Below are 72,089 nucleotides of genomic sequence, written 5' to 3'. Positions count from 1 at the left end.
TATCTACTTGATGAAACATAAGTCTGAAATAATTGAAAGGTTCAAAGAATTTCAGAGTGAAGTGGAAAAATCATCGTAACCAGAAAATAAAGTTTCTACGATCTGATCGCGGAGACGAATATTTGAGTTACGAGTTTGGTCTTCAATTAAAACAATGTGGAATAGTTTCACAGCTAACGCCACCTGGAACACCACAATGTTATGGTGTGTCCGAACATCGTAACCGCACTTTACTGGATATGGTGCGATCTATGATGTCTCTTACTGATTTACCATTATTTTTTTGGGGTTATGCATTAGAGACAGCTGCATTCACGTTTAAATGGGGCACCATCTAAATCCGTTGAGATGACACCGTATGAACTATGGTTTAGCAGTAAACCTAAGCTGTCGTTTCTTAAAGCTTGGAGTTGCGATGCTTATATGAAAAAGGTTTTCAACCTGATAAGCTCGAACCCAAATCGGAGAAGTATGTCTTCATAGAATACCCAAAGGTAACTATTGGGTACACCTTCTATCACAGATCCGAAGGCAAGTTATTCGTTGCTAAGATGGATCCTTTCTAGAGAAGAAGTTTCTCTCAAAAGAAGTGAGTGGGAGGAAAGTAGAACTTGATGAGGTAATTGTACCTTCTCCCTTATTGGAAAGTAGTTCATGGCAGAAATCAGTTCCAGTGATTACTACACCAATTAGTGAGGAAGTTAATGATGATGATCATGAAACTTCAGATCAAGTTGCTGCCAAACCTTGTAGGTCTTCCAGAGTAAGATCCGCACCAGAGTGGTACGGTAATCCTGTTCTGGAAGTCATGTTACTAGACCATGATGAACCTACGAACTATGAGGAAGCGATGATGAGCCCAGATTCCACAAAATGGCTTGAGGCCATAAAATCTGAGATATGATCCATGTATGAGAACAAAGTATGGACTTTGATTGACTTGCTCGATGATCAGCAAGCCATGTTAAAGAAATGGATCTTCAAGAGGAAGACGGATATTGATAGTAGTGTTACTGTCTACTAAGCTCGACTTGTTGCGAAATGTTTTCAACAAGTTCAAGGTGTTGAATACGATGAGATTTTCTCACTCGTATCGAAGCTTAAGTCTGTCTGAATCATGTTAGCAATTGCCACATTTTATGAAATCTGGCAAATGGATGTCAAAACTGCATTCCTTAATGGATTTATTAAAGAAGAGTTGTATATGATGCAACCAGAAAGTTTTTGTCAATCCTAAAGATGCTAACAAAGTGTGCAAGCTCCAGCAATCCATCAATGGACTGGTGCAAGCATCTCGGAGTTGGAATATACGCTTTGATGAGTTGATCAAAGCATATGGTTTTATACAGACTTTTGAACAAGCCTGTATTTACAAGAAAGTGAGTGGGAGCTCTGTAGCATTTCTAATATTATATGTGGATGACATATTGTTAATTGGAAATGATATGCAAATTCTGGATAGCATGAAAGGATACTTGAATAAGAGTTTTTCAAAGCAAGACCTCGGTGAAGCTGCTTACACATTGAGCATCAAGATCTATATAGATAGATCAAGACGCTTGATAAGATTTTTCAATGAGTACATACCTTGATAAATTTTTGAAATAGTTCAAAATGGAACAGTCAAAGAAGGAGTTCTTGCCTGTGTTACAAGGTGTGAAGTTGAGTAAGACTCAAGACCCGACCATTGCAGAAAATAGAAAGAGAATGAAAAGTCATTCCCTATGCTTCAGTCATAGGTTCTATAAAGTATGCTATGCTATGAACCAGACCTATTGTATACCTTGCTATGTGTTTGGCAAATGAATACAATTTTGATCTAATAAGTAGATAACTAGACATGGGTCAAGAATATCCTTAGTGAGGACTAAGGAGACGTTTCTCAATTATGGAGGTGATAAAAGAGCCCGTCGTAAAAGTTACAATGATGCAAGCTTTTACACCAATCCAGATGACTCTAAGTCTCAATCTGGATACATATTGAAAGTGGGAGAAATTAGCTAGAGTAGCTCCGTGCAGAGCATTGTGGACATAGAATATTTGCGAAATACATACGGCTCTGAATATGACAGACCCGTTGACTAAGATTCTCTCACGAGCAAAACATGATCATACTCTAGTAAACCCTTTGGGTGTTAATCACATAGCGATGTGAACTAGATTATTGACTCTAGTAAACCCTTTGGGTGTTGATCACATGATGATGTGAACTATGGGTATTAATCACATGCAGATGTGAATATTGTGTTAAATCACATAGCGATGTGAACTAGATTATTGACTCTAGTGCAAGTGGGAGACTGAAGGAAATATGCCCTAGAGGCAATAATAAAGTTATTATTTATTTCCTTATTTCATGATAAATGTTTATTATTCATGCTAGAATTGTATTAACCGGAAACATAATACATGTGTGAATACATAGACAAACATAGTGTCACTAGTATGCCTCTACTTGACTAGCTCGTTTAGCAAAGATGGTTATGTTTCCTAGCCATGGACAAAAGAGTTGTCATTTGATTAATGGGATCACATCATTAGGAGAATGATGTGATTGACATGACCCATTCCGTTAGCCTAGCACTTGATCGTTTAGTATGTTGCTATTGCTTTCTTCATGACTTATACATGTTCCTGTAACTATCAGAATTATGCAACTCCCGTTTACCGGAGGAACACTTTGGGTACTACCAAACGTCACAATGTAACTGGGTGATTATAAAGGAGTACTACAAGTGTCTCCGAAGGTACATGTTGAGTTGGCGTATTTCGAGATTAGGTTTTGTCACTCCGATTGTCAGAGAGGTATCTCTGGGCCCTCTCGGTAATGCACATCTTTATAAGCCTTGCAAGCAATGTGACCAAATGAGTTGGTTACAGAGTGATGCATTACGGAACGAGTAAAGAGACTTTCTGGTAACGAGATTGAACTAGGTATTGGATACCGACAATCAAATCTCGGGCAAGTAACATACCGATGACAAAGGGAACAACGTATGTTGTTATGCGGTTTGACCAATAAAGATCTTCGTAGAATATGTAGGAACCAATATGGGCATCCAGGTTCCACTATTGGTTATTGACCGAGAATAGTTCTAGGTCATGTCTACATAGTTCTCGAACCCGTAGGGTCCGCACGCTTAACGTTACGATGACAGTTATATTATGAGTTTATGAGTTTTGATGTACCGAAGGAGTTCGGAGTCCCGGATGAGATCGGGGACATGACGAGGAGTCTCGAAATGGTCGAGACGTAAAGATCGATATATTGGACGACTATATTCGGAGTTCGGAATGGTTCCTTTTGATTCGGGTATTTTTCGGAGTACCGGAGAGTTACGGGAATTCGCCGGGAGAAGTATTGGGCCTTATTGGGCCATACGGGAAAGAGAGAGGGGCTGCCTAGGGCAGGCCGCGCGCCCCCCCCCCCCCAAGGCCTAGTCCGAATTGGACTTGGGGGAGGGGCCGCACCCCCTCCTTCCTTCCCTTCTCTCTTCCCTTTCCTTCTCTCCTACTCCTACTACATGGAAGGTCTCCTAGTTCGACTAGGAAAGGAGGGAGTCCTACTCCCGGTGGGAGTAGGACTCCTCCCTGACGCGCCTCCCTTGGCCGGTCGCCCCCTCCCCCTTGCTCCTTTATATACAGGGGCAGGGGGCACCCCATAACACACAAGTTGATCTACGGATCGTTCCTTAGCCGTGTGCGGTGCCCCTTCCACCATATTCCACCTCGGTCATATTGTCGCGGAGTTTAGGCGAAGCCCTGCGCCGGTAGAGCATCATCATCGTCACCATGCCATCGTGCTGACGGAACTCATCCCCGAAGCTTTGCTGGATCGGAGCCCGGGGATCGTCATCGAGCTGAACGTGTGCTGAACTTGGAGGTGCCGTACGTTCGGTACTTGGATCAGTCGGATCGTGAAGACGTACGACTACATCAACTGCGTTGTCATAACGCTTCCGCTTACGGTCTACGAGGGTACGTGGACAACACTCTCCCCTCTCGTTGCTATGCCATCACCATGATCTTGCGTGTACGTAGGAAATTTTTTGAAATTACTACGTTCCCCTTCAGTGGTATCAGAGCCTAGGTTTTATGCGTTGATGTTAATGCACGAGTAGAACACAAGTGAGTTGTGGGCGATACAAGTCATACTGCTTACCAGCATGTCATACTTTGGTTCGGCGGTATTGTGAGATGAAGCGGCCCGGACCGACATTACGCGTACGCTTACGCGAGACTGGTTTCACCGTTACGAGCACTCATGCTTAAAGGTGGCTGGCGGGTGTCTGTCTCTCTCACTTTAGCTGAATCGAGTGTGGCTACGCTCGGTCCTTGCGAAGGTTAAAACAGCACTAACTTGACGAACTATCATTGTGGTTTTGATGCGTAGGTAAGAACGGTTCTTGCTAAGCCCGTAGCAGCCACGTAAAATTTGCAACAACAAAGTAGAGGACGTCTAACTTGTTTTTGCAGGGCATGTTGTGATGTGATATGGTCAAGACGTGATGCTATATTTTATTGTGTGATTTGATCATGTTTTGTAACCGAAGTTATCGGCAACTGGCAGGAGCCATATGGTTGTTGCTTTATTGTATGAATGCAAACGCCCTATAATTGCTTTACTTTATCACTAAGCGGTAGCGATAGTCGTAGAAGCAATAGATGGCGTAACGACAACGATGCTATGATGGAGATCAAGGTGTCGCGCCGGTGACAATGGTGATCACGATGGTGCTTCGAAGATGGAGATCACAAGCACAAGATGATGATGGCCATATCATATCACTTATATTGATTGCATGTGATGTTTATCCTTTATGCATCTTATCTTGCTTTGATTGACGGTAGCATTTTAAGATGATCTCTCACTAATTATCAAGAAGTGTTCTCCCTGAGTATGCACCGTTGCGAAAGTTCTTCGTGCTGAGACACCACGTGATGATCGGGTGTGATAGGCTCTATGTTCAAATACAACGGGTGCAAAATAGTTGCACACACGGAATACTCGGGTTAAACTTGACGAGCCTAGCATATACAGATATGGCCTCGGAACACGGAGACCGAAAGGTCGAGCATGAATCATATAGTAGATATGATCAACATAATGATGTTCACCATTGAAACTACTCCATCTCACGTGATGATTGGACATGGTTTAGTTGATTTGGATCACGTGATCACTTAGATGACTAGAGAGATGTCTATCTAAGTGGGAGTTCTTAAGTAATATGATTAATTGAACTTAAATTTATCATGAACTTAGTCCTGGTAGTATTTTGCAAATTATGTTGTAGATCAATTGCTTGCGTTGTTGCTTTCATATGTTTATTTTGATATGTTCCTAGAGAAAATTGTGTTGAAAGATGTTAGTAGCAATGATGCGGATTGCATCCGTGATCTGAGGTTTATCCTCATTGCTGCACAGAAGAATTATGTCCTTAATGCACCGCTAGGTGACAGACCTATTGCAGGAGCAGATGCAGACGTTATGAACGTTTGGCTAGCTCAATATGATGACTACTTGATAGTTTAGTGCACCATGCTTAAAGGCTTAGAATCGGAACTTCAAAGACGTTTTGAATGTCATGGACCATATGAGATGTTCCAAGAGTTGAAATTAATATTTCCAGCAAATACCCGATTTGAGAGATATGAAGTCTCCAACAAGTTCTATAGCTAAAAGATGGAGGAGAATCGCTCAACTAGTGAGCATGTGCTTAGATTGTCTGGGTACTTCAATCGCTTGAATCAAGTGGGAGTTAATCTTCCAGATAAGATAGTGATTGACAGAATTCTCTAGTCACCATCACCAAGTTAGTAGAACTTTGTGATGAACTATAGTATGCAAGGGATGAGAAAAAGATTCCCGAGCGCTTCGTGATGTTGAAATCAACGAAGTTAGAAATCAAGAAAGAGCATCAAGTGTTGATGGTTGACAAGATCACTAGTTTCAAGAAAAAGGGCAAAGGGAAAGAAAGGGGAACTTCAAGTAGAATGACAAGCAAGTTGTCACTCCCATGAAGAAGCCCAAAGCTGAACCAAAGCCTGAAACTGAGTGCTTACACTGCAAAGGAAATGGTCACTAGAAGCGGAAATGCCTTGAATATTTGGTGGATAAGAAGGATGGCAAAGTGAACAAGGGTATATTTGATATACATGTTATTGATGTGTACCTTACTAGTGTTTATAGTAACCCCTGAGTATTTGATACTTGTTCGGTTGCTAAGATTAGTAACTCGAAACAGCAGTTACAGAATAAACAGAAACTAGTTGATGGTGAAGTGACGATGTATGTTGGAAGTGGTTCCAAGATTGATATGATCATCATCGCACACTCCCTATACTTTCGAGATTAGTGTTGAACCTAAATAAATGTTATTTGGTGTTTGTGTTGAGCATGAATATGATTTGATCATGTTTATTGCAATACAGTTATTCATTTAAAATTAGAGAATAATTGTTGTTCTGTTTAAATGAATAAAACCTTTGATGGTCATACACCCAATGAAAATAGTTTGTTGGATCTCGGTCGTAGTGATACACATATTCATAATATTGATGCCAAAAGATGCAAAGTTAATAATGATAGTGCAACTTATTTGTGGCACTGCCGTTTGGGTCATATCGGTGTAAAGCGCATGAAGAAACTCCATAAAGATGGATTTTCGGAATCACTTGGTTATGAATCATTTGATGCTTGCGAACCGTGCCTTTTGGGCAAGATGACTAAAAACTCCGTTCTCCGGAACAATGGAACAAGCTACTGACTTATTGGAAATAATACATACCGATGTATGCGATCCAATGAGTGTTGATGCTCGTGGCAAGTATCGTTATTTTCTGACCTTCACAAAATGATTTGAGCAGATATGGGTATATCTACTTGATGAAACATAAGGCTGAAATAATTGAAAGGTTCAAAGAATTTCAGAGTGAAGTGGAAAAATCATCGTAACCAGAAAATAAAGTTTCTACGATCTGATCGCGGAGACGAATATTTGAGTTACGAGTTTGGTCTTCAATTAAAACAATGTGGAATAGTTTCACAGCTAACGCCACCTGGAACACCACAACGTTATGGTGTGTCCGAACGTCGTAACCGCACTTTATTGGATATGGTGCGATCTATGATGTCTCTTACTGATTTACCATTATCGTTTTGGGGTTATGCATTAGAGACAGCTGCATTCACGTTTAAATGGGGCACCATCTAAATCCGTTGAGATGACACCGTATGAACTATGGTTTAGCAGTAAACCTAAGCTGTCGTTTCTTAAAGCTTGGAGTTGCGATGCTTATATGAAAAAGGTTTTCAACCTGATAAGCTCGAACCCAAATCGGAGAAGTATGTCTTCATAGAATACCCAAAGGTAACTATTGGGTACACCTTCTATCACAGATCCGAAGGCAAGTTATTCGTTGCTAAGATGGATCCTTTCTAGAGAAGAAGTTTCTCTCAAAAGAAGTGAGTGGGAGGAAAGTAGAACTTGATGAGGTAATTGTACCTTCTCCCTTATTGGAAAGTAGTTCATGGCAGAAATCAGTTCCAGTGATTACTACACCAATTAGTGAGGAAGTTAATGATGATGATCATGAAACTTCAGATCAAGTTGCTGCCAAACCTTGTAGGTCTTCCAGAGTAAGATCCGCACCAGAGTGGTATGGTAATCCTGTTCTGGAAGTCATGTTACTAGACCATGATGAACCTACGAACTATGAGGAAGCGATGATGAGCCCAGATTCCACGAAATGGCTTGAGGCCATAAAATCTGAGATATGATCCATGTATGAGAACAAAGTATGGACTTTGATTGACTTGCTCGATGATCAGCAAGCCATGTTAAAGAAATGGATCTTCAAGAGGAAGACGAATATTGATAGTAGTGTTACTGTCTACTAAGCTCGACTTGTTGCGAAATGTTTTCAACAAGTTCAAGGTGTTGAATACGATGAGATTTTCTCACTCGTATCGAAGCTTAAGTCTGTCTGAATCATGTTAGCAATTGCCACATTTTATGAAATCTGGCAAATGGATGTCAAAACTGCATTCCTTAATGGATTTATTAAAGAAGAGTTGTATATGATGCAACCAGAAAGTTTTTGTCAATCCTAAAGATGCTAACAAAGTGTGCAAGCTCCAGCAATCCATCAATGGACTGGTGCAAGCATCTCGGAGTTGGAATATACGCTTTGATGAGTTGATCAAAGCATATGGTTTTATACAGACTTTTGAAGAAGCCTGTATTTACAAGAAAGTGAGTGGGAGCTCTGTAGCATTTCTAATATTATATGTGGATGACATATTGTTAATTGGAAATGATATGGAAATTCTGGATAGCATGAAAGGATACTTGAATAAGAGTTTTTCAAAGCAAGACCTCGGTGAAGCTGCTTACACATTGAGCATCAAGATCTATATAGATAGATCAAGACGCTTGATAAGATTTTTCAATGAGTACATACCTTGATAAATTTTTGAAATAGTTCAAAATGGAACAGTCAAAGAAGGAGTTCTTGCCTGTGTTACAAGGTGTGAAGTTGAGTAAGACTCAAGACCCGACCATTGCAGAAAATAGAAAGAGAATGAAAAGTCATTCCCTATGCTTCAGTCATAGGTTCTATAAAGTATGCTATGCTGTGAACCAGACCTATTGTATACCTTGCTATGTGTTTGGCAAAGGAATACAATTTTGATCTAATAAGTAGATAACTAGACATGGGTCAAGAATATCCTTAGTGAGGACTAAGGAGACGTTTCTCAATTATGGAGGTGATAAAAGAGCCCGTCGTAAAAGTTACAATGATGCAAGCTTTTACACCAATCCAGATGACTCTAAGTCTTAATCTGGATACATATTGAAAGTGGGAGAAATTAGCTAGAGTAGCACCGTGCAGAGCATTGTGGGCATAGAATATTTGCGAAATACATACGGCTCTGAATATGACAGACCCGTTGACTAAGATTCTCTCACGAGCAAAACATGATCATACTCTAGTAAACCCTTTGGGTGTTAATCACATAGCGATGTGAACTAGATTATTGACTCTAGTAAACCCTTTGGGTGTTGATCACATGATGATGTGAACTATGGGTATTAATCACATGCAGATGTGAATATTGTGTTAAATCACATAGCGATGTGAACTAGATTATTGACTCTAGTGCAAGTGGGAGACTGAAGGAAATATGCCCTAGAGGCAATAATAAAGTTATTATTTATTTCCTTATTTCATGATAAATGTTTATTATTCATGCTAGAATTGTATTAACCGGAAACATAATACATGTGTGAATACATAGACAAACATAGTGTCACTAGTATGCCTCTACTTGACTGGCTCGTTTAGCAAAGATGGTTATGTTTCCTAGCCATGGACAAAAGAGTTGTCATTTGATTAATGGGATCACATCATTAGGAGAATGATGTGATTGACATGACCCATTCCGTTAGCCTAGCACTTGATCGTTTAGTATGTTGCTATTGCTTTCTTCATGACTTATACATGTTCCTGTAACTATGAGAATTATGCAACTCCCGTTTACCGGAGGACCACTTTGGGTACTACCAAACGTCACAATGTAACTGGGTGATTATAAAGGAGTACTACAGGTGTCTCCGAAGGTACATGTTGAGTTGGCGTATTTCGAGATTAGGTTTTGTCACTCCGATTGTCAGAGAGGTATCTCTGGGCCCTCTCGGTAATGCACATCTTTATAAGCCTTGCAAGCAATGTGACCAAATGAGTTGGTTACAGAGTGATGCATTACGGAATGAGTAAAGAGACTTTCCGGTAACGAGATTGAACTAGGTATTGGATACCGACGATCAAATCTCGGGCAAGTAACATACCGATGACAAAGGGAACAACGTATGTTGTTATGCGGTTTGACCAATAAAGATCTTCGTAGAATATGTAGGAACCAATATGGGCATCCAGGTTCCACTATTGGTTATTGACCGAGAATAGTTCTAGGTCATGTCTACATAGTTCTCGAAACCGTAGGGTCCGCACGCTTAACGTTACGATGACAGTTATATTATGAGTTTATGAGTTTTGATGTACCGAAGGAGTTCGGAGTCCCGGATGAGATCGGGGACATGACGAGGAGTCTCGAAATGGTCGAGACGTAAAGATCGATATATTGGACGACTATATTCGGAGTTCGGAAAGGTTCCGAGTGATTCGGGTATTTTTCGGAGTACCGGAGAGTTACGGGAATTCGCCGGGAGAAGTATTGGGCCTTATTGGGCCATACGGGAAAGAGAGAGGGGCTGCCTAGGGCAGGCCGCGCGCCCCCCCAAGGCCTAGTCCGAATTGGACTAGCGGGAGGGGCCGCACCCCCTCCTTCCTTCCCTTCTCTCTTCCCTTTCCTTCTCTCCTACTCCTACTACATGGAAGGTCTCCTAGTTGGACTAGGAAAGGAGGGAGTCCTACTCCCGGTGGGAGTAGGACTCCTCCCTGGCGCGCCCTCCCTTGGCCGGTCGCCCCCGCCCCCTTGCTCCTTTATATACGGGGGCAGGGGGCACCCCATAACACACAAGTTGATCTACGGATCGTTCCTTAGCCGTGTGCGGTGCCCCCTTCCACCATATTTCACCTCGGTCATATCGTCGCGGAGTTTAGGCGAAGCCCTGCGCCGGTAGAGCATCATCATCGTCACCACACTGTCGTGCTGACGGAACTCATCCCCGGAGCTTTGCTGGATCGGAGCCCGACGATCGTCATCGAGCTGAACGTGTGCTAAACTCGGAGGTGCCGTATGTTTAGTACTTGGATCGGTCGGATCGTGAAGACGTACGACTACATCAACCGCGTTGTCATAACGCTTCCATTTACGGTCTACGAGGGTACGTGGACAACACTCTCCCCTCTCGTTGCTAAGCCATCACCATGATCTTGCGTGTACGTAGGAAATTTTTTGAAATTACTACGTTCCCCATCAGCTTATGTGTGATAGAGTGTATCATATCACGGGGTTTGGATGCACCGGCGAAGTTTGCACCAACTCTCGAGGTGAGAAAGGGAAATGCACGGTACCGAAGATGCTAGCAATGATGGAAAGGTAAAAGTGTGTATAATCCATGGACTCAACATTAGTCATAAAGAACTCATATACTTATTGCAAAAGTTTATTATCCCTCAAAACAAAGTACTACTATGCATGCCCCTAGGGGGCTAGATTGGTAGGAAAAGACCATCGCTCGTCCCCGACCGCCACTGATAAGGAAGACAATCAAAGAAACACCCCATGCTTCAAATTTGTCACACAACGGTTATCATACGTGCATGCTACAGGACTTGCAAACCTCAACACAAGTGTCTCTACAATCCACAACCATCCACTAGCATGAATCCAATATCACCATCTTGATATCGCAAAACTATTGCAAGAAATCAAACATATCATATTCAGCGATCTAAAAGTTTATGTAGGATTTTATGACTAACCAGGTGAATGACCAATTCCTCTCATCTCTCTAAATAGATATAAGTGAAGCAAGAGAGTTTAATTCTTTCCATAAAAGATATGCCCACGCTCTAACAAATATAAGTGAAGCAAAAGAATATTCTACAAATGGCGGTTTTCTATGTGAAGAGAAAGAGGCCATCCAAACTTCAAATGATATAAGTGAAGCACATGAAGCATTCTATAAAGCCATACTCAAAAGATTTAAGTGAAGTGGAAAGAGCATTATATAAATCAACCAATGAGTATCTTATACCAGCATGGTGCATAAAATAAAAGTGAAAACTAAATGTAAAAGATGCTTCAAGATTTGCACATATCGCATGAACGAAACGAATACGAAAACATACCGATACTTGTTGAAGAAAGAGGGGATGCCTTCCGGGGCATCCCCAAGCTTAGACACTTGAGTCTCCTTGAATATCTACTTGGAGTGCGTTGGGCATCCCCAAGCTTGAGCTCTTGCCTCTCTTCCTTTTCCTCATACCGAGACATCCTCGATTAGACACTTCATCCACACAAACTTCAACAGAAAACTCGGTAAGATCCGCTAGTATAATAAAGCAAATCACTACTCTAAGTACTGTAGAAAACCAATTCATATTTTGTTTTTGCATTGTGTCTACTGTAATATAGCTTTTTCATGGCTTAAACCACTAATATAAATTGATAGTTTCATTAAAACAAGCAAACTATGCATCAAAAACAGAATATGTTAAAAACAGAACAGTCTGTAGCAATCTGAACATTCACCATACTTCTGGTACCCCAAATATTCTACGAAAATCAAGAAAAATAAATAATTTTTACAGAAAGACATTTCAAAAGGAATCAGAACCATTTGACGTTCCAGTTAAAAATTTAAAATCGCGCACTACAGCCAAAGTTTCTGTCCTGCACCGTACAAACCAACAAGCATTGTAAACATCCTAAAGGCAAACCTTGGCACATTATTTTTATAATACAATTGAATTGTACAAGGGGATAATTATTTTTGATGAAAAGTTTCTGTAATTAAGATTCACAAAGTTTCGTGAGCATGAACAAAGTTCAAGGAGCTCTCCCACTTCCACAATGCTTGTGTCTCTCACTTTCACTTTCCTTTTTGAAAAGTTTTTAGTTCCCCTCTTTATTTTTTTTGTTTTTAAACTTTATAAAAGCACTCAACAGAAATAAATGACTCCCTAAAACTTCCGGGTTGTCTCCCTGGCAGTGCTTTCTTTAAAGCCGTTAAGCTAGGCATATAGTGGTCAAGTAATGAATCCATCCGGATCCCAAGGTATATCAAAGACAATTTTAATTAACAATGATTTGTGATTTAGTAGTGAGCACAAAATAACATATATCATGCAACAACAAAGTCTAACTCTCTTCCTATGCATCGACATGTCATAAAAGAACAATTCATGCACACATAGTAAAGGCCAATGCATAGTATAAGCAATTTCTTGGAATTTTATTATATTGGAAACATAGAGAGGTGGAGATATAGTTCCTCTCTCATAATAATTGCAAGTAGGAGCAGCAAGCACATGCATATTATATCTATCAAAATCACAATGTGTAGTAGTAAAATGCAACCCATCAATATAATCCTTAATAAGCACAAAATTCTCCGATATAGTGTAGTAGGGAGAATTCAAAAACATAATAGGACTATCATGCCTGGGTGCAATAGCAACAATTTCATGTTTAACATAAGTAACTATAGCAAGTTCATCTCCATAAGCATAATTCATATTGGCATCTCGGCCACAAGCATAGCAAGCATCATCAAAAGGGATATTTCAAGATAATCAACGGGATCATAGCAATCATCATAGCAATCATCCTTCGGTAAGCACGAAGGGGAATTAAACAATGTATGAGTTGAAGAGTTAATCTCACTAGAAGGTGGGCACGGCTGATCAATCCGCTCTTCCTTCTTTTGTTCTTCACTCTCCTCATCATCTTTTTCATCCAATGAGCTCATAGTTTCATCAATTTCTTCTTCCATAGCTTCCTGCAAAATATTAGTCTCTTCTTGGATAGCGGAGAATTTCTCAATATATAGTTTAACATATGCATTAGAAGCATAATTATCATAACAATATTCAAGTATGGAAAAAATTTCAGATTTCTAGAGAGTAGCATCATACTTTTCAATCAAATAAGCAATTTCGTAAGCACCCTTAAAAGCAACAAATTCTTCAATTTGTTGAACATCATAGTAATTATAAACACCCTTAGCATACGAAGATATGATTCCATTATCAATAAACTCACATTGGTAGGGAAGGTGTTTCTTAGGGTTTTTAGAACAACAAGTAGATCATAAATTTCACATAAATTCCAAGCATAGCATTGCAAACGATGGATTTGATCTAGTAAAAGTTTCCCTTTTTCAGATATACGGTGTCGCACATAACAAGCATGCTCATCTAAAGATTTGCCCTCAACTAAACTAGTTGGGGTTTCAGCACGAGCACAAAGGGATCGAAGATGATCCAAGTAAAAAGCTTCAGGAGTGTGATAGATTTTGAGTGGTTCTTCAACCATTGGTTCAATAGGTACAACTATTTTTTTGGTATTTTGCGTTTCCTACCCATAACTAAAGATAGAAAACAACTAAGAACAACAAATAAAAATTACATAGTGATAAAGCAAACAAGCACACAAAGAATATTGACCCCACGGTATGACTCCCCGGCAACGGCGCCAGAAAAAGGTCTTGATGACCTGCAAGTATACGGGATGGTTGTAGCCTCTTTCAACAAGTAAGAGTGTTGAACCCAACGAGGAGCTAAAGGTAGAACAAATGCTCTCTCAAGTCCTATCGGCCACTGATACGACTCTACGCACGCTTGACGTTCGCTTTACCTAGAACAAGTATGAAACTAGAAGTACTTTGTAGGTGTGATAGGATATGTTTGCAAGATAATAAAGAACACGTAAATAAAAACTAGGGGTTGTTTAGATAAAAAAGCAATAAATTAAATAAAGTGAGTCTGGAAAAGTGGTGGTAGGAGTTGTGAAATTGTCCCTAAGCAATTGACTACGTTACTAGACCGGTAATCTGTTGGGGAACGTTGCAGAAAATTAAAATTTCTCCTACGGTTTCACCAAGATCCATCTATGAGTTCATCTAAGCAACGAGTCAAGAGAGAGAGTTTTCATCTACATACCACTTGTAGATCACGAGTGGAAGCTAGCCAAGTGGATGGTGATGATGGAGTCGTACTCGAACGTGATTCGGATCACCGATTTCCAAGTGCTGAACGGACAGCACCTCCGCATTCAACACACGTAAGGGACGGGAGACGTCTCCTCCTTCTTGATCCAGCAAGGGGGAAGGAGAGGTTGAGGAAGATTGCTCCAACGGCAGCACGACGGCGTGGTGTAGTTGGTGCAGTAGTACTCCGACAGGGCTTCGCCAAGCATATACGGAGGAGGAGAGGTGTTGGGGAGGGGTGGGGCTGCGCCTTGGCTTGTATTAAGCTCCCATGCGCCTCCCCACTATATATAGGGGTGGAGGGGCTGGTTTCTTGCCCTCCAAGTCCATTGGGGCGTTGGCCAAGGTGGGAGGAAAGAAATCCCATCATTTCCTTCCCCACCGATTGTTATCCCCCCTTTTTAGGGATCTTGATCTTATCCCTTCGGGATATGATCTTATTCCTTCTAAGGGGGGATCTTGGTGCGCCTTGACCAGGGGTGTGGGGCCTTTCCCCCACTACTCACGTTCATGTGGGTCCCCCCATGCAGGTGGGCCCCACTCCGGAACCTTCTAGAACCTTCCCGGTACAATACCGAAAAATCCCGAACATTTTCCGGTGGCCAAAATAGGACTTCCCATATATAAATCTTTACCTCCGGACCATTCAAACTCCTCGTGACGTCCGGGATCTCATCCGGGACTCCGAACAACATTCGGTAACCACATAAAAACTTCCTTTATAACCCTAGCGTCATCGAACCTTAAGTGTGTAGACCCTACGGGTTCGGGAGACATGTAGACATGACCGAGACGTTCTCCGGTCAATAACCAACAGCGGGATCTGGATACCCATGTTGGCTCCCACATGCTTCTCGATGTTGTCATCGGATGAACCACGATGTCGAGGATTCGATCAAACCCTGTATACAATTCCCTTTGTCAATCGGTACGTTACTTGCCCGAGACTCGATCGTCGGTATCCCAATACCTTGTTCAGTCTCGTTACCGGCAAGTCACTTTACTCGTACCGTAATGCATGATCTCGTGGCCAACACTTTGGTCACCTTGAGCTCATTATGATGATGCATTACCGAGTGGGCCCAGAGATACCTCTCCGTCATACCGAGTGCCAAATCCCAGTCTCGATCCGTGTCAACCCAACAGCTACTTTCGGAGATACCTGTACTGCACCTTTATAGTCACCCAGTTACGTTGTGACGTTTGATACACCCAAGGCACTCCTACGGTATCCGGGAGTTACACGATCTCATGGTCTAAGGAAGAGATACTTGACATTGGCAAAGCTCTAGCAAACGAACTAAACGACCTTTGTGCTATGCTTAGGATTGGGTCTTGTCCATCACATCATTCTCCTAATGATGTGATCCCGTTATCAACGACATCCAATGTCCATAGCCAGGAAATCATGACTATCTGTTGATCACAATGAGCTAGTCAACTAGAGGCTCACTAGGGACATATTGAGGTCTATGTATTCACACGTGTATTACGATTTCCGGATAATACAGTTATAGCATGAATAAAAGACAATTATCATGAACAATGAAATATAATAATACTTTTATTATTGCCTCTAGGGCATATTTCCAACAGTCTCCCACTTGCACTAGAGTCACCAATCTAGTTACATTGTGATGAATCGAACACCCATAGAGTTCTGGTGTTGATCATGTTTAGCTCGCGAGAGAGGTTTAGTCAACGGATCTGCGACATTCAGATCCGTATGTACTTTGCAAATTTCTATGTCTCCATCTTGAACATTTTCACGGATGGAGTTGAAACGACGCTTGATGTGCCTGGTCTTCTTGTGAAACTTGGGCTCTTTGGCAAGGGCAATAGCTCCAGTGTTGTCACAGAAGAGTTTGATTGGCCCCGACGCATTGGGTATGACTCCTAGGTTGGTGATGAACTCCTTCACCCAAATCGCTTCATGCGCTGCCTCCGAGGCTGCCATGTACTCCGCTTCACACGTAGATCCCGCCACGACGCTCTGCTTGCAGCTGCACCAGCTTACTGCTCCACCATTCAACATATACACGTATCCGGTTTGTGACTTAGAGTCATCCGGATCTGAGTCGAAGCTAGCGTCGACGTAACCCTTTACGACAAGCTCTTCGTCTCCTCCATAAATGAGAAACATGTCCTTTGTCCTTTTTCAGGTACTTCAGGATATTCTTGACTGCTGTCCAGTGTTCCTTGCCGGGATTACTTTGGTATCTAGCTACCAAACTCACGGCAAAGTTTACATCAGGTTTGGTACACAGCATGGCATACATAATAGATCCTATGGCTGAAGCATAGGGGATGACACTCATCTCTTCTTTATCTTTTGCCGTGGTCGGTGACTGAGCCGAGCTCAATCTCACACCTTGTAACATAGGCAAAAACCCCTTCTTGGACTGATCCATTTTGAACCTCTTCAAAATCTTATCAAGGTATGTGCTTTGTGAAAGACCTATGAGGCGTCTCGATCTATCTCTATAGATCTTGATGCCTAATATGTAAGCAGCTTCTCCAAGGTCCTTCATTGAAAAACACTTATTCAAGTAGGCCTTAATGCTGTCCAGAAATTCTATATTATTTCCCATCAAGAGTATGTCATCTACATATAATATGAGAAATGCTACAGAGCTCCCACTCACTTTCTTGTAAACGCAGGATTCTCCATAAGTCTGCATAAACCCAAACACTTTGATCATCTCATCAAAGCAAATATTCCAACTCCGAGATGCTTGCACCAGCCCATAAATGGATCGCTGGAGCTTGCATACTTTGTTAGCGTTCCTAGGATCGACAAAACCTTCCGGCTGCATCATATACAGTTCTTCCTTAAGATGCCCGTTAAGGAATGCTGTTTTGACGTCCATCTGCCATATCTCATAATCATAGTATGCGGCAATTGCTAACATGATTCAGACGGACTTTAGCTTCGCTACGGGAGAGAATGTCTCGTCGTAGTCAATCCCTTGAACCTGTCGATAACCCTTAGCGACAAGTCGAGCTTTATAGATGGTGACATTACCATCCGCGTCTGTCTTCTTCTTAAAGATCCATTTGTTTTCTATCGCTCGCCGATCATCGGGCAAGTCTGTCAAAGTCCATACTTTGTTTTCATACATGGATTCTATCTCGGATTTCATGGCTTCAAGCCATTTGTTGGAATCTGGGCCCGCCATCGCTTCTTCATAGTTCGAAGGTTCACCGTTGTCTAACAGCATGATTTCCAGGACGGGGTTGCCGTACCACTCTGGTGCGGAACGTGTCCTTGTGGACCTACGAAGTTCAGTAGCAACTTGATCCGAAGTACCTTGATCATCATCATTGGTTTCCTCTTCAGTTGGTGTGGGCATCACAGGAACATTTTCCTGAGCTGCACCACTTTCCCGTTCGAGAGGTAGTACTTCATCGAGTTCTACTTTCCTCCCACTTACTTCTTTCGAGAGAAACTCTTTTTCCAGAAAGCATCCGTTCTTGGCAACAAAGATTTTGCCCTCGGATCTTAAGTAGAAGGTATACCCGACAGTTTCCTTAGGGTATCCTATGAAGACGCATTTTTCCGACTTGGGTTCGAGCTTTTCAGGTTGAAGTTTCTTGACATAAGCATCGCATCCCCAAACTTTTAGAAACGACAGCTTAGGTTTCTTCCCAAACCATAATTCATACGGTGTCGTCTCAACGGATTTAGACGGTGCCCTATTTAAAGTGAATGTAGCTGTCTCTAGAGCGTATCCCCAAAATGATAGCGGTAAATCAGTAAGAGACATCGTAGACCGCACCATATCCAATAGAGTGCGATTACGACGTTCGGACACACCGTTTCGCTGAGGTGTTCCAGGCGGCGTGAGTTGTGAAACGATTCCACATTTCCTTAAGTGTGTGCCAAATTCGTGACTTAAATATTCTCCTCCACGATCTGATCGTAGGCACTTTATCTTTCGGTCACGTTGATTCTCCACCTCATTCTGAAATTCCTTGAACTTTTCAAAGGTCTCAGACTTGTGTTTCATTAAGTAGAAATACCCATATCTACTTAAGTCATCAGTGAGAGTGAGAACATAACGATATCCTCCGCGAGCCTCAACGCTCATTGGACCGCACACATCGGTATGTATGATTTCCAATAAGTTGGTTGCTCGCTCCATTGTTCCGGAGAACGGAGTCTTGGTCATCTTGCCCATGAGGCATGGTTCGCACGTGTCAAACGATTCATAATCAAGAGACTCTAAAAGTCCATCGGCATGGAGCTTCTTCATGCGCTTGACACCAATGTGACCAAGGCGGCAGTGCCACAAGTATGTGGGACTATCGTTATCAACTTTACATCTTTTGGCATCTACACTATGAAGATGTGTAATATTACGCTCGAGATTCATTAAGAATAAACCATTGACCATCGGAGCATGACCATAAAACATATCTCTCATATAAATCGAACAACCATTATTCTCAGACTTAAATGAGTAGTCATCTCGTATTAAACGAGATCCAGATACAATGTTCATGCTCAAACTTGGCACTAAATAACAATTATTAAGGTTCAAAACTAATCCCGTAGGTACATGTAGAGGCAGCGTGCCGACGGCGATCACATCGACTCTGGAATCTTTCCCGACGCGCATCGTCACCTCGTCCTTCGCCAGTCTCCGTTTATTCCGCAGCTCCTGCTGTGAGTTACAAATATGAGCAACGGCACCGGTATCAAATACCCAGGAGTTACTACGAGTACTGGTAAGGTACACATCAATTACATGTATATCAAATATACCTTTGGTTTTGCCGGCCTTCTTATCTGCTAAGTATTTGGGGCAGTTCCGCTTCCAGTGACCCTTCCCCTTTCAATAAAAGCACTCAGTCTCAGGCTTAGGTCCATTCTTTGACTTCTTCCCGGTAACTGGCTTACCAGGCGCGGCAACCTCCTTGCCGTCCTTCTTGAAGTTCTTCTTACCCTTGCCCTTCTTGAACTTAGTGGTCTTATTGACCATCAACACTTGATGTTCTTTCTTGATTTCAGCCTCTGCTGACTTCAGCATCGAGAACACTTCAGGAATGGTCTTTTCCATCCCCTGCATGTTGTAGTTCATCACAAAGCTCTTGTAGCTTGGTGGGAGCGACTGGAGGATTCTGTCAATGACCGCCTCATCTGGGAGGTTAATGTTCAGCTGGGTCATACGGTTGTGCAACCCAGACATCTTCAGGATGTGCTCACTGACAGAATTGTTTTCCTCCATTTTACAACTGTAGAACTTGTCGGAGACATCATATCCCTCGACCCGGGCATGAGCTTGGAAAACTAGTTTCAGCTCTTCGAACATCTCATATGCTCCGTGATGCTCAAAACGCTTTTGGAGCCCCGGTTCTAAGCTGTAAAGCATGCCGCACTGAACGAGGGAGTAATCATCAGCGCGAGTTTGCCAAGCATTCATAATGTCTTGGTTCTCTGGGACGGGAGCATCACCTAGCGGTCCTTCTAGGACATATTGTTTCCTGGCAGCAATGAGGATGATCCTCAGGTTCCGGCCCAGTCCGTATAGTTGCTGCCATCATCTTTCAGCTTGGTTTTCTCTAGGAACGCGTTGAAGTTCATGTTGACATGAGCGTTGGCCATTTGATCTACAAGACATATTTGCAAAGGTTTTAGACTAAGTTCATGATAATTAAGTTCTAATCAAATTATGAACTCCCACTCAGATTAGACATCCCTTTAGTCATCTAAGTGTTACACGATCCGAGTCGACTAGGCCGTGTCCGATCATCACGTGAGACGGACTAGTCATCGTCGGTGAACATTCTCATGTTGATCGTATCTTCCATACGACTCGTGTTCGACCTTTCGGTCTCCGTGTTCCGAGGCCATGTCTGCACATGCTAGGCTCGTCAAGTTAACCCTAAGTGTTTTCGCTGTGTAAAACTGTCTTACACCCATTGTATGTGAACGTAAGAATCCATCACACCCGATCATCACGTGGTGCTTAGAAGCGACGAACTATAGCAACGGTGCACAGTTAGGGGAGAATACTTCAAGGGATCATCTTATTTACTACCATCGTCCTAAGTAAACAAGATGCATAAACATAATAAACATCACATGCAATTATATAGTTGTGACATGATATGGCCAATATCATATAGCTCCATTGATCTTCATCTTCGGGGCTCCATGATCATCTTGTCACCGGCTTGACACCATGATCTCCATCATCATGATCTCCATCATCGTGTCTTCATGAAGTTGTCACGCCAACGACTACTTCTACTTCTATGGCTAACGCGTTTAGCAATAAAGTAAAGTGAGTTACATGGCGTTCTTCAATGACACGCAGGTCATACAAAAAATAAAGACAACTCCTATGGATCCTGCCGGTTGTCATACTCATCGACATGCAAGTCGTGAATCCTATTACAAAGAACATGATCTCATACATCACAATTCATCATTCATCACAACTTCTGGCCATATCACATCACATGATCAATCGCTGCAAAAACAAGTTAGACGTCCTCTAATTGTTGTTGCATCTTTTACGTGGCTACAATTGGGTTCTAGCAAGAACGTTTTCTTACCTACGAATAACCACAACGTGACTTTGTCAACTTCTATTTACCCTTCATAAGGGCCCTTTTCATCGAATCCGCTCCAACTAAAGTGGGAGAGACAGACACCCGCCAGCCACCTTATGCAACTAGTACATGTCAGTCGGTGGAACCGGTCTCACGTAAGCGTACGTGTAAGGTTGGTCCGGGCCGCTTCATCCCACAATACCGCCGAAGCAAGAAAAGACTAGTAGAGGCAAGTAAGATGACAAAATCCACGCCCACAACAAAATTGTGTTCTACTCGTGCAAAAAGAGAACTACGCATAGACCTAGCTCATGATGCCACTGTTGGGGAACGTTGCAGAAAATTAAAATTTTTCCTACGGTTTCACCAAGATCCATCTATGAGTTCATCTAAGCAACGAGTCAAGGGAGAGAGTTTTCATCTACATACCACTTGTAGATCACGAGCGGAAGCTAGCCAAGGGGATGGTGATGATGGAGTCGTACTCGAACGTGATTCGGATCACCGATGTCCAAGTGCTGAACGGACAGCACCTCCGCGTTCAACACACGTACGGGACGGGAGACGTCTCCTCCTTCTTGATCCAGCAAGGGGGAAGGAGAGGTTGAGGAAGATTGCTCCAACGGCAGCACGACGGCGTGGTGTAGTTGGTGCAGCAGTACTCCGACAGGGCTTCGCCAAGCATATACGGAGGAGGAGAGGTGTTGGGGAGGGGAGGGGCTGCGCCTTGGCTTGTATTAAGCTCCCATGCGCCTCCCCACTATATATAGGGGTGGAGGGGCTGGTTTCTTGCCCTCCAAGTCCATTGGGGCGTTGGCCAAGGTGGGAGGAAAGAAATCCCATCATTTCCTTCCCCACCGATTGTTATCCCCCCTTTTTAGGGATCTTGATCTTATCCCTTCGGGATATGATCTTATTCCTTCTAAGGGGGGATCTTGGTGCACCTTGACCAGGGGTGTGGGTCCTTTCCCCCACTACTCACGTTCATGTGGGTCCCCCCATGCAGGTGGGCCCCACTCCGGAACCTTCTAGATCCTTGCCGGTACAATACCGAAAAATCCCGAACATTTTCCGGTGGCCAAAATAGGACTTCCCATATATAAATCTTTACCTCCGAACCATTCCGGAACTCCTCGTGACGTCCGGGATCTCATACGGGACTCCGAACAACATTCGGTAACCACATACAAACTTCCTTTATAACCCTAGCGTCATTGAACCTTAAGTGTGTAGACCCTACGGGTTCGGGAGACATGTAGACATGACCGAGACGTTCTCCGGTCAATAACCAACAGCGGGATCTGGATACCCATGTTGGCTCCCACATGCTTCTCGATGTTGTCATCGGATGAACCACAATGTCGAGGATTCGATCAAACCCTGTATACAATTCCCTTTGTCAATCGGTACGTTACTTGCCCGAGACTCGATCGTCGGTATCCCAATACCTTGTTCAGTCTCGTTACCAGCAAGTCACTTTACTCGTACCGTAATGCATGATCTCGTGGCCAACACTTTGGTCACCTTGAGCTCATTATGATGATGCATTACCGAGTGGGCCCAGAGATACCTCTCCGTCATACCGAGTGACAAATCCCAGTCTCGATCCGTGTCAACCCAACAGCTACTTTCGGAGATACCTGTAATGCACCTTTATAGTCACCCAGTTACGTTGTGACGTTTGATACACCCAAGGCACTCCTACGGTATCCGGGAGTTACACGATCTCATGGTCTAAGGAAGAGATACTTGACATTGGCAAAGCTCTAGCAAACGAACTAAACGACCTTTGTGCTATGCTTAGGATTGGGTCTTGTCCATCACATCATTCTCCTAATGATGTGATCCCGTTATCAACGACATCCAATGTCCATAGCCAGGAAATCATGACTATCTGTTGATCACAACGAGCTAGTCAACTAGAGGCTCACTAGGGACATATTGAGGTCTATGTATTCACACGTGTATTACGATTTCCGGATAATACAGTTATAGCATGAATAAAAGACAATTATCATGAACAATGAAATATAATAATACTTTTATTATTGCCTCTAGGGCATATTTCCAACATAATCACTATTGCAATTTTATTTGAGGGAGAGGCATAAGCTAACATGATTGGAACTCTAGCAAGCATCCGCAGCTACTAAAGATTCATTAAGGTAAAACCCAACCATAGCATTAAAGCATCAAGTCCCCTTTATCCCATACGCAACAATCCCCTTACTCGGGTTTATGCTTCTGTCACTCAAGAAACCCACCATAAAAGAATCATGAACGTATTGCAACACCCTACAGCGGGAATACCTCACACTTGCGTGACATGGAGGGCACAATAGCACAGCCCCAATAATAAAACATGCAACTCAAACCAATCATAGCAATTCATCAATCACCGATAGGACAACGAAAGTCTACTCAGACATCATAGGAGGGCAACACATCATTGGAAAATAATATGAAGCATAAAGCACCATGTTCAAGTAGAGGGTACAACGGGATGCGGGAGAGTGGACCGCTGGATATAGAAGGGGGAAGGTGATGGAGATGTTGGTGAAGATGGCGGAGGTGTTGGTGAAGATCGTGGTGATGATGATGGTCCCCGGCAGCGCTCCGGCGCCACCGGAAGCAAGGGGGAGAGAGGCCCCTTCTTCTTCTTCTTCCTTGACATCCTCCCTAGATGGGAGAAGGGTTTCCCCTCTGGTCCTTGGCCCCCATGGCTTGGGAGGGGCGACAGCCCCTCCGAGATTGGATCTATCTCTCTGTTTCTGCATTCTGTAATTCTGCCCTGGCATCGTTTCCTTTATATCTAGAGATCCGTAACTCCGATTGGATTGAAACCTTCGCCCAGATCATTTTCCAAAAATTAGCTTTCTCTTCGGCCAAAGAAGGGCATCAACCGCCTTACGAGTGGCCCACGAGGGTGGGGGCGCCCACTTTAAGTGGGCGTGGGCCCCTATCTCGTAGCCACCTCGGGCATCATATCGCGTTGATTCTTCCTCCCAAAAATCAGAAATATTCCAAAATAATTCTCCGTCCGTTTTTATCCCGTTTGGACTCCGTTTGATATGGGGTTTCTACGAAACATAAAGCATGCAACAGACAGGAACTGGCACTCGGCACTGGATCAATATGTTAGTCCCAAAAAATAGTATAAAAAGTTGCCAAAAGTATATGAAAGTTCTAGAATATTGGCATGGAACAATCAAAAATTATAGATACGACGGAGACGTATCAACATCCCCAAGCTTAATTCCTGCTCGTCCTCGAGTAGGTAATGATAAAAAAGATAATTTTCGATGTGGAATGCTACCTAGCATAATCTTGATCATATGTCTAATCATCACATGAATATTAAGACACGAGTGATTCAAAGAAATAGTCTATTATTTGACATAAAAACAATAATACTTCAAGCATACCAATAAAGCAATCATGTCTTTTCAAAACAACAAGGCCAAAGCAAGCTTATCCCTACAAAACCATATAGTTTGGCCATGCTTCATTTTCGTCACACAAAATGCTCCCATCATGCACAACCCCGATGACAAGCCGAGCAATTGGTTCATACTTTTTAAGGCGCTTCAGCTTTTTCAACCCTCAAGAATACATGAGCGCAAGCCATGGATATAGCACTATAGGTGGAATAGAATATAATGATGGTGGTTATGTGGAGAAGACAAAAAAGGAGAAAGTCTCACATCGACGCGGCTAATCAACGGGCTATGGAGATGCCCATCAATTGATGTCAATGCGAGGAGTAGGGATTGCCATGCAACAGATGCACTAGAGCTATAAGTGTATGAAAGCTCAAACTGAAAACTAAGTGGGTGTGCATCCAACTTGCTTGCTCATGAAGACCTAGGGCATTTGAGGAAGCCCATCGTTGGAATATACAAGCCAAGTTCTATAATGAAAATTCCCACTAGTATATGAAAGTGATAATATAGGAGACTCTCTATATGAAGAACATGGTGCTATTCTGAAGCACAAGTGTGGAAAAAGGATAGTAACATTGCCCCTTCTCTTTTCTTTTTTTTCTTTTTTTTCGGTGGGCTTCTTTGGCCCCCCTTTTTTATTTAGGCTTCTTTGGCCTTTCCTCTTTCTTTTTCTTTTTTTTCATGGGGCAATGCTCTATAATGATGATCATCACACTTTTATTTACTTACAACTCAATATTACAACTCGATACTGGAACAAAGATATGACTCTATATGAATGCTTCCGGTGGTGTACCGGGATGTGCAATGATCTAGCATAGCAATGACATCAAAAAACGGACAAGCCATGAAAACATCATGCTATCTATCTTACGATCATGCAAAGCAATATGACAATAAATGCTCAAGTCATGTATATGATGATGATGGAAGTTGCATGGCAATATATCTCGGAATGGCTATGGAAATGCCATGATAGGTAGGTATGGTGGCTGTTTTGAGGAAGATATAAGGAGGCTTATGTGTGATAGAGCGTATCATATCACGGGGTTTGGATGCACTGGCGAAGTTTGCACCAACTCTCGAGGTGAGAAAGGGCAATGCACGGTACCGAAGAGGCTAGCAATGATGGAAAGGTAAAAGTGTGTATACATGGACTCAACATTAGTCATAAAGAACTCATATACTTATTGCAAAAGTTTATTATCCCTCGAAACAAAGTACTTCTACGCATGCCCCTAGGGGGCTAGATTGGTAGGAAAAGACCATCGCTCGTCCCTGACCGCCACTCATAAGGAAGACAATCAAAGAAACACCCCATGCTTCAAATTTCTCACACAACGGTTACCATACGTGCATGCTACGGGACTTGAAAACCTCAACACAAGTGTCTCTACAATCCACAACCACCCACTAGCATGACTCTAATATCACCATCTTTATATCGCAAAACTATTGCAAGGAATCAAACATATCATATTCAGCGATCTACAAGTTTATGTAGGATTTTATGACTAACCATGTGAATGACCAATTCCTGTCATCTCTCTAAATAGATATAAGTGAAGCAAGAGAGTTTAATTCTTTCTACAAAAGATATGCCCACTCTCTAACAAATATAAGTGAAGAAAAAGAGCATTCTACAAATGGCGGTTTTCTATGTGAAGAGAAATAGGCAATCCAGGCTTCAAATGATATAAGTGAAGCACATGAAGCATTCTATAAAGCCATACTCAAAAGATTTAAGTGAAGTGCAATCAGCATTCTATAAACCAACCAAGGACTATCTCATACCAGCATGGTGCATAAAAGAAAAATGAAAAATAAATGCAAAAGACGCTCCAAGACTTGCACATAATGCACGAACGAAACGAATCTGAAAACATACCGATACTTGTTGAAGAAAGAAGGGATGCCTCCCGGGGCATCCCCAAGCTTAGGCGCTTGAGTCTCCTTGAATATTTACTTGGGGTGCCTCGGGCATCCCCAAGTTTGATCTCTTGTCTCTCTTCCTTTTCCTCATATCGAGTCATCCTCGATTAGACACTTCATCCACAAAAACTTCAACAGAAAACTCGGTAAGATCCGTTAGTATAATAAAGCAAATCACTATTCTAAGTACCGTAGCAAACCAATTCATATTTTTTTTCATTGTGTCTACTGTATTATAACTTTTTCATGGCTTAATCCACTGATATAAATTGATAGTTTCATCAAAACAAGCAAACTATGCATCAAAAACAGAATCTGTCAAAAACAGACCAGTCTGTAGCAATCTGAACAATCACCATACTTATGGTACCCCAAAACTTCTACCAAAATTAGGAATAATAAAAAATTTGCACAGAAAGACAGTGAAAAAGGAGTCAGAACTAATTGACGTTCCAGTTAAAAATGTAAAATCACGCACTACAGCCAAAGTTTCTGTCCTACACCGTACAAACCAACAAGCATTGTAAACATCCTAAAAGGCAAACCTTGGCACATTATTTTTATAATACAATGGAATTGTACAAGGGGATAGTTATTTTTAATGAATTTTTTCTGTAATCAAGATTCACAAAGTTTCCGTGAGTATGAACAAAGTTCAAGGAGCTCTCCCACTTCAACAATGCTTGTCTTTGTCACTTTCACTTTCCTTTTTGAAAAGTTTTTAGGTTCCCCTCTTTATTTTTTTGTTTTTAAACTATATAAAAGCACTCAACAGAAATAAATTACTCTCTAAGACTTCCAGGTTGTCTCACTGGCAGCGCTTTCTTTAAAGCCATTAAGCTAGGCATATAGTGCTCAAGTAATGGATCCACCCAGATCCCAAGGTATATCAAAGCCAATTTTAATTAACAATGATTTATAATTTAGTAGTATGCACAAAGTAACATATATCATGCAACAACGAAGTCTAACTCTCTTCCTATACATCGGCATGTCATAAAAGAACAATTCATGCACACATATAAAGGCCAATGCATAGTATAAACAGTTTCTTGCAATTTTATCATATTGGAAACATAGAGAGGTCGAGATATAGTTCCTCTCTCATAATAATTGCAAGTAGGAGCAGCAAGCACATGCATATTATATTCATCAAAATCATCACGTGCAATGGTAAAAGGCAACCCATCAATATAATCCTTAATAAGCACAAACTCGCCAATGCAGCATCGACATCAAGACACAGTTACAACATTTCAGGGAAATAAACAGATCTTATCTACAAAACAGGCTTCTATTTACGGCACCTATCAATAAATCCAGTTCCTGAAATGTTGAACATTCCCAAACAAATGGTGAACGCTGAGCTGCGGCCTCAGTATTATGCTTCACCAAATATCACCGTCATTCATCAATTGTCACCATCACTATAAATTGTTGATCCACATACTGAAGAAGATGATGCAGCACTCCAAATCTCAACCACACATGCAACACCGAATCACTTGATTGTCCATCTGATGTGACATGAATACCATGCAAAAAATAAACAGGTCAAATGATCACCATCGTTTTTACAGAAGGGGACATCATGGTCAACCTGTCACCATGTAAACTTCAAATCTTCATCCAGACAAACATGAACTTGGAATTAGCTCATTTAGCTGGTAAATGAGAAGACATGTTCAGTTCTTTTTAAGTAAATGGGACAAGGCCATGTTCAACCCCGATGGAAATGCAAAAAAGAACACAATATATCGTCTTCAACTCTCAGCGGATCAAACCATAACAACCTAATAGCATCGCTCAGCACCAGCAGCAAATCGGTTAAACACAAACAAAAAACGCAAGACATACAACAGCAGCCTTACGGAAAAAATACACCGTTGTACCAAGCTCTTTCCATATAACATGTCTTAGTCAATGAACTGTAGCAGAAAAAGTAAGAACGAAGAACAGAAGACATGGTTCATACGCCGTATATTTACTCCAACGAGTGTGACGCCATTTGAGCGGAGCATTAATTGCGAGAGAGTGTGATCCGGCAGATGATCTATTTTTGGTTTCCTTATGAACTCATGATGGGGCTTTTCCTTGAATGTACTGTATGTCGAGCAACTGGTAGCAGTGACCAGCTGAGATAGGTTAATTTTGCACATGTTAATGACTTGGGCCCATTAACTAACAAAATCAATGACTCAGATTAATTATGTATTCTTACCTTTTTCTCCCAACTTGGGCAGCAACATGTACAAGATTATATACCACCAAAGTACCAACTATTTTTCTCCCAACTTATTTCTAGACACATAACCAACAGCCAACCTCTTTCTCCAAAATAGTGGAAGTCAATGAAACAGAGTACTCCCTCTTCATCTCTATCAGAAACAAAACACTGCAGAAATATCTGTGTTGCCAATTTTTTTTTACAATGGCTGTATTGAATTGGCAATCAGAAACAAAACACTGTAGTGACAATCATACACACAAGCAGCTTCCCCCAGACGTATGAGAAAAGACATCTACAGATGAAGAGCAGAAGCAAGACCAACCAACTGCCAAACGCAATAGGAGCGAAGGGAGCATCTAACTAACCATTCCAACAACTAAATGTCATAATTTCTCATGAAAGAATTAGCATTTTAAACTGCAACCATTCCTTTTGTGCTTCTTAATAGTGCAAACTTAAAGTAAAAATGGGGGAGAACGGTAGAGCAGTTCTATACCATAGATATTCCATTGTTTAGAGCATTAGCAAGATGCTCAAGATCGGTAGGATAACTAGCACCACGTGACGATAGCTCAAGTGCTACTTCATACATATAAAGTGTTCAGTTCTACTAGTAGTAATAAAAGGTAGGAACAAAAGACATGGTTCATATGGCATTGATACTCCTAGAGCACAGCAACAACTTGTCCAAGGAAATAAGATGGAACACGGCTACTTATAGCACTATGAGGAATGGGGGCTCCTTCACATCATCGTCTTCTTGTGTCTCAAACAATGGTAGTGAAATCATGCTCTCTTGGAAACGATGTCTGGTAAGTATCAGCTGGTTTCCATGTTCTTCACTTTCCACATTTCCTAAAAACACACCATCAGTGTCGCAATGCAATAGACGGTCAGGACGCTGCTCAATCAACAGCTCATGCTCATTGATCACAGCCATACTAGGGCGATATATCACCCCCAAATTAAGCGGTGGTGATGCCTCCATCGCAAACAAGTTAATCCGGTATTGAAAGCCCCATGTCTCAGCATCATAGTCCTGCAGCACCCAAATATCGAAAGTGATGCTATCATAGGTGGTGTGCCACAAAGCAAGGGATCCACCCATGTCCAACAATGACACCAAAGCACCCAACTCTATTGGGCGGCTCATCTGCCGGAATGTCTCACCTACGCTGTCAAATACAGTCAAGTTGAGGCCAAATGCCCAGTGCAAGCTACCACGATGGTGGACTGGTGGACAGTAGGGGGACTGGGTGACATGAAGCGTGTGTTGTGAAACTGTCGGCCACTCGATGCATCTTGGCTGATTTTTATAGTACTAGCATTTACACATCTAAAATGTACTAGATTGCAGTACTTGCATTTCTGATGTATCGTACTAATATTTACGCCTGGCTAAAATGTATACTTTGCTATTAACATTTTCTATTGTAAAATTCATACAAATCTAAAATGTAAATTTCACTAAATCTAAAAAGGAACATCCTGAAGAAGTAGAAGGAGAGAATGGAGGGAGAGGGCCGAGGGGGTTTACTTTGCCCTGGAGGACAGTGGAGCGGCGATTTCCAGCGGGGCCGCGATGTGTCCTGTTCCCGGCGGCGCCTTCGGACGATCCGAGGGGGCGATCCGTTGGGGCACTGGAGCAAGAGACTCGCCACGCAAAGACGAAATCTTACCTATGGTTTTCCTTCTTGGGGCGAAATTCAGAGTGTTTGCCGTAGTTGTAGGGAGGAGGAGGAGGATGGGCGGCGTCTCTGCAGCGGCCAGTGTCGGTCGATGAGATGAGACCAGACGAGCTGTGTGCAGGTTGGAAACTGACGGGGGAGGAGAGGAGCGGCCGCTTTGACGGAAAAGGATGAATTATCTTTTGCTAAACCCTAACCTCAACACGGGCCATATCAAGTCCTCTTTAGGTGCTGTAAAAAAAATCCTTTTTTAAGAGAAAAACATAAACATTGCCAATACAGCGTTGCATATGGTAACCCATGTTGTGAATTTTGACTGGATGCATGAGTGTTGATGCTCCCTTCGATACATATTACTTGTCGCTCAAATGATATGGATCGGAGGGGGTAGAAGAAAACGTTTCACAACACCCGTGTCGCTCCGTTCGGGCCCACACGGGAGGCGACCAACCCTAGCGCTGCCAGTCCTTCCCCTCCCCTCTCAGCTCGATCTTTTCCTCCGCCAAAGCGGCAGCCGGAAAGCTCACGCGCCAGAAGGACGGCGGCGGTGAGGCGGTCTCCACATGCGGTTTGTTAGGAAGTGGACGGCACACCCACGTCCGGCGGTGGGGAAAGTTCATTGGCTTAGATCTGACCGTCCTAGAGATGGTGACACTCATGGTGGCTTCACCTCTCGATTCGACCAGGGAAACTCATGTGGGGAGTTCTGCCCTGAAGGACAATGCGGGGATGGTGGTGTCCTCCGCCTCCCCCTTGTTTTGCCATCTTGGCATCTGCCGATCCTCGGCTGGCATCAAGGCTCTTGCTCATGGTTGTCGACCAGCCGTAATTGGTTTTCGCAGTTGAGAAGGAGCCAGCTTTCTTTCTTCAGGAGTCTTGGGGGAGCTCAGAAGTCAAGGCGGCTGCCCTAGGTGGTGACGACAGCAACGTCCTTGAGATTTTCAATCGGCTGTTTCGGTCTGTGTGTCAGCGAGGAGCCGGTGATTGGAGGTGCGGTGCTCTGGTTCTCCGTTGTCTAGGCACCTTCCCGAAAGAGGTCAGTCACAATTTGTGTGTTATCGTCCTTCCGATTTGGACTTTGGACGGTCGTCGGTTAAAGATGGTCGGAGGAAGGTCTTGGGGATCACGGTGGGTGGAATATTTTGACCGTCAATGACGACCACAACGATGACGGTGCTACAGGGGCCACTTCTCCTCTTGAAGATGTTGTCAAGGTACTAGTCCCCACCTTGCATTCCCGTTCCTTTGGTGAAAATCTTGGTTGTACATTGGACGACGAGAACGCTCTAGCGTTGTTCCCCTCCTTGGAGGATTCATATCTGGAACATAGGAGTCAGTGTTTGAGTTGGTGCGATTTCGTAGGTTGATGTTGTAGATTGCTTATTGTCATGATCAAACCAGCTACGTGGTGGAATTGGTTTGCTTTGGTATCTGGTGTTCCCTTCTTGCAGACTGTTCATTGGAAGGTCGTCGCCTTCGAGCTTAGGCAAGAGGGGAGAGGTTTCCCCTCTACGACCATAGTGTTGTGTCAAGGATGTTGGTAGCTTAGTGTTCCATTAAGGCTGGTTCATGTCCTCTTGGTTGTTGTTCTACTAGCATTGTGTCTTCTCAGGTTTGCATCATTTCCATTCGGCAATTTGAGTCTCTCATGTGGCTGTGGGCGACATCTATCTAGTGTGGAGTTCTTGATTTGCAAAGGATGTTTTGCTGGACCCTCCCGTGCTTCCTAGCAGCATATGGCTTCTTCGGTTTCCAGTGTAAACCTTTGTCTATGTCAACGATGTGGCATCCTTCGAGACGTGACAAGAGGAGGGAGTCCTCTTTAGTGGCACAAACGGATAGCCATAGGGTCAAATGCTTTCATTTTGGAGTGTTTTTGTTCTGTCTTGGTATGCTTGTATTGTAGTAGTCTTTGGATTGTTTGTAAGCACCTTGTATCTATCATATATACTTTTTCCTCTTGTTAGTTATGTGCCCCGATGGAATTCTTGACGGGTTGATGACTTCGTTAATTCAGTAGGGATCCATTCTTCTGCCACAGATAGGCACTGAGGGCGTCTGCAAAGCGCATGAAAGGTGTCCTCGCGTTCCACCCCACACACAATAGATAAACCGTTGTAAGTTTTTTCCGATCCAGCGAATAAGGTCTCTTGGATCCTTCCCATCTCGATGGTCTTATCGACGTCTCATTGGCGGGTTTTTTTTCATGCTGGACCTTTTACCTGGTGGGGTTATGGTTTGCAGGGTCTGCTGGCATTGTGACTTCCCTTTGACCCTCCCACCTCGTCTACGCAACATCGATGCGGCCTTATGCCCGGTGAGATTACAATTTTCATGGTTTGATAAAAGTGGTGGTTCCCCTTTGCAGTTTGGTCCTCCCACCTCATCCACATCACTTCACTGAGGCCTTAGGGGTTCCCATGAGACCTGTGAGAAATAGTCCAGGTTAGGCCCTTGTACTGCAGCTCTTCAGACAGTGATACCTTCTTCTCTAGGGCACTGGCTGGCATTATGGTGGTCTTCATGACTCCCTGTCCGTGTTCAACATCGATAAGCTAGCTAGCTCTAGCATTGGAGCGGCATGCCGCTTGCGTGTTGTCTTGTTCAAGAGGATTAATATGGTTAGCCCATGGGTACTGCGACGTAGTTTCTTTATTTCTCAGGTGTGTTTGTACTCTGGTTTGCTTAATAGAATTTGACTACGATCAAGGTGAACATTTTGTATTTTCCCTTTTTAAGTATATTTGAACTAAACACAAAGGTCGGTACGGTTTTATGATGTTTACATAATAACATGTTTCCATTTTAGTTATGATTATCCCATTTTAGTTAGAGTAGGAGGGTGGGTTAGCCCATTTTAGTTATGATTTATCCATATTTGCATGGAACCTTCAAGAGTAGGTAGAACCTGGCAAAGGACGCAACTATTCACTGGCGTCTCCCCTTAAGGACCGTGTTGGCCCTGTATAATTTGATAAAGAACACATTTGGTCTTACTTGTCTCTTATCTTCCTCGCAGCATATATACTATTGAAGGCTTTAAAATCAGGTACTCCCTCCGTCTAGGTGTGTAGGTCATCTTACGAAATCCAAATAATCCCAAAACACTTAGGCGCGATACATTAACTCTCATCTTGTTTGATGTTTCATGACATATCAACCAATAAAAGATGTGACTCATGCATGCTTTAAATGATTTGAGACTACCAAACACGACATGGATTGGTCAGTTCGTTGCATGCATTGCTATTAATTAGCAAAAACACATTAAGTTCTCTCGTTTTCCCCTCCACCTTGGTCACGATGCGCAACGTAAGATGACTTACACACCTAGACGGAGGAAGTAATAATCACCGTAGGTTTTAAAGCGGCCCAAACGGCCAATTGTCATATAATCATAAATGTGCCTTGAACGAAAAATGGGTTTCCATTTCCAGTTTGGCACCTGCTTTGGTTAACATGGTTCTTGCATTGACCTTAGATTGCTTACATGAGTCCTTGAATTACTGAATACAACATACACTAGTAGAAAACGGACCTTTAAAACCGGTTTGTAAGGCCTTTAGTGCCGGTTATGGAACCGGCACTAAAGTGTGGGCACTAAAGCCCCCCCCTTTAGTACCGGTTCGGCACGAACCGGCGCTAAAGTTCCACCACGTGGCGTGAGCTCACGCCCTGGTATGGGGGACCTTTAGTACCGGTTGGTGTTACCAACCGGTACTAAAGGTTTTTTTTATTTTTTTTGAAAATTTTGGGAAAAAATTGTTTTTTTTTCGATTTTTAATTTTTTTGAATTATTTGATAATTTAGTCTCTAATCACCACCTCTCTTAACTGCTCAAGTGTGGATCACTCATTCCAAATCATCTAACTTCCCGACCGGTCACCCATCCCTCTCACTACTCCAGCCCAAGCACGCTTAACTTTCAGGTTCTATTCTCCTTCGTTTCCAAGTCTGCACTTGTTGTTTTCCTGACAATAGTAAGATGTTAATCCTATTAACCCTCAGGAGTTTAGCTTGAGCATGAAGTCACACATTTCACCATTTGAGTTTGAAACTATTATTCTAAAAAAACAGTAATTATTTAGTAACGCTAATATTTCTTGAATAAGTTTGACCATAGTTTGACCACAGTTTGACCATATTTGACCAAAATTCAAAAAATTGAAATAATTATTTAGTAACACTAATATTCTTGAATAATTATGTAGTAACATTAATACTTCTTGAATAAGTAGTTTGACCAGATTTAACCAAAAAATTTTAGAATAACTGAAATTTGACCATATCTTTTTTTCCTTTTGGAATTTGAGGATTCTAAAAAATTCCAAACAGGCCGTAGGCGGTCTCCATCGGATGCGAATTTTCGTGCTGAATTTTTTGATATATTATACATTTTTTTTCCGACATCGTATGCAAAAGTTATAGCCGTTTTACATTTTCCCTACACTTTTTGCAAAACATGTCCATATTTAAGTTTTCAAATTTTCCTAACTAGTAGATGTAGTAATATAACTACCTCTCGAAAGATTTTATTTTCTGAAGTTCTTATCATTTTCTTTTGATTTTTTCAAAACTGAAATGGCGATACAGGGGGAGGTAGAGTTTGAAAATTGCCCTATAATGCCGGTTTGTGTCTTCAACCGGGACTATAGGTTAAGACTCTGTAGTGCCGGTTGGTGACGCAAACCGGTACTATAGGTTAGACCTTTATTACCGGTTTGTGTCACAACCCGTCACCAAAGGGGCTCGTGGGGCTCGTGGGGCCCTGGCCTGACGCCAGCCTGCCACCACCCCTTTAGTACCGGTTCGTGGCACGAACCGGTACTAAAGGTTCATTACGAACCGGCACTAATGCATAGCCATTCGAATCGGCACTATTGATCACATTAGTGCCGGTTTTTTTACAAACCGGCACTAATGTGCTTCACGTTTGACCATTTTTCTACTAGTGATATAAGGGGATGTAGCTCAGATGGTAGAGCGCTCGCTTAGCATGGGAGAGGTATGGGGATCCATACCCCACTTCTCCATTTTGTCTTTTTTTTCCTCTTTTCTTTGCAGATCTGAACTAGTATCCAACTCCTCTAGAGCAAAGAAAGAGGATCCAACATGGAAGCGCATCTGGTGTAGTGATATCATAGTACCCTCCCACGGTACTAACCAGGGTTCGATTCCCTGGATGCGTATTTTTTTCCTTTTTTATAAGTTTAAGTTCTTTTATACATCTATACTGTAGCCGCGTGATTCGTGCTCTTTAACAATGCAAACTGAAAAAATCAGGGGAGAACAGTACATCAGTTCTATGGCATAGATAATCCATTGTTTAGAACATTAGCATGATGCTCAAGATAGCAGAAGTGCTGCTCCTCCGTACAAATTGTTGAGTTCATATGAGATAGATGCTCCAAAGGTGCAGCAAGTGAACAAGTAGTCCAAAACATTAAGTTGGAGCACGGCATCTTATAGCGCCATGAGGTATGGAGGTACAACGTCTTCTCGCATCTCAAACATTCGATGTGAAATCATGCTCTCTTGGAGGCGATGCCCAGTAAGAGTCAAGCTGTACCCATACTCTTCGAATCCCACATTTCCTATAAACACACCATCAATGTCACAATGCAACAGACGATGATGCTTCTCTCATGCTGGTTAATCACAGCCACCATAGGGTAAAATCCCATCCCCGAATTAATCGGTGGTGATGTCTCCGTCTCTAACAAGGTAATACGATATTGAAAGCCACAGGTCTCGACATCATAGTCCTGCAGTACCAAAACATCTAAAGTTACACAATTAAGGATGGCACAGCACAAAGGAAGGGCACAATCCATATCCAACAATGAACCCAGATCACCCAACTGTCGTGGGCAGCTCATCTACCAGAATGTCTCGGCTACGGTGTCAAATACCAATATGTTGAGGTTCGTTGCCCAATGCAGACTACCACGATGGTGGACCGGTGGACAGTGGGAAGACCAGGTAGTGGTAAAGTCTTCTTCTGAAACTACCCGCTTTTTAATGCATCTTGGCTGGTCCGAACCAACCGTGAGCACGAATCAGGTAACTCAACTGTGATGTCGCTCCTGGTGGTTATCGAGTATGACACACAGAGCACCCGGTGTTCTCCAGATGTGTGGTGTGGTAGAACCACTCTTGGGTAGAACCCGACCAAGTTGAGGCCGCACATGCCTGGCCGTGGTGGAGGATGTGGCAGGGACGCACATTTGTGGGTGGCTGGGTTGCAGATATAGAAATCAGATCGCTGTGACGAGATGAGGAGGCCATCACAGACGGCATGGTGTATAATTGTGTCAAATGTGCATCGGATGACCGGCCGTATGTTTTGACCAATTGAGGCTCCGCACTGGCAACACTAAGGACGAAAAAGCGGTAGATGCCATCTCCATGTTTGATGATGGGAAGCGAGGCCTGACGGCAATGGCGGTCAAGGATGAACACGTCTGTGGAAGTACTGCTGAGCCACGACTTGCAGACCACACGGCAGCGGAGTAGGTTTCTTTTTCTTTTGCGGGGAAGCCGAGTACGTTTCTAGACAGCAGCCAGATGAAGATCTCTGCAACAACGAGCCACATGGGTAGGTTGTCGAACAGAGTCGCGCCGCTGCTGTTCAGCATGCTGATAAGTAGAAAAGAAAAGGCAAACATTAGCAATGTACAGCAGACGTCAACATATTCGCATCTCGCTGAAGGACGTGAGAGGATAAAAAAAACTCAGAGATAAAACTTATCATTAACCTGGACACTTAGTAATTCTCCGGTGCTAATTGTTCGATCTGGAAAAAAACTGCAGATACACCACCATGGCACCATGCACCATCATACATTCCTGAACAATTGATTGATATTCATCTTTATATATGCTTCACCAAATATCATTGAAAATCACTGAAATTGATGTATTTTCTGTTGATGAAATCACTGAAATTGATGTTGGTTCCATTCCGATAAAAATGGAACCAATACACAGGCTTGAAACCAAAACAACCTAGCAGCAGCGCCTTCCAGCAAACCATAACATGCTGATCAAGATAGCACCAAATCCTAGACCCAAAAGCTGCAAGCAGGAAAGAAAAGACCCCTGGAAAGCTTCCAGGTTATCGCCAAAGTACCAAGCCTTTTCTCCCAACAGGTGAAACTCAACTAATAATACTCCCTTCGTTCCTAAATATTTGTCTTTCTAGAGAACTCAACAAGTGACTGTGCGAACTAGCGGAACGTCTTGCCCTCTGAGACCGACGGTTACGTGTTATATAGATGGGGCGCACCTCCCATAACAGCGCATACATACGGTTGAGATTACATACTTAGAGATAAGAAGTACATGAGATAAACATTATACTCTAACTACCTAACCAACTCCTACGATGCGCTAGCCATGTAGATATGCGCCGGTCATGTAGATATGGACGTGGTTTAACACCCTCCCTTAATCACAACTCCATGAGGTTGAGATTATACTTGAAGTTTTCAAAACTCTTGACCGGCAATGCCTTTGTGAATCCATCTGCAATTTGATCATTGGAGTGCACAAAACGAATATCAAGTTTCTTATGAGCCACCCTCTCTCTGACAAAATGAAAATCTATCCCAATGTGTTTGGTCCTAGCATGAAACACTGGATTGGCTGAAAGATAGGTGGCACCAAGGTTAGCACACCACAAACATGGAGCTTGTTTACTCTTTATGCCAAGTTCCTTGAGCATGGATTGAACCCATATGATTTCAGCTGTGGCATTAGCCAATGCCTTATATTCTGCCTCTGTACTAGATTTGGAGACTGTAGCTTGCATACGAGCACACCATGAAATTAAGTTGGCTCCAAAGAAAATAGCAAAACCACCAGTAGAGCGTCTATCATCAAGGCAGCCTGCCCAATCAGAATCAGAGAAGGCACTGACAAGTGTAGAAGATGACTTGCTAAAATTGAGACCCATGCTTAATGTATTTTTGACATATCTGACTATGCGTTTAGCAGCAGTGAAATGAATAGTTGTAGGTGCATGAAGGAACTGACATACTTTGTTGACAACAAAAGAAATATCAGGCCTGGTAAGAGTAAGATATTGAAGATCTCCTACCAAGCTTCTGTATTTGGTGCTATCCTCTTGAGTCAAGAGAGTCCCTTGTGTGAGAGATAATTTTTCTGAGCTGGATAATGGAGTAGGTGTAGGTTTACAACCCTGTAGACCAGCTTTTCTTACCAAGTCAACTGCACATTTCTCTTGAGAGAGATGAAGTTCATCCTTGTGCCTTTTTACTTCAGTCCCAAGAAAATAATGCAAATCTTCAAGATCCTTCAAGGCAAAATCTGCACTCAAATCTTTTAACAATCCTGTGATGGCTTCATCAGATGAGCTTGTCACAATAATATCATCAACATATATTAAGACAAATATGCATGTATTGGACTTGTTGTAGATGAACAGAGAGGTGTCAGACTTTGAAGGGACAAAACAAGTGTTTGCATTTTGTGACAGAGACGAGAGTACCATGCTCTTGGTGCTTGCTTCAAACCATAAAGTGCTTTGTCCAACTTGCAGACATGAGAGGGTGCACTTTTACTTACAAACCCAGGAGGTTGTTTCATATATACCTCCTCTTCCAGAACACCATGAAGAAACGCGTTCTGAACATCAAGTTGCCTGAGACTCCATCCCCTGGAAACGGTAATAGACAAAACAAGACGGATAGTGGCAGCTTTAACAACTGGACTAAACGTGTCCTCGTAATCTATGCCATACCGTTGTTTGAAATCCTTTGCAACGAGCCTAGCTTTGTACCGATCAATAGTTCCATCAGATTTCCTCTTTATTATGAATACCCACTTGCAATCAATTAAATTTTTACCTTGCTATGGGGGAACCAAATGCCAAGTTTTATTTTTCTTGAGTGCCATGTATTCTTCATTCATAGCATTTTTCCACCTTTCATCACCAAGTGCTTCCTGAAGTGTCAGGGGTTCACCTGGTTCACCTGTAGAACAAACCATACCGTATTTGGTTATGTGTTTATAATTAACAGGCTATATTACCCCATGCTGTAGTCGTGTACGTCGTGATGGTGCAGCATCGGAATCCTCTGCCACAGAAAATCCCGAAGCAGAAGCTCCTGTAGCAGAACCTGCCCCCGCTGGATCCTCTGTGGCAGGCTGATCAGGTGTAGCATCTTCCAGAGGCGCAGAAGATCCTGGGGCCTCATCATTGCCAAATGATTGCGTATCAGCCTCGGGGCGAACGCCAGGATGCCGCGTGCGCGTGGGCGCATAGAATTCCGGGCCTGGACCCGCGGCAGGCCCCGACCCCGTGTCAGGCCGCCGAATCTGGTTGAACCGCTTGTACGTGACTGGCTGGTCACGGAAGCGCGTGCCGTCCTGGCGAACCATGGGCTGCCGCGTGGCGGAAGGAGGTTGGCGTGGGGAGGCGCTCGAGCCGCCGCCAGTTGGAGCGTGACACGCGGCGCTCGCTGAGCTGGAGTCAGACGCCCGGCCGGCTAGCGTTGTCTCCTGCGCATCTGACGCCTCTGCCGGCACCGATCCCGAGTAGGATCGACTGAACTGCTGCTGCAGAACCGATCCCGAGTAGGATCGACTGAACTGCTGCTGCAGAACCGATCCCGAGGAGGATTTGCCCTCTGGAAGCAGACACATCTGATATTGGTCTGCCTGCGCATTGTTTTCACTGATTTCTCCATTGTTTTCACTGTTATTTCCTGGAACATCATCAGAAAACTCATGCACACCATTAATAGCAGGATTAGTCAACAGTTGATCATCATAATTCGGACCCCCTTGACCAAGATGAGTAGGTAGGAGGAGAATTTCTTCTCGGAGGCGAGCACCGGCATTTGGGTGTAGGGTGGCGAAGGGGAATTTGTTTCATCAAAAACGACATCACGAGATACATAGACACGGCCAGTGGATATATCTAAACACTTGACACCTTTGTGTTGAGGGCTATACCCTAGAAAGACACATTGTTTGGAACAAAGCATGAGGTTTCTTTTGTTATATGGGCGAAGATTGGGCCAACAAGCACACCCAAAAACACGAAGAGATTTATAGTCAGGTTTGACATGAAGGAGTCTTTCTACTTGAGTTTCATTGTTGATGACTTGACTAGGGAGCATATTGATAATGTGAACAGCAGTAAGAAAGGCCTCATCACAAAATTTGAGAGGCATGGAGGCTCCTGCCAGGAGAGCTAGCCCAACCTCAACTATGTGTCTGTGCTTTCTTTCAGCAGAGCCATTCTGTTGATGGGCATGAGGGCATGATACATGGTGTGATATGCCAAGTGTTTGGAAGAAGGAGTTGAGTTTTTCATACCCCCCCCCCCCAGTCCGATTGGACTGCAATAATTTTGCTATCAAATTTTTGTTCAACCAAGGCTTGAAAATTTTGGAAAACTTGAAAGACTTCAGATCTCTTTTTGAGAAGATAAATCCACACAAACTTGCTATAGTCATCTATGAAGCTTACATAATACTCATGTCTACCAACAGAAGTGGGAGCAGGACCTCACACATCAGAAAAAAATCAATTGAAGTGGTTTGGTAGAGACACTAGTAGATACTGGATAAGGTAATTGATGACTTTTAGCACATTGGCAGGAATCACAAATAGTTTCGACATTTCGCTCACCAACAAATGGGAGTTTATTTTTCCTAAGCAATCTTTCAACTAAAGAAAAAGCAGCATGCCCTAATTGATCGTGCCACCGTGTTGACGAAACTTTGACAGCACCATTGGCTTGTTTATTGAGTCTCCTAAGCTCCGGAAGCAACGGGTAAAGCCCTCGAACACATCTACCTCGATAGAGAACCTTCTTCGTGGCCTGGTCCTTGATCAAAAAGAAATAAGGATGAAATTCGAGGAAAACATGATTGTCAAGGGCAATTCTGTGAACCGAGAGGAGACTTTTAGCGGCACTAGGAACATGCAAAATTTTCTTGAGATGAATTGTATGGTGAGGGGTACAAAAAATAGAATGACCAATGTGACAAATCTGCATACCTTCTCCACTTGTCGTGTGGATGTGATCTTTGCCACGATATTTTTCCTTCATCGTGACCTTCTCAAGCTCATTGGTGATGTGGTTGGTGGCTCCGCTATCAACGTACCAATTTGTGTCGATGCCGTAGGATCCATCGGTCGCGGCAGTCACTTTTTCTTCATCTTGGGAGTCCTCGTTGTCTTCATCATAATGATACCAGCAGTCCTTCGCGGTGTGCCCTGGCTTACCAGAAATTTGGCAGCGAGGCAGCTCTGGTCGGGCCCGAGGTGGACCGCCGCCACGACGACCGCGGGATGCACCAGAGCGGGTGTTGCCACTGCCGCTGTTTCCACCACCACCGTGACCTCCAGGGCGTCCTTTGGCGCGAGAGGAGCCACGACCACGTGATCCGCCACCACGCCCACGCACCGCGGCGTTGGCAGAGGAACGGAAGCCGCCGCTGCCTGAGTGATTGAACTGGGCCATGCGCTGGTCGAAGTTGCTGAGCATGGCGTAGAGCTCGTCGAGGGAGACCGGTGTGACGCGTGCGTCGAGGGCGGAGACGAGGGGCTGGTAGTCGATGTCGGGGTCGTGGATGATGTAGGAGATGAGTTCGTCGTCCTGGATGGCCTTCCCGGCCGCGGCAAGCTCGTGGACGAGACCACGGAGGGAGGCGAAGTATGCGGCAACCGACTCGTTGCCCTTCTGCGCGTTGATGAGCGCCGTCCTGATATTATTCACGCGGCTCATGGACTGCGAGGAAAACATACCTGCCACCGCTGTCCAGAGCGCGTGCGCCGTGGTGACCGTGGTCACCGCGATGAGAACCTCCTTGGAGAGGGTGCTGAGCAAGTAGCCCAACACCTATTGATCCTCCCGAACCCAGATGGGGTGGAGAGGGTTGGGCGCAGTGCTTTCTTTGCCATCCTTATCCTTGGTGACATGAAGCATGGCCGGCTCCGGTGTGGTGCCGTCGACGTAGCCGAAGACGCCGGCGCCGCGCAGATGAGGGGTGACCTGCGTGCGCCAGAGCACGTAGTTCGTGCGTGTAAGCTTCTCGGTGACCTGTCCATTAAGGGTGGTTTGGGAAGCACCAGAGGAGGAGGAGGAAGACATGGCTAGGCTCGGTAGATGGGATCTCAGTAGATGGGAAGAGATGAGGCTCTGATACCATGTGCGAACTAGCGGAACGTCTTGCCCTCTCAGGCCGATGGTTACGTGTTATATAGATGGGGCGCACCTCCCATAACAGCGCATACATACGGTTGAGATTACATACTTGGAGATAAAGAAAGGAGGTAGAGATAAGAAGTACATGAGATAAACATTATACTCTAACTACCTAAGCAACTCCTACGATGCGCTAGCCATGTAGATATGCGCCGGTCATGTAGATATGGACGTGGTTTAACAGTGATTACATACGGAGCAAAATGAGTGAATCTACACTCTAAGATATGTCTATATACATCCGTATGTGGTAGTCCATTTGAAATCTCTAAAAAGACAAATATTTAGGAACAGAGGGAGTAGTTCGTAGCAAATTTTTTTTGACAATGCATGTATACTGGATTAACAATCAAACACAAAACCATTGATGGGTCCGCACAGCATGAGCGCAGATGCAGCTTTGATGCGTTTGGTAGTCCGAATGGACATTTTTACCTGCAACACGGGTCCTCAAGGCACCACTATCACCAGCCATCCAGCAGACTACATCACTACAAGATGATGATTAAGATACCACATGTTGTAAACTATTCCTTCCAAAAGAAAGGAAATCCTGGACACAAAAGCAACAGCAAAGCTCCTTTCTCCGAATGGTTAGTCAATGAAAGAAAGTTCTTGCCGGTTTCTTTTTAACAATAGCTGAATTGAAGCAGCAACATCAGACACAAAACAGTAGTAGTGATCAAATTACTTGCTGCTGTAGTGTAACAAACTAACAATCAGAGAGAAAACCATGGCGAGCACAAAATCACAGCCAGCTTCTCAAATATACCTGAAAAAAGACATCTACACAAAGAGTCACGCGACCAGATGCCAAAAGCAATAGGACCAATGTGTGCACTGAACATGAAACATCAAAATATTTAGCTACAGAAAGGAATATCTATAGTATCCATTTCAACAACAAAAATGCCATAACATCTCATTGAGGAATCGGCCATTCCAAACTGCAACCACGCCATTCGTTGTTTTTAACATTGCAAGCTAAAAGTAAACAGGGGAGGGGAGAACAGTAGAACGATTCTATAGATATACTCCATTGTTCAGAAATTACAACATTGAAGTACTGAATGGTAAGAATACAAGCATGGCCCATATGGAACAGATACTCTAAGGGCACAGCCGACAACTAGTCCAAAGCATTAACATGGAGCACGCCAGCGCGGCATCTTTATAACACAATGGAGAATAATGGAGGCTCCTGGTTCACAGCTTCTTCTTCTTGCATCTCAAACAATGGAAGTGAAATCAGGCTCTCTTGGAGGCAATGCCGAGTAAGTGTCCAGCAGGCTAAACGCTCCTCGCTTTCCACATTACCTAAAAAGACACCATCAATGTCACAATGCAACAGACTGTAAATATGCCGCTGGATCAACAGCTCACGCTCATTGATCAGAGCCATCCTAGGGATAAATTGGAACATCCAATTAATCGGTGGTGATGCCTCCATCCCTAACAGGTCAATCTGGAAGCGAAAACCCCAGGTCCCGGCATCATAGTCCTGCAACACCCAAACATCTAATGCGGCGCAGTCAGGGGCGGTGTGGCACAAAGCAAGGGCGTCGCCCATATCCAACAATGACACCATATCACCCAACTGTGTTGGGTGGCTCATCTGCCGGAATGTCTCGGCTACGGTGTCAAATACTATTATGTTGAGGCCCATTAGCCAGTGCAGGCTACCACGATGGTGGACTGGCGGACAGTCGGCAGACGGGGTAGCTGGAAGATACTTTTGTTTCGAAACTGTCGGCCATTGGATGCATCTTGGCTAGCTCGATCCCACCGTGAGGATAAAGTAATCAGGCAACTGAAATGCGTTGTAAATCCTAATGGGTATCGTGTATGACACCCAGAGTATCCGGTGTTCTCCAGATGTGGGGTGCCGGTAGAAGCCGACTATGTCAATGAAACTGAAGCATGGTCGTAGTGGAGGACGTGGCAGGGAAGCACACTTGAGGGTGGCTGGATTGCAGATGAAGAAATTGGCTTGCTGCGACACGATGAGGAGGCCATCACAGGCGGCTTGGAGATGGAACTTTTCAAAGGAGTCATCATACCGGATGACAGGCCGTATCTTTAGATCATTGGAGCCTCTGACGACGCGGCATATGCCCAATTTGTGTTGGATGATGGGGAGCGAGGGCTGGTGACGGCGGTGTCCGAGGATGAACGCGTGAGTGGATGTGCCGCTGCGCCACGACTTGCGAACGGCACGGCAGCGGAGTACGTCCTTGGGCGGCAAGCGGACAAGGATCTCGTCGAGGACGAGCCACTCAGGCAGGTCGTCGAAGGCGGTCACGCCGATGCTGCCCGGCATGCTGATTGCTCGCTGACAGGAAAAGCCAAGAAGAATCAAACATTAGTACAGCGCTCGAAAAAGAAGAAAAGGGGTCTGCTAAGAAATCACTCCGGGTGATATTTTGGTGTTATGTTCCTCTATGACAAAGATCGTCGGTGCTGGTTCCCCATATCTTTGCACTAACAAATTGTTGCGCCCCTTGACGCTATGAAAAATCTATTGTTAAGTATCATTTACACGTATCTAAAATGTAAAAGATAGTATTATAACCATTTTAATTGTAAAATCTACACAAACCTAAGACGGAAAATTCGCTAAATATAAAAAGCAACATGCTTATGAGCTCAAAGCCCAGCAGTAGAAGGTGCGGTCTGAAACCAAAGAAAAGCTCCAGTGATTACGGAGAAGAACGCAGATGGGGCGACGGATATGGCGCAAGAAGAAACAACTGCTCCGGCGATCTATATATACGGATCTACCGGCTTAAACCAAAGGAGAGAATGGACGGAAAGAGCCGATAGGATTTACTCTGGAGCGGGCTCTGGCGGCAATTTTCCGGCGGCGTCGCGACGGTGCTCTGTTCCCGGCGGCGGCGGCTCTGGACTGGAAGACACGGACGATCTGGGTAGGGCGGAGAAATTAGATGAGCAATTAATAGAAACCCTTCCTCTGCACGGGAGGATAGAGTCACCACGCCGGTCAGGCTGCAGGCGGGGGTGGGCTTAAGTGGGACTGCCTCAGCCCATCCAACTTAATGATCTTAGAGCATCTCCACCCGCGTCCTCAACACGGCGAAATCACTAATTGAGGAGCGCTTCCCACAACGATTAGTCGGGGAGCGCTCCGCGTGCGCCAAGTGTCACGTGCGGAGCGCTCCCGAGACTTTTCGGATGCGCTCCGCGTGTGACACTTGGCGCGCGCACGGCTTCTCGCGTGATTTCCTGTTTCCGGTTTCCCTTTATGTTTTTTTCTTTTTTCAGTTTAGTGCTTATACTTCTAATGTTTTGTAATACCTTTTGATCTGTTTTGAGATCTGTTTCTTGTTTCTCTCTGTTGTGGGCAAACCCTCGTCGCGCATTGTTTGTTCTTTGCCGTCGTCTCCGCCCGTCGCCGCCGCTGCTCTTGTCGCGTGGTTACGGCGGCAGTTGTTCCGACCGCCGTGCTTGTTGCCTGCTCTTACGGTAGTCCTTCTTTAGCATCGAGCGCGCTTCCCCGTTCGCGATATCGTCGTTCCCTACTGGTTGCCTTCGTGGGTTCCCTGTTTCCCTTTCTCGTTTCTCTTTTTGTTCCCATTATATTTTCGGGATATGGAGATTTATGGGGTAGTTACGAGTGGGGACTACCAACACTATCAGATGTCAAGTTTCAACTAGGTTTTGTGGGATTAGTTGTTGATAACCATTGTGTTCCTTGCAGTTATGGCTTGTCCTTTTTGCCGTATGCCTGGTGGCCCGTGTTCTTCTGTTGATTCTTCTGTAAATGGGTTCAGTGTGGTCCTGGATCGGCGTTGTTGGAGGCGTGTTGTAAGAAAATCATTTTATAGCTGTTCAATTTTTAGCACACACGCTTATTTTTTTTGGTGCTGCCCATGCTGTTTAGATTTTGATTATGATCCTTGTTTTGATTTGTTGTGCAGTATGTTCCGTGCAGTGTTAGAGCTCATCTTGCTCGTTACATCGAGGAGTGTAGGGCTTTAGCCATAAGGAGGGGTGACGAAGATACTGATCTGGCTCTTCAGTGCAATGAGGGTTATTTGTATGGTGTTCTGTTTAGTCATGGTCGTGTGAGAAGCAAATTCCATGGTCCTTCCTGGGAACGATTGGTCAGTGATTATGGTGTTCGTCCTCGTGATATAATGACCATTAGGCTTGAACATTATGGAACTTGGATTGGTATTGATTTTTATCGTGTTGGTCGTGGAGATGCGTTGTTTCCTTTACCGTCTGTTGGTAAGGTTTATTTTTAAGTAAGTTTTTATCTTGTTTTATTGTACATTTTGATTTTTCTGTTCCCTTGAGCCTGTGTAATTATATTTTGTAGCTCTACATGGTTTGAGCGACTCCGAGAAGGAGCTTGTTGGGGGTTGTTATTACACCCGTGGTGTTTTTCTTAATTATCAGCAGATGTATTTTATGAGGTGTCAACTATTTGATGATGACTACATACCTTGTTGTCCTTTTGTTCCCATGATTTATTCCATGAATGTTAATGGTCATCATATGGTCAGATTTTTTTCCCATTTTGTTTTTTTGTTTCTGTTTATTTATTTATTTTTACTACGTCTTCTATTTATAGTTTTGAATTTTTATTTTATTTCTGATAGCTTGATATTTTTTGTTAGGTTATTCGTGGTATTGTTATGAGGAGTTTGAAGGAGTTTGTGACTTTTCCAAGAACTGGCGTTTTAACTCTTGAAGTTAGTCCGGAATCTGGTGATGATGATATAAATGTGAGCACTCCTTGCTCCTACTTCATTGGTTTGGGTAATAGAATGGTGTTCAAACAGGAAGGTTTCAGTGATTTTTTTCAGGCATCGTCTATTGAAGTAAACAACTGGGTGCTGATAACTTTCAAACAGCTTGTTGGGAGGCTTGTTGTTATCTTCAATCTTCTGCCACAGTGATGTTAGTTATAGCCTTTGAACATAATGGATTTTGATGTATAAGAGGCTTGGCTGTGCATCTCTTTTAATGATGTTTTTTTGGACGGATGTTATTTAATTGTGGTCAAAGTTATAAATACAATAGACGCACGTCTGTTTTTTACTCTGAGGCATGGCTGTGCATCTCTTTTATGTGAGAGGCACCTCGATTCAGCAAACTGAGGCACGGAATTGAAGTCAGAACAGGCATGGTTGTGTGGAGGCACGTAGAGTTACCATGGGTTTCATGTAAGGCACGTGGTTTCAGCAAACAGAGGCATGGAATTGCAGTCAGTACAGGCACAATTGTTTGGAACATGGGTATACTGAGAGGAACGTGTGTGCAATACCAAAGTTACAAGGGCAATGACGGGTGCCTAACACGCAAAGATACTGTGGGTTTCATGCGAGAGGCACGTGTGTGTAGCACGTAGAGTTACAGTGGGTTTCATGTGAGGCACGTGGATTGAGGAAATGGAGGCACGTAATTGAAGTTAGTACAGGCACGGTTGTGTGGAGGCACGGGCGATCAGTCGCGCCGAGCACGTAGAGTTACTGTGGGTTTCATGTGAGGCACGTCGATCGAGCAAACGAAGGCACCGAAGTGCAGTCAGTACAAGCACGGTTGTGTGGATGCACGGTTTTGAACCCTCTTGCTGTTGTCAAGTGTCTTGAGGCACGGATGTATGTCAGCAGAGGCATCGGTTCGAATATTTGGTTAGAGAGGCTCGGTTGTGGATGCACAGGTGTGAAGTCTCTAAGGTCATGGGTGCGTGGCACCAGAGGCATGGGTTGAGTTTACACTTAGAGAGGCACGGTTGTACATGGGTCAGTTGTACACGGTAGTGTAGTTTTGTGGCATCATGGAGGACTGGTGTACGGAGAGGAACCTGTGAATGGACGGTGTGGTCAAAGTAACAAAGTTCTTGTCCCTTGCGTCTGTGTACCGAATGTTCTTCTGCAATATTTATGAATTGTTTATGCTAATGTTGAATAAGCATTCTACTGAAAGTTTGCAACGATACCATCACATATTCTTGTAAGTGCATGATGCATCTTGTAAAGGTTGAGTATGAAAATTATAATACAATGTCGTGCGACATATCTCTCGTTCTATAGTCATGGATACAATATATGCTTGCTCAATACTTGGACATAACTTACTAATTACATTTAGACACGCACACCACTATGTTCAAAGTTCAGATGTAAAATAGTAATACAATACAAACATCATCTTTGAGCAAGAACAAACATATTTACAACATGGGTTCGTTCAACCTAAATTATCATAATAGTTGTGCCACGCACCTGATCACTTGATCACGGTAGATACATCAATCACGACACGATCCATTTTCTCGCAATTTACCAACCGCTGCTTCCCTTCCGGCGCTTCCAGCCGCTGGAAGATTCCTCATCTTTGTTCTTACATGGACGAAGTCTTTTTTTCACTGGTTGTTGGTGGAGGTGACGTAGCCCGTTGTTGATGATTAGGATTCTATGGTACAACTCATAGCTAACATACCCGTTCTTTGCCGCGTACTCAAGGTGTATCGGGGAAAGCGTCTTCCACTCCCAGAACTGGTGCTTCTCCTTTGGGAATGATTTCTTCATGTTCTTGTATGAGGGGTCGATGATGGCCGCTGCAAGGTCAGCCATGGAGTCCCTTTCTCCACCACCCTTGATGCAGAATAGCCTCTGGATGTCGACGTGGTGCTCGTCTGGAATTCTGATGCATGCACGAGCAAGCATGGTCTTGTCGTTCCTGGTGTCGATGCTGGTGAAAGTTACCGCTTTCCGTTGCAGGAAGTCAACTAACACCTGGGAGCGCTCGGACCTGCAGTAGTGGTATACAAGGACATGCTCGCGCATGGAAAGTTGGACGACGACGATCCCTTGTCGTACGTAACTGCTCTTACATGTGTACTCGAGGTCGAGGCCGACGAACTTGTTCTTCTCCTCCTTTAGCCATTCCTCATACTTTTTGATGATCCGCTCCACGGTACTTGGGTCGTTGGTGTACACCACCTCCAGCACGGTTGTGCCGTGGGTAGTGATGTGCTTGGTGAATGTTGTTATTTTCCCGTCGTCCATGGCTGGAGGTGTGCGGTGGTGAACTGTGGCCGGCGAGAAACTTTGGAGGAAGAAGATGCAAATGGAGTCGGAAAAGTGAAAGGGATCTTTTGTCGTCCAAAAAAGGAAACCGCCAAAGAGGAGTTTCTAGTCACCCGACGGTTCCAGGCGTAGATTTTTGTAAACAGTCGTTTGTTTTATCTGTTTTTTTTTAAGATTTTCACTTATCTCGTTCTTTGATTTTTTTTATTTGTTGCGTGCTGCATGTGTGATCCATATGTGCGTATTCCATCTTTGGCTGTGAAAGTAGTCGTGTGAACGGTAGAACACTCAGCAGATGCATGGTCGTGCCTTTGTTGTGAAAACGTTGTTTTCAATTAACAATCTTCCTTGGTCAATGAGGCATTGTTGTTATGTTATTCGGTGCACAACTGTGTGTTCATGAAAAGTTGGTGAAGTAAACATAGTTTGCACTTGAAAATGGAGTCATGTTTGGTTTTAAATTGAGATATGTTTCAGTAGATCGTTTGAATAAGTTTGATAACATGGCATTGTTGTAGGTTTTGGATCAAAAACTGAATGTTGTTTCGTTTGATTTTTGAAACTTTCCAAAGGATTAGAACTACATTTTTTCGAATGAATCATTCTGATAGTTCAAGCAGCATTTGTTGCAAAGCATCATTCTGATGGTTGAAACTGTGAGTAGAGGGTCCGTAAGAGCTACATAAGTTTCAAAAGATCATTCAGATAGTTTAAGCAAGCACATGGTCCATAATAGTTACATTACTGTACCATTCTAACTAACAAACTTATTTTAAATAAAGCAATGTTTTGCTCCTGGGAGGCATCATCTTGAAATGAGCGCTGAACATCCTAGAAGATACACTGTGCTTCCATTTTAGGTGCAGGTTCTGACGGAATCTACAGAATTCGTTGAATGATGATGGACACAGAACGGTCATGGCGCTCTTTGAAAGTGATTAGAACGACGTTCTTTTCAACAAAGGATGTAGCTGATATGAAGTTTTTGAAACAAGACTTTTCTATTACCATCCGGCCGTTGTTTTTGCAGATGTAGTACGACGAAGGAGTGATGACATGGGTAGGTTCATCAGGAGCTTCAAGGGTCACCATGCCATTGGTTGGCATGTCCACCCATCTCTTCAGTGTTGAGACTACGCTCCTCGGAATTTTCTAGAAGAAATCGAAATTAAATGGAAATTAAAACCGTTGAATTGCCACTTGGACAATAAATAAAAGAATGGCTGAAGACGGTGAGTGCGCAAACATTATGAAATTCTAAATTGCAAGTAATATAATTCCTGGCATGTTCAGGTTTGTGTAAACAGATGAAACAACATATTAAGAGAACAACAAAAGTTTTGTTGTTTTATGTTTGAATAAATAGGTTCTTTATAATTTTACATATAAGCAAGATTTCGTCAATATTGTTTATATTATATATGAGCAAAATACGTTTGGTATTTTAACAAGGACATATGTAACCAACCATGACGCATTCTTTGGTGTTAGTGGGAGTCAAGACATGTACAAATGGAAGGCAACGGATGAAAGTATCTCCAAAGGGCGTTGTAGAAAGAATCGTGTCTGGTTGTAGGTAAGCTCAATATCCTTAGAGTAGACACAGCAGTGAACATGGTCGAAATCGTCTGAAGAAAGGTCGTCCAGAGCTAGAAAAAGAACAAGATTTGAAAGTTAGATAAAGTTTTATGTAATACGGGTTAATATTATTCAGTTCGATGCATGCATATCAAAATACAGCCAAAGAAGATAAGTTTGTAATATTAAATACGTACCAACGTGGGGTAATGGAAGCAGCCTTTTGTCATTGCGATATGTTTGTATTTCGAGATTGAGACCCTTGTGTGGTAGTTCAAATTCTATGCGGTCTCCAGCACGAAGCTGATAATCATCCGCAAAGGTGTTCCACTCACCACCGCAGAACTTTGTGTAGTTCGGCCTATGCTTAAACAAAGCATTGTAAGACCTTCCTTCATGTGTAAGAAGGGCTGGCTCTACCTGCTCTTTACGCAATTTTCTTGCTTCTTCCTTCCTCTCGCCGATGTACTCGGCGAGAAAAGCTCTGATGTTACAAGGTACATACTGGAAAAAATAGTAAAAATAACAACCTGTAAGTATAACTTTGAACCCGCGTATTATTAATGTTAGAAGTTTTCTTAATTTGGATATGAATTTTTGATAAGAATTACATGTAACAACATAATGGTATTATAAATTAATGGATACAAATTTTTGGCATATGTTGACTAGTTTTAATTAGAACTGAAGATGCATTATAGTAATCAAGACATAGGCAGGCAAAACTAATGGACTATATTAATTAGGGCATCGGCAAGCAAACTAATGGAAAATGAAAACACAAGGCAGGTGCGAAGAAGTGACAGCAGGGGAACCTAGTGTAGGTGGAAGGCGGTATGAGTAACAGTGACAATTTCTAGTGTGTTGTAGGCAACTAATATGTTAGTGATGCTTACTAACCATGCGTCTCTAGCAATTTTCATCAAGAATAACCTCAAACTCCTGGAGAACTTCAGGGTGTGGTTCGCAAGGGCCGCCTGGTTGGCGGCAGGTAGGGCAAATCATACCTAAATAATTCAGAACAATTATGTTAATAAAACAAGAATATGATAACAATTTAAAAACAAGCTTCAGCGTTGAAGGTAGACAACGACTAGCTTCAACTATGTTAGCCATATTAAAATATCCTTATGAAGGCAGACAACAACTACAAATTTACCAGAAATCTTCTGATCTACTCCTTCCAGAAAATCAGTATGACGGAGTTTAGAACACTTGTTTGGATTTTCTAATGGTTTTTATATTCCTTTAGAGAATGAAGTCATTGTACCGGATCTGACGCTTCAATAACTATCAAATGAAAAACCAAAACGTAAAACGTAAATACGGATCGGAGCATGCTACTTACGCATATGCTTTTTACCTAGGAGAGAAGAAGAATGAGGGTTGACGAACGGAGATTGGGGTAGGTGAAGCTTAGGGCAAGCACACACGGCTAGCAAATCTACTTGAGAAGTACGGGGTAGGGGAAGCTTAGGGAAAGCACACACGGCTAGCAAATCTACGAGAGAAGTACGGCTTGGAAGTTAATCGAGGGACCCAATAAAAACTCTACAATAACTTGTTTGAAGTGAGACTGTGTGCAGGAAAGAAGCACAAACCCTAGAAGTAGGTGGTCGGATAAGGCAGATGGGTTGTGATGGGAAGCTTAGGGCAAGCACGCACGACCAGCAATGTAGGAGAGAAGCATGGCTTGGAAATTAATCGATTGATTGCTGGGAAGAAGCACGAACCTTAGAAGCAGGCGACGGAGAAGAAGGACGAACCCTAGAAGCAGGCGACAGAGATGGCAAATGAGTTGTGATGTGGCTGAGGGAGTCAGAGTTTATTGAAATATAAAGGAGACGGGAGAGAGCAAGAGTAGTAATGAGTGTTTCATTTTTTATTTTTTATTCTGCGAAATGGAATTAATGATGGTTGTAGATGGTGTGCATGCATTCCGAGGTGTTATGGGGACACGAGATGTTTGACTCATCCAGCTGCCTCCCATTATAGTTGTCCAGCTGTGCTGCCTCCCAGTGGAGTCTTTTACGTGCCTATCCTGCCTTACATATTTTTTGCGAGGCACGGTTATAGCTGCTGGAAAGCATACTGTGGTTCTGTGTTTTAATTTTTTCTAATCACATGTTTAATCAGGTATAGTTGGGTGTGTTTTTAGGAGAGGAATGGTGATGATGTTATTAGATGCACGGTCGTTGTAGCAGGAAAGGCATGGTCGATACGTCAGGGGAGGCAAATTGACGGGAGGCATGATGGTTCCTATTGAGAGTCACTTTTGCATCTAGAATGGAGCCACAGTTCGTGACTCTGTTATTGCCACAAAAAATTAAATCAATAGTCGTTGACCCAGGGAGCCACTATTTTTATGTACGTTGGGTTTAGACGAGAATATGTATGATAGCGCACAATTATCTGTATGTCAGAAGCATGGACGTGCTTTTGTTTTGGCAATGTTTTCGGTGGTACGTGCAGGCATATAGATGCAGGTCCGTTGGTATCACTGAGTTTTGTCTTTAAGCAAAGTGGAGGCACGCGTGTGGCTTTTGTGCTGGCAGAACCGTGCTTTTAATTTGGTTCACTCCTCGTGTAGTATTTGTACGACAGGGTCATCTAGTTTGCCTCCTCTCATTGTTCTCTCGGTCAAAAGATGTGCTGTTGACCGATGGGATGGCTATTTATTGTTAGTATTCATTGTGGCAGATACCGTGCTAGAGTTAACCTAGAGGCTCCTCGATTATAGCGTGGCAGCCGTGACTTTTTAAGTGCATGGTTTCATAAGCTGCAGAAGCACAACCGTCCATTCACACCATCCCCAATGCAATTTAATGGGCGCATGGTAACTGAGTCATCTCTCCCCAAGGTTAAGTAGTGGTCTATTTCGGGAGGTTATCGCGTCTTATTCTCTCCAGAGAAGTGCAGGTAGCTCCCATCATCCTCGCCTCGTACGAGAAGCACAGTCAGACTCCATTGTCGTGTCACCGTCTTTTCCATGGATGACTTCAGGAACAATACTGAGCGTCTCTTTATAGATGCCGATGGTAATACCAGGCTCGAGGTGTTGTACACCAACGAGCCCTACAAGGTGGAGGAGATTCTTTCTCTTTATCAGGAATGGCTGCGTGAGGACAGGTACAAGTTTGTTGGTCTTGATCTGGAGTACACACGAGAGGATTATTTTGATCGTAGTAGAAAAGTTGCCGTCATGCAACTGGCGATGCGCAAGCATGTTCTTGTCTATCACTTGTGCAAGGCCAGGATGGAGTGCGCTCCTCTAAAGGATTTCCTTCGGAACAAAGGTACCGTTTTCGCTAGTGTCGACGTCAGGAACGATAGGGATGTTCTCGCAAACAGTTTCCTCAAAATCGCAATAGAGTGTCACATCGATCTTCAAGAGGAGCTCATGATCAAAGGAGGCAATCTTAGGGATTCCATGGCAGATTTGGCAGGAGCCGTCATAGACAAATCTTACTTGAGTATGAAGTCGTCTTTTCCCAAGGGTCTGCATGACTACTGGGAATTGAATCTGCTTTCCCTTGAACATCTGAAATATGCGGCAATTGTAAGTGAAAACTTCATTTTTTTATGATTTTTTGTCTTCATATTTTTGGTTTAGTACAACAATAGTACTTTTTCCTCTTTACGTATATCTTCATTCTCATCCGTTTTTTGTTTTAGGATGGGTATGTGAGCTACGAGCTCTACTGCCGAGTTTTGTCGATGAAGTACATGATGCATCCCCGTTGTCTTCCCGACCGCAGATGCCGTTGATTTTTCGGAGCAGAACTCCAACTGAGTAGAATGGTCACGGTGGACGTTTGTGTGGACGTTTCTGTGAGGAATGGACTCCTGGAAGACTTTCATTTCTTTTTTTGTATAATCAATGAGTACTTTTAGTTTAATCCTATGGAGTACAGTTTTGTTATTCAGTATCGTGTTTGGCATGTCTCATGTGATTTGTAAATAATTTTTTTATGTTTTTTCATGTTACAAGTTCATTGTTGACGTTTGCGCGAGTTCATGTAAATTTAGGTAACCTGTTGAAGTGGCGCATATGTATTGTTTGGGAGAAGCATTTTTTTGTTTGGCTTATATTCAGCGTCCTTTGTTTGTGTTTGAATTGTTGTCTTTTACACGTTCACACAAGAGAGGCACGTCTGCTAATGTACGAGGCAACATTTCAGTACCATGTCTTTGTGTTCTTCGTGACCGTGCCTTTAGAAGCCCGGCATCCATGTCTGCGGAGGCTTCACTCCCGTGGCTTCTTTTCCGCTATTTCTGTACCTCACGTGACACAAGTGATGTCTGTTTGTGCTGGTGTCACACGGTAGTTTCTCTTGAGATTGAACAACCGTGCCTCTTCCATTACTCTTTTATGCGTCCAACTGGTTTGTACCCGTGCCTCGAGAACTCCAAGAAGCTGCAATTGCGTGACTGTATACGCTTCAGTTCCGTGTCTCCTGTACATGCATTTACTTGTCTCAGGCATCATGTTGGTTGTGACTCTACGTGCCTCTGGTGCAGACGTCCGTCCATGACGTGACACATATGTATTGTTTGGGAGAAGCGTTTTTTTTGTTTGGCTTATATTCATCGCCGTTTGTTTGTGTTTGAATTGTTGTCTTTTACACGTTCGCACAAGAGCGGCACGTCTGCTAACGTACGAGGCACCATTTCAGTACCCTGTCTTTGTGTTCTTCGGGACCGTGCCTTTAGAACCCCGACATCCATGTCTGCAGAGGCTTCACTCCCGTGGCTTCTTTTCTACTATTTTTGTACCTCACGTGACACACGTGATGTCTGTTTGTGCTGGTGTCACACGGCAGTTTCTCTTGAGACCGAACAACCGTGCCTCTTCCATCACTCTTTTGTGCGTCCAGCTGGTTTGTACCCGTGCCTTGAGAACACCATTTCCAAAGCCGTGCCTGTGTGCCAAGAAGCCGCAATTCCATGCCTGTATACGCTGCAGTTCTGTGCTTCCTGTGCGTGCATTCGTGTTACTCAGGGGACACACTGGCTGTGACTCTTCGTGCCCGTGGTGTCAGACGTCCGTCCGTGAGGGGATGCGGTGGCTATTACTCGTCGTGCCTGTGCTTCTACACGCCTGTGCGTTTGGAGTCTTTAAAACTGTGGATCTCTGACTTGTGCCATTGATTTGCTTCAAGTATTGATGTATCTCACGTGATACATGCCATGACTCTCGAACAGAGTGTTGTCACCGGTGCCTCTTGGAGGTCTCCTTTTTGCATTCAGATGATTTGTATCCAGAGGATTTAGGTCGAGATTGCAAAACAAGACGGAAAAGATCATGTGGCTCGCGAAGCCGACGCACGTGCTTGTATAGGCTATGTTTCTGTGCCTTTGTTTCCTGTATTGACGTGTTTACGGCGAGTTTCTGCCTGCATGTGTACGTGCCTATTGTGATAGCGACCGATATCTGCAAAAGTTGTACGCTCGTGCCTGTGGAATAGACATGTATGTGCGTCTTGTGCCTGCATACCCGTGCCTCACGTGAAACCAGCCTTGACTCTCGAGGGACAGATGGTGTGAATCTAGCTAGATGAGGGACGGATGAATTCTGGCCTTCGGATCTAAGGTGTATGACAGGCTGTTCGTTTGTTTCACTGGATTCTTCCGTCGGTGGTCTTTGTTCAAAGGAGGAATCGATGACCGATGTGGTGGCTGTTCGATGTGACTATTCAGTGTGTCAGTTACCGTAAAATAAAGTTAGAGGCTCCTAGGTTTCTCCGCGGTATCAATTATTTGTGGACAACCGTGACTTTAGGAAGTGCATGGTTCCATGAGGTTCGGAAGCACAATTGTCTATACGCCGCTCCTAGTTCACACGTTAATCCGAATGGTAACCCAAATGTCCCTCGCCAAGGTTAAATACTGGCCATGTTTGTGAGGTCTCCACGTCGTATTGTAGCCGCAGAACATCAGGCAGTACCCACCCTCCTTACCACTCCCTAACCTTGTCGCAGGGTCTCAGGAGTCTCCATTGGCACCTTGCTGCTTGTTGCCATGGATGACTTTTTGAACACCACCGAGTACCATCCAATAGTTGCATATGGTAACACGAAGCTCGACGTGTGGTACACCAACGAGCCTGGCAAGGTGGAGGAGATCATTGCCTTGTACGAGGACTGGTTGCGCGAGGAGAAGTATAAGTTTGTTGGTCTCGGCATGGAGTTCACACGAAAGGATTGGTATGGGCGTAGAAAAGTCGCCGTCATGCAACTGGCTATGCGGAATCATGTTTTGGTCTATCACTTCTGCAAGGCCAGGACGGAGTGCCCTGTCCTGAAGGATTTCCTGGAGAATAGAGGTATAACTTTCTCTAGTGTGGGCATGAGGAATATTAGAGATGCTCTTTTCAAGATTTCATCAGAATTCCAGAAGGGTACCACATCGACATCCAAGAGAAGTTCATGATAAGAGGCGGTCAAGAAAGGGATTCCATGGAGGAATTAGCGGGAGCCATCATTGACGAATCTTACTCCTAGCTGGAATCCTCTTTTCCAGAACTTCTTCGTCAGTACTGGGATTGGAAGCCACTTACCTCTGATCACCTAAAATATTGAGCTACTTTAAGTGAAGATTTCATTTTCATTAGTTTCTACCTTTGTTGCAAGAACAGTATGTTTTTATTTTATTTTTTTGGATATTGATGTTATCATTTGGTTTTCCTTTAGGAAGGGTATGTGAGCTATGAGCTGTACCGCCGGTTTCTGTCGATGAACGACATCCTTCATCGTCGCTGTCTTCCTGATGTCAAATGGCGAGGACGTTTCTGAGGATTGTGTGATGAATTGGTTATTTGATAGTTATTGTATTGGGTAATATTACATCGACTAATGAATTTGTAATTGTGGTGGTTTTATTTTGAACCAGATGGAGTTGACTGGTTTCAGAATTTAAGTTTATTTTCGTTCCATCATGTTTTTCTTGACTGGGTGCCTTCAAGAATATTTTCCTCTATGATTTCTTGCTATTCATTCGTATAAGATGAGATGTATTAAGAGGACCACTCAGATGTGCACTTCCGTGAATCTAGGCAGCGCACAGCCGTCTGCTCAGGAATGCATTGTTTTTGTTTTAGGCAAGGCACAGTTGTTTTTATAACGAATACACAGTTGTGGTTGTGTGTTAGGCAGTGCGTTATGTTAGTATGAGTTACTGTCATGGTTGTATGTTCTGTAATATTTCTATTTAGTCTGTCTAGTTAGTGGAGGCATGCCCTATGTTATGTTGAGGCAGAGTTGTGTGTGTAGTTTGGAAATGCTTTCTCAACATGTTTGTTTGGAGAGGCACGTATACGTTGTTATTCAAAGGCACGGTCGTGTCTTTCTTTTGAAACGTTTTCTTTCACTTACTTGAAGTGACGGTCGTGCTTCTATGACTCGTTGGCTTGGTAGAGGGACCGTTGTTAAGATATCGAGGGGGCGGTCCTGTGTTAACTGGTGTCGCACTTGTGTGTGTCAGGTTAGTTGTCCGTGTTAAGAGTGGCACGTTCTACGTGGATAAGAGGCACGACAGTGCCTCTGTGACCAACATTACTGTAGGTGAGTCATTTAGCTCCTTCGTGAGATGCTTACGAATCGATAGTGTTTTTCCTCTGTGTTACAATTGTTTCTTTTTTATGTCTAGTAGGAGTGAGTGGTGTTCTAGTGCAAGGAATTGATGTCTTGAATATGATCTTTACAAGTTTTCCAAAAAATTCGATTCTTATTTTCGAAAAAATACGAAGTTAGGAATTTAAGACTTGACCATTTGAATGCACAACTGTGGTTAATGGGATCCATAGCAGATATCTTGGACCGACACAAAAAATAGCTGAAATATTGTTGTGATTACATGGGTCGATATGGCTGAAACAATGTTCGGATGTCTCCATCTAAATTAAGGCACATCTAAGCAGTAGTCATCTTCTTCCAAATCTTCTTCTTTCGTGCCGGATGTTGTGTTTGTTGAGTACGATGCTCAGTGCCTCAAATACATGGCCTGTGTTGTAGTTCGATGTTATCATTTTGTAAGTTAGTTGTTCTCTCATCGGTTTCACATGGATCTGCAAAACAAATAAGCGCACAAACTAATAAAATTTATTGTAAAACTTAATGTTTAGTTGGCTTGGATGAACATATATTTATGTGCTGTCAATGAGAGTGAACTTACATTATTAATAAAAAATGAATTATTATTGAAATTAATGAGGGGCATCAGATGCATGGTGTAAATAGCACTGTCATCCCTGAAATTTGAGAGCATTATGTTATTGGTTAGTAGGTGGACAGTAGATATGGGATATGTAGTGGAACAAAAAAATGCATGGTGTAAATGAGGTAGAGGTACAGTTAGAAGAAACTCACTCTCTGTATGAGTTACATACACTCTGCACAGGTTTGACATGAAAGGTGGCCATTGTGTGAGGATAGTTGTTGTAAGCAGAATGATAAGCTCTCTTGAAGTTTTCGATGACAAATTCCGAGTGTTCCTTTATACCGTCGCAATTGATATAAGGACACAGAATTTCGAACCGACGCATTGCAAGATTCACGATTATGAGGTAGATAAAATGTGGTTTCTTTCTCACAGGTATTAATACCTAAAACAATTAACGGGAAGTTATATCATTGTAACAAGAAAATTTGGTAGAATTGAAGACGAACACTGGACAGATAGAGTGAGTAGAGTGAACTCACGATGTTGCATTTGTTTGGCAGCCTGATCCCAATAGTTTTTTCTGCAATTTGTTCCTTCAGTAGTTCTGTGCTTGCTCCTAGAACTTGAAATTTATCCTGCATTAAATTGAAGCTGCGTCACTCAGCGTGCTAGTAGTAGTAAATGTGGTTTGTTATTATTATTTATGAGAAGCAAGAACTTACAGAGGCGTCAATGTACATTATATGCTTGTGCACAGATGTTGGTGTTGGCGTTGCGTAGAATTGTTCTTTCATCAGCAACTCTGAGTAAGCATCGACCACGAATGAGTTGATATATCCGTATACCTTCATTGACAAACCTAAAGTTCGATGATTGGCCCAACGTCGGTCGACGTAGAATATCCTCTTGCTGCCAAAAAGATAGATGCATTTTAAATCATATGATTTTATTATTTAACGTTAGAGTTGATGAGTATTCAATTGCAATAGAAGAATAATCGAGATGAAACTCTTTAATTTGAAAGCTTTGGGCAGAATGCATTGCAATAGTAAAAGAAAGGATCAAAACATTACTATAAGAGGAAGAACTAATTCATTACCTATCATGTTAACTGATGCCTGGTGTACTGTTGACGATTGTTTCATACACTTCTTTCTCATGCGTTTTAGAATCTCTTATTTCCAAAAGTTGGCAGTGATCTTGGTGGTCATTCCCTTTGTGAGTGAACCGAGTGTGCTCTAGCTGAGGATGATGTTGATGAGGTTGGAAGACATGACCACCGAAGTTCATTTGATCATTACTAAGTTGTAGATGACCCTCATTACAATTGTTGTTTCTCTGGACTATTAGGCCTTGTGGTTGGTGCTGCATGTGCAGTTGTAATGTTCTGACAGTTGGATCACCGGTTGAGCTCGAAGGAATATCTGTTGGAAAATGTTGCAGAGGATGGCCGGAATACTGCATGCTGTTGAACTATTGTTGCAAGGCACTGTAACTCTGGCCACGAGACTCGCTTGTCCGTGGTTGCTGATGGTTCTGTTCTTGAGGTTGGCGTTGCTGGCACCGTGCAGTGCTGTTATTCCGAGCATCATTGTGTTGGGGGTAGTGGGCATTGTGGATAGGGGTTTGTTGGTTGTATTGTCTCTGACTTTGGTTGTTCATTGCATAAGGTGAGTGCTGGCTGCTGTTTGAGCTACCGTTATTCTGAGCACCAGGACGTCGGTAGTAGTTGTTTTTGAGAGTAGGAACTTGTTGGTAGTGTTGGGAAAAAGCAGTTGCTGGCAAATTGTCGGACAAGACAGTTTGAGTTAAACCTGTGGAGTATGACGTATCAAAAGTCTGTGAGAGGTGGCTACTGCCTGGCATTGAGCCTGATCTGCTGGTCATATGTCGCTCTTCATAGTTAGAAAGGCAAGATCTGGATGATGAGGTTGAATTCTTGGTCAAGTGTGAGATAGTATCAGGTTGGCATTGTTGGGATGCTACATGGTTATGAAAGGGTTGCTTCTTCTTTTCTTCAACGACTCTGTCAATTTGTTCATAGATAGATGGGTCAGACCATATTTCATCATCATCAATGAATCCAGCATCAAGGAGGCTTTTGTGGTTGTCAGGTTGTAGAGACTGATTGGTTGCAGTTTCTATTGAATTATGTGGAGGCTCCAGTATTCTAACTTTTTTCTTAGGAGGTGCCGTATTATTTTTTCCTGGATCTTCTGACTGCTGTAAGGACCTTTTGTGAGCCGCCATTTTTGTTTCGAGTTCTGGCGGATGTGCGGTTGTGGTAAGAGGGACGCTGTTGGTGGGATCAATACGTGGTTGTTTGGTACATTGTTCATGTTCTTCTAGAATGTTATTGTCTTCCGCGTCGATAGATGTGGTAGTAATGATTGGAGCATCACTAGTGGATGGAAGTGCTTTTCTCGTATCCAGCATTGTGGCAGAACCGCTGTCAGAATCAGTGGTGACGGCTACTCTAGGAGCAAGGGAGGAAGTGGCTCTGGTGTGTTCAGTTTCAGCAATCGTCTTCTCATCACTCAAAATTGAAACAAGATGGTCCTTAGCTTCTTGCAGTGAAGAAGAACGTTGTTCAGTGACAATGTTTAACTTTTGTGCAGGTTGGGATACAGTGAGGCTCTTTGTGTTGGTTGAAGAATTTTTGTGAGCGCTATCAGAACCGCTGGACCGTTCAGTAGTTGGTGACATTTTCCCAATGTGATGAACAGGTGCTCCAACTATATCCCTTGAGATTGGACCAGTCAGTAACTGTTTGTCAACCGCAGAGTGCGAGGTTGATGTTTCTATTGCAGTATGTTTTGTTGTTTCCTCCAAGAGTTTTTCCAGTGGGCTTGTCAGAGAGTTGTGGTCTGCAGATCCTCCAGCAGAATTTTGGGTTTCAATCCGTACAGAACACTCAGACGAATTTTCACCTGTCATTATGATTGCCTCACTCTCGAGCATCTCAGACGTTGGCACGAAGGGCTCATGAACTGGCAAGCCATCAAGGCAGTTCTGCAGATGGTTATGCACTTTGTCCAGATGAATCTTGGCTTGTTCATCAATGTCCTCTCTGTTGTGGTCTATCCTGTTCACCTCCAGTAGCAACTTAATCTGAGTTGATGATTTTAGCTGTGAAGATAGACGAATTTGGGACTGCTCTTTGTTGTATGGATTCTGGGAGTCTGGCTCAGGGGTATCGCAACAACCCTTTAAATTTTCCAGGGAGTATGACGTTGCGTGAAGGACACTAGTTGAGCCACTCCTGGAAGAACTTTGACTGCTTGTCGTGCTAGAACTTGGAAGCGTAGAGTATGTTGAAGGGGCTGATGAAAAAGTTTCTTTTTCATTTGAGTTATCCTGTTTCAAGTTACAATAAACGCCCCGGTCTCTGGTCTTCGTTTCTTTTGCACTAAGATCCCTACCGAGTGAAAGGAGCTTCTCCAATTTCTGCTCGAGAACTGGTTGAAACCGCAAGAAAAGTTTTGTGTACATTTCATTGATAACTTTTGCAATTTCCACCTTGGCCTATAATTGAAAAAATAAAACATCAGAAGTTTTTAATACCGGAAATGAAAATTAGTTACTAACACTGAAAATGAAAAATATCTTGTGAGCTATTGTATGTTCTGTCAAGAATTGCAGAATCACACATGATATGCTGCGGGGAAGCGCGGGTAACAAGGTCCATGAATCATGGTCAACACATTCCTTGAAAGAGCACACCGGACATATTGTACGAAGCATGGTTGACCTACCGCTGCAGGGAAGCAGTGCTATATTGAACATAAAATCACAGCTAAGGTAGTATAGGAAGGACTTCTATATTAAACAGAAAGGCATGGCTAACGTCTTGTAGGAAGCACTCCTATGTTTAACACAAAAGCAGAGCTAACGTACTATATAGGAAGAAATTTTATATTTAACACAAAAGCACAACTAACGTACTATAGGAAGCACTTCTAGTTTTAGCACAAAAGCACAGCTAAGGTACTATAGGAAGCACTTTTGTATTTAACACAAAAGCACCGCTAAGGTAGTAGACGAAGCACTTCTATATTAAACACAAAGGCACGGCTAAGGTCCTGTAGGAAGCACTGTTATGTTTAACACAAAAGCACAACTAACGTGACTCTGTAGGAAGCATTTTTATATTTAACACAAAAGCACAGCTAACGTACTATAGGAAGCACTTCTAGTTTTAGCACAAAAAAGCACAACTAAGGCAGTATAGGAAGCACTTTTATATTTAACACAAGAGCACAACTAAGGTAGTATAGGAAGCACTTCTATATTAAATACAAAAGCACGGCTAATGTCCTGTAGGAAGCACTTCTGGTTTTAATAGAAGCACTTCTGGTTTTAATAGAAAAGCACAACTAACATACTATAGGAAACTGTCTGGATGAGCACTCGTCCTATATGAAGCACTTCTAGTTTAACATAAAAGCACATCTAACATACTATAAAAACTGTCTGGATGAACATAATAGGACATGTATCTTTTTTGTAAAAACTTAGGGAGCATCATTTCAAACATAAAATCAGGTGCAGTAGCTGGAAATCACTTACGGAACAAAGTTTTTCTTGAGGCACAAATTCTTCTATGTAGGATTCTAGTCTGGGACTCATTTGAAAAAATGGCGCCTGAAAGCCATGCGGTGGTTGGAAAGGTGTGCGCCTAATGTCTTTCAGCTGTCATGCGGAAAAGGAAACAATTACAGTCAAGTCAAGGTAATACATTCCAGCTAAGTCCTTATGTTGAGTTGAAAACTTCGCCAAAGGAAAATGATGAAAAGTTGACTCATCGTGTGTTTCCCAAAAATTCCGTCCTCTGTTGACAGGCTGTCTGTGTTAGCATAATTCTTAATGGCCTCTGTGTCCCACATGACAAGTCTTGCAAGAGTGTCAGGTTCCAGGTCCATAATCTTCGTATCCAGGTACTCAAAATACCTTATCTACAAGTGGGGAAGAGGTAAAAATGAATCATGTTCTTGTAGCTGCTTGTGGGTATAAAGAAATGTATAAGTTAGTGAACGAACCACTGGAATCAGGAGGCAGCCACACAGGGCGCCTGCGAATCCTTTGTCCTTGAAGGTCTGGAGTGATGCCACTAGTTTCTCTGTGAGAGCATTGGACCAATCATATGATGGTATGTTACTTGCTGGTCCTTCTAGAGCGGCTAAATAGTCGGGGCTAACACAGTCATATGTCGTTGGGCATAGAAATACCGCTGTTGCAAACATCACGAAAACACGTTGAAACACTTCTCCTGTCAGCTCTGGGGTTATGAGATCAGTTAACTCTCTGATGCTTGGAGCGTGCCCAGCACACCGAGTTTCAGACTTAACCTGACATCTGAAAGCTTCTGAGCATTTTCTTGGGATAACCTGCCCACCAAGTGGAATTCCTAAGATCCGGTGCACTGTGTACGAGTTGATGAGGAATCTGTATCCACTAGGCAGTATGAAACACCTGGAAGGGCAATCAAAATAGCGGACAAGCCAGCGAACGAAACACCTTGGAAGCTCGCGACAGCACAGATCTGGAAGGTATCCAAATCCAATATCTCTGACAAGCTGCTTTTGTGGTTCTGTTAGCTTTTCACAGACAGTAATGAATTTCTGGAAGCTAAGTTTTGTGTTGAACTCTTCTTCATATTCACGCATTATAACAGCTCTGTTGACAAAGATAAGAAACGACCTTTAGCAAATGTATTGTTGAACCACATGCTTTTCTGGCACAAGCTTACATACAAACGCTGAGTCAGCAAAACGGAGACAAATATTTAAGGCGTGATTAAAAATGCATCTAGAATGAGAGGCATTGATTTCAAAAGAAATTTCAACGACACACGCAAGATGCATGATAAAAAACACCTACTTCGAGGCAGCAAGCTGCTTCTTTGCCCTGTACTCCTCAACAAGCTTTTTGTGCGCTGCATGTTTTAACTCGATCCTTAGTCTCTCTGTTTCTAGCTGGTCATGAACCATGAAATCTTGGGTGACAATCTCTATGCCATCGACAGACTGGGACTGAGTCTCTGACAGCTGTGGGGTGGTGTCCATCTCATCGAACTCTACATAAGAGGTCACGAGACATCATCGTTAATAGGTCAACTATGTAAGGCAGTTGTTAGCAGTCCATGTGAGACCATCACCAACAGCTTGGTCCATGTAAGACGGTTTCTAAATCTGAGTTAGTAACTTCTTTGCAAAAAGGGATATAAGTCCTTTGGATCTCTGCTATAGATTGCGGATCTATACAATCATTTGACCTGTGACCTCATGTTAGGGATTGGGATAGTGAATTTTGACTGCAGTTTAATTGAGCTCTGCAAGTAATATAATATGTGGTCACGAGAGTGCTTAAGTTTTGCATGGCTGGAGATATAACTCAACTTAGCAAAACCACGGCGCAAGCATGCAGTTGGCATGATTAAAGTCAGGTCAGCTGAGTCCTAATTTTAAATCCATAACCCTTCTGCTCTTAAGATGGCGCAACAGTTTGAGCATGGACCAGCTGAAGATAGTTGGATCCGAAACCGATATTCGAATCGCGCCCCACATGCAGTGTGGTGCAGATGCGGTGTGTACGCAGCCCGCGGAATTGCTAGTACCGGTAATTTTTTTTGTTCAAACGTTGAATCGGTGGCATAATCATGGTGATGATGCAATGGATTACCTGAACAGGAGATCCACGGTGAGTGAGATGAAGGAGACCGATAATTTTCAGTGACGAGCGAACACCGCGGAGGGATCGGGATTGGCTTTCCTTTGGAGAGCTAGAATATGCCTCGCCTGTCGCCACCGATGCTAGATGGAGAAAGATCTGGAACTCATCTTGCGGACGACCCCACAAGTTAGTCAAATACTTGGAGGAACTATTTGAGAGCCCACATGTCAGTATGACGTCGAAGTCCACCTACCACATTTTCTCACCCCGGACGGAGGTTCTCCTCGTAGGACTCATATAAGGCCGACCCCACAAGTTAGTGAGAGACTTACAGGAATTAGTAACTGAGAGCCCACTTGTCAGTCTCGTCGACGGTCAAGTGAAGTCGACCTACCACATCTAGTCACGCTGAAAAAACATGTGCATCTCTCATGTGTCACACAACTCACCCCACCTATCAGGTTATTCTTCTCCTGCATGCAAAAAATCGAAGTAGGCTATCTCTTTCCTTCTCTCTTTCTCTCTCCGTCTCTCTTTCTCTTTTCTCTCTCTCCCAGATTCAAAATCATTGAAGGAGATCGCTGACAAACTGCAGGGAAGCAGATCCCCTCACAATTTAGAAAGGTGTGAGTTCCGAATAATCAGCGCATAAGATTCGGCAATCAAAGGTTAGTAGAAAGGTGTGAGTTCAATTATATAGAAGTATAAATATATCTCTGTTGCGTGCTAAGTGTAGTACGTTAGTAAGAAATATTGAGATTGACTTTGAAAATTTTCAACACTAATACTGCGGGTTTATAACTTTTTCGGGCAGATGTTCAGGAGTTCGACATCTAGTCAGGACAACATGGACGGTCGGTCTTTGAACGACATCGACAAGGATTATGGGAGTCAGGTAATAGCAAGGCAGTTGAACATTAGGGTTTGGTCTTTTATTTCTGTGACGTTTGCTGTCAAGGTGCTACCACTGAGAACACCAATTAGTAGATCATTAAGAAGAACAAAAATGATTAATATATCCTGGATGAATGCTGTAATATCTGTTTATCCTATGCATCTACTCTGTAGTTGAGTATTGAGAGGTGGAAGAAAAAAAAATCACTACAAAATGAGAAGAAGATGAAGGATGCAGATGTTGTCAAACACGCACATGCTATGCAGGCTGGAGTAATTGGAGTCAAGAGTGAGATACAAGTTCTTGGCAAACGTCCCAACCAGGAGCATGTTGTGCAGCAGACACCTACGAAGAGGAGCATTCTAAGCACCAGAGACTCCACTAAGCAGATTGTGCAGGTAACGACGAAAACTTCAAACACTGGTTTTCAACGTACGTGGAAGTTTTACGTGCTAATTCTTCGTAATACTCTCACGTGCCTCTAATTATTTTTTGCTTTCAAGACACAGTTGTCCACAAAGGTGCAGAGCGGGCGTTGTGACGCCCAACATTTGATGGCGGTCATAATGAAGAGGTACAGGGTAACAGAATTTGCCTTGATGCAAGCAGAAGGATCATTGGCAACAAAAGCATTAGTGTTCATGGATTTGGTATGGTCTGTGCAGGCAAGAAGAGTCCAACGACAAAATCAAACATAGGAGGAATAAACTTTACAGTTCAGCAGCACCAGAAAGCAATACAGGTGACAACAAATACGGACGTGCAACAACATTTAAAGCAAATGTATATTTTTTTGTGAGCAATTTTTTCTTTGTTTTCGTCTGGTATATTTAAATTGTAGTATCTTGCACACGCAGGTGTACGAGCAAGGAAGCAAGTATCGTGATAGTCAACAGATCGATGAAAACATAAGGCAAGGTCCTTTGAAAGGATCACATGCGGCATTCAACATGAGGGGTCCTTCCAAAGGATCTCCGATGGCATTCAGAATAGTCAGCGAAATTACCATTGCACGGAGGTTGTCGCCAAGATTTGCTGGACAAGAGAGGCATGGGAAAACAAAGGTGACAACGGAACTATGCTTTTTCAATTCAACGCACAAACAGTTTTATGGAAGAACAGGGTAAAGTGTAAAACATTAGGACGACTGACCATCTGGTGCGGCTGTATATGCAGCTGTATAGGATGTTGTTGTGCCTCTCGGTTGTATGGTGTAAGTAGAAGCACATTTGTGCCTCTTTGTCCAGATGTGTGTGTAGCATGGTCCCATTCGTGCTGCTGGGTGTAATGTGAATAGTGCCTCTGGTGTACCACTTATTAGAAATTAAAAAAAACGCATATGCTGCTCTCGGTATCTAATTCTATTTCGTGCTGTGTGTTCAGGATTTGGCGGAGGGGATAACAGATGAGGCAAAGAAATATCATATTTCTCCATCCATTTTGAAAGGAACGCAGTGTTCAAAGCAACAAGTAGCATGCAGCGCCAGCACAGATTGCATTGTAGAAGTAACACAGTCCCTTGGTTGCACGAGTGCCGGAGAAACAGGGAGCAGCATTGCACAATGTGACAGTGGAGAGGCAGAGTCATTCATGGATTTATCCGTGCCATGCAGAAACGACGCTGCTGGGGTGACAAACAACAGAGCAGCAGCAGCTCCACTGTAAGTGGACCTGTGGCTGGCGATGAAACAGATGTCGTCAGAAGTGAATGCGATCAGACGAACGAAGACACGGTAGATAGAATCAAAATGGCCTCGCCGACCATTGTAGAGAAAGAAATGGATGACACGTTCAAAGAACGCATATACCCAACGCTTCAGGAGGTCACTGAAGCGCTCGAACCAGAGGGTGGTATGGTATTTGGATCATTGGATGAGTGCTTTTTCTTCTTGTGCAGATATGCGAGAAAGGTTGGCTTTGCTTCCAAGCGATCAACGAGCACAAGATCGACATATGATCAGCAGCTTGACAAGCAGGTGTTTCAGTGCACCAAGGAAGGGCAGAATAAAACAACTGAGAGACATGTTAAGGAGAGAAGGAGCAATTGCTTGATCCGGACAAGCTGCCTAGTCCAAATAACAGCCAAGAGGGATGCAGATAGGAGGAAATGGTATCTGAAGAACGTGCGCCTAGAGCACAACCACCAACTTCACCCATCAGATTGGATGCTGAAGTTCATGAGATGCTATAAGAAGATGACACCTCAGGAGAAATTCTTTATACAAGTGATGCAGAAGGTGAGGTTAGAACCGAGGAAGGTTATGCAGATTTTTACTGCCATGGGGACACCGAGGCAAGAAATTATGTTCGACACGATTGACATAAGCAATATTGCATGCCGTGATAGGGCTGGAGAGCGCGGCACTGATATCGAGGACACCATGAAACTGCTTGCCGATATGCAGAGGCGGAGGCCGGGATTCCACCATGTGGAAGAGACAGAGAACAATGTAGTGCGGAGCCTGTTTTGGACAGACTCCTTGTGCAAGATGAATTATGAGCTATATGGAGATTTCGTGTCTTTTGACACGACATTCTCTACGAATATATATGGCTTGCCATTTGCACCAATTATAGGTGTCGACAACCATGGGTCGACTGTCCTGTTTGGACTAGGCCTTTTGAAAGATGAGAAAATAGGGTCATTCAAGTGGCTCCTAAGCATGTTTGTCGAGGCAATGGGAGGTAAAGAGCCGAAATACATAATAACATACCAGGACCAGGCGATGAAGACTGCAATAAAGGAAGCTCTTCCGAGAACGAGGCACAGGTTCTGCTGGTGGCATATTAGGAAGAACCTGAAGGAAAATAACGCAGTAGTGTTTGCGCAGCACCCAGGGATGTCTGATGATTTATTTTGAATCATCAAAAACTCACTAAATCAAGACGAGTTTGAGCGTGCCTGGAAAGCAGCAATTTCTGTGCACAAGGCGGAAGGCAACAAACACCTGAACACGCTATGGGAACTCCGAAATTTTTGGGTGCCGGCTTACTTCAAGGACTGCTTCTATCCTTTCTCGTCAACAACCACTCGCAGTGAGAGCACAAATTCGATGTGGAAGAATTACGTCGACCACAATGACACTATAAAAAGGTTTGTTGATGCGTATCACATGATTCAGCAAAATTGCCTCGCCACGCTCGACAAGAAAAGACACCGACCAGAAGAGAAGGTGCCATCACTAGAGACGGGTTTTCCGATTGAAAGACAGGCAAGTCAAGTATACACCAATGAAATTTTCAGAAAATTCCAGCTGGAGCTACGGAACCGGACTTACTTCAAGTGCTCTGACCTGGCAAAGGGGAGGCAGTATTTTTTAAAAAGGATTACTGAGCCTGGAGAAAAAGTGTGGAAACCATATCCGGGCGAGGAATTTGAGAGGTCTGAGTTCAGGGTAGATGTGGATGAGCAAAAAGAAATATACAGTTGCAGCTACAAGAAAATGAGTCGGGATGGCATCCAGTGCTGCCATGTGCTTAAGGTGATGGACCAAACAGGCATGATCGATCAACTTCCAAAATCCTTTGTCATCCCCAGATGGACCAGGATTCTACCAGAGAGTCTGAAAGTTCTATCTACAAGTCAAGGTGATAGTATGACCGCACACGATGATGAAACAATGAGATTCGGCCTCGCTTACGCTGAGTTGTCGGATATCTGTTCAAATGCTTGCAGAAAAGAGAAGGCATACAGTGTTCTGCGTGAGTGTATGGTAGATATGAAAATAAAAGTCATGGCGGCACTTGCTGAGGAACCAGACACAAGCATTCTTGCCGAAACTCTCAAGAACCCTCCCATGAGTGGCTCAAAGGGCACGAAAAAAGGAGATCGAATCAAAGCTGGTTCTGAGAAGAAAGGAAAAGGCAACAAAGCCGTATCCAAGTGCAGCCGTTGTCGAGAAAAGGGTCACAGGAAAACAAACTGCCCAGATAACCCAGAAGTACAGGAGAGGATGAGGATTGAAGAGGAGAAGAGGAAATCGCAGCAGGAGAAGAGGGCAAGGTCAATGAAATGGCCGACAACACCGACAACACCATCGAGGACATCAAACGGCTCAGGACAATGCACTCCAAGCCCAGGAGGAAGACATCAGACGCCAGCAACTCCAACGCCCCACTGACAGCAGGGAGCATTTACCAAAGTCTTGCATCTACGCCAGAATCGAACATCACACAAGACAAGCACACAGAATGCATGTAGGGAAGCCCGGGACAAGGCACGGAATCTGCGCAGTCCATTTTCAGAAAGGAAAGGTATGAGTGGAGACTTTTTGGTACCGGAGAGTAGTACGAAAAGAAAAATTAAAATGTAATAATGCAGCCTAAACAGGGCGTAAGCAAAAATAGTGATGACCGCAATCTTTTGCTTTGTTTTTATGTATGAATGTTAATATTGCAGGCAAATAGGTTGAATAGGTATGTAGAATCGTGGGGTTGCACAAGTGTCGAGAAGGAAGAATGGATCGCTGAACATTCAAAAACAAGGCTGCACATGAAATAGCAAGTGATCGGTGTGGAGGGCGGGCTGGTGTCGATTGTTTATTTTCTCATTGTGTGGTTATAAGAACGGCTTGTAACTTAATTTGCTGCAGTCATAGAAAGAAAACAAATTTAAATAAGAACGCCTTTTGTTTCTTTATGTATTTTTACTCGGTGGAGAAAAATATCAGAGGCACAGGTTTCCTTGTTATTTTCCGCAGCCGCGTCGGTTTCTGAACGTGGATGTTGTAAGCATACAAGCATGCTTCTCTGTTGCATGACAGAGAGATAAAAATAACCAAAGGGCACGGGCAGCCACGGCCATGCCACTGGTGAATGTTCAACCGTGACTCTCATGGTTGCATGGTAAACGCACGGACGTGACTCTATGTAATACCACACCATGCCTCCGCGTGTTTACGTCCCGTGTCTCTCCATTTGAACGAGTCGACGGGATCGTTC

The 72,089-nt window shown here is 43.4% G+C and overlaps 1 pseudogene; it reads right to left on the bottom strand.

Annotated features, from left to right (window-relative positions):
* Window positions 1–43,785: 43,785 nt before the first annotated feature.
* On the bottom strand, window positions 43,786–45,811 carry LOC123082917 (F-box/LRR-repeat protein At2g43260-like; annotated as a pseudogene).
* Between the last annotated feature and the right edge of the window lie 26,278 nt (window positions 45,812–72,089).

This window comes from Triticum aestivum, chromosome 4A (assembly GCF_018294505.1).
Source record: "Triticum aestivum cultivar Chinese Spring chromosome 4A, IWGSC CS RefSeq v2.1, whole genome shotgun sequence".
NCBI classification, from domain to species: Eukaryota; Viridiplantae; Streptophyta; class Magnoliopsida; order Poales; family Poaceae; genus Triticum; species Triticum aestivum.
The sequence above is the reverse complement of the archived record's forward strand: the minus strand, read 5'-3'. Positions and strand labels throughout refer to the sequence as shown.